We start from the raw sequence: 72,089 nt of genomic DNA, 5'->3' as shown, positions 1-72,089 counted from the left end.
GCTCTAGCTTATAGGTACCGATCCTAGGCACATAAGCGAAAGCATTGTTCCCCATGTATATACATATACTTCCCTTTAGAATCCGATGAAAATCTACAAAAGCTGTTCGGTCCCTTGCTACGTGGTCGGTTGCTACTGAGTTTATAGCCCAATAAGACACAGATTCAACAAGCATTAAGCAACTACTAACATACAAGTTAGAGAGACTAAAGTGGTCAAACATTACGTTTGGCTCAGTGCAATCACGAGCAAAGTGACCTGGTTTGCCACAATTGAAACAGTTATTTTTTTTGCCTTTCTTGTCGTTGCATCTTGCCCTTGTGTCCACTAAAACTAGCTTCATTCCCCCTTTTTCCTTTATTGGGTCCTTTACCTTTTCCCTTTTTGCGACCAGAGTTTGATGCTCTTCACGAATTAGCGATAAAAACCTCTTCAATAGGTTTTTCAGCGAGAAAATGATCTTCTTCAAGCTCCACATGGCGACCGACCTCATCAAAAGTCTTGATATTGTCGTTATGCGTAAAGTTAACACGTATATGTTCCCAAGCACTCGGTAAAGAGTGAATAACAGCTTGGACTTGCTGCTTGTCAGTCATTTCATACCCAACAACCCTCAATTCACTGATCATGTTGGACATGACCGTTAGATGCTACCTCTCGTGTGATTCTGGCGCTTCTTATAACCATCAAATTTGAGGGTTAACTGACGAAGTCGAGTAGTCGAGGTTCCCTCATCTTGAACATTCACAGCATCTCAAACTGCTTGAGTGAACGGTGCTTCTCAAAGCACATCATTATGTCATTCTTCATACTGCTCAACATTAATATGCGAGCCACACGATCTTTCAGCTTATACGCTTGATATGCTTCCATATCATGCCTATGTTGAGTAGTGTTCCCATGCTCAAGTTCAGCCATTGGTTGAGTGATTATTTTCAACATGTCTTGCTCTTCTAGGAGATATTGAATCTTACGATGCCAAACATCATAGTTCTTTTTATTCAGTTTTTCTCCTTGGTTCAAGTCAGCGACAATGCTTTTTGTTGCAGTCATTTCAACTATACAGACAAAATTGCTAACACTAGAATCTCATACAATTTAAAATTTCAAATAATTTTGCCACTTCGTTTCAAATCAATAATATTAATCTAACATATGCCACATAAACGAATAACAATGTAAACATTCATTCAATTTCCATTGGCATAGTCCAATTAGTATTTTTTATTCTAACAAGTGTAAAATATTATAGTTATTAGTTCATCTAGTAACTCTCACTATTTAATGACATTTATATTCATGCACATTTATTGTAATTAAACAAATAAATTACATAAAATAAACATGCCATTAATGAAAATATCCAATATGTACATCAAATACATAAATATGTATATACATAAGAAAGATGTACAAATAAAATAATACAACATAAATCACATGCTAGGAACATAATCAGGATCATTTTTCATGTCATTGTCATCTTCATCTTCTTCGTTATGTTCACCAAGTTTGTACACCTCATACCGTGGAACAAATCGAGCAGTGGAATTCAAATGATTTGCGCTACGACCAGTGGGTCGTAAACCCATATTAGCATACAGACGTTCCCTTTTTAGCAACAGCTCATCCGCGAGAGTTTCGAAACTCAACGTGCTCAACCTTTGCTTCAATGAGTCTCGAACCATGTTTCACTCTTCCGGTAGAGAATCAAAAACAATATGAATTTGTTGCTCGATGTAAAACTCATGAACATCCCGAATTCACAAATTTTTCATCCAATTATACATATGATATATGTGTTGATGCATGGTGTGACTAGGATTTTTTTTATATCCCAATAAGTGTATTATTTGTGATCTTGTAACCACTACAAACACAAAGAATTAAATCACATTAATAATTAAACTTTTATCTATTTAATTATCATATGTAATGATTTTCCGGTTATTAAAAAAAATTCCAAAAAAATAATAAAAAAGTAGAAAATATTATTTTAATTAAACTGGAAAAAACAAAATTCAAAATCGGACGGTACACTCGCCCTTACTCGCCAAAACAAATTAGATGGCCTGAAGAGAGGCGGTGCGCTACACGCGCTACTGGAGCGCATGGGATAGGGTAGCAACAACACTGTTATGGACCGCGGGTCGACCCGATCCGTAACCTGTCCATTCGACCCGCTACTTGACTCGATCAGTTGACTGGGCAGAGTCAACAGCACGTGAGCACTCCGTCTGGCGCGTGAGCGACACGCACTGCCTTAGGTAGCCTTTTTGGCCAAAATTTATTTTTGATTTGGACAAATAGGGTGTTCCGATTTCATTTTTGGTCTTATATTTACCATTACAGTATTCTAAATTAGTGTTTGACGTTCAAACTTTAAACTCGCGACTGTAATTCGTCAATGAAAACATAAAACCATAAAATTCAAACCAGTTTCGATTCTAATCTTTGAAAAATCATATCAATTTACATAGTTCTCCAAAAATTTCGTAAAAATATCCGTTAGAAATCTTGTTTCAAGAGCTTTCCAACTATACCAAATTCGTTCATAGCAAAATTATATATGATACTCAATTTTGAGCTCAAAGTTTTGATTTTATTCATGAATTTTGAAGAATATAAACCTAATTTACACAATTTTCAGCCATGTATATATGTTCTAATCAGGCAAATCAGATTCAACATTATAGAAACAACCTATGCTCCGATACCAATATAGTGTTTCTAAGGATAAATCGAAAACTTACTAATTTCCTCATCGGTACGAGTAAACGAGGATCAGTTTCTAACTTGATTACTATAACCAAGAATGATTCCACAATACAAACACCTTTGATTGCTTGTGAGCTTTTTAGTTCTCCAAAAATAAAAAGGTATGGAAGATTTGACAGAGGTTATTTTTCTCTGTATTGTGTTCTCTCTTTTTAAGAGAGAAGAACGTCAGTTACTATTTTGTAACTGATGTAAGGAGTTACCAGTAGACAACTACTCAATAACCCACTTATGTGTTGGGTTGGGTCAAGTCCTCATGTGTGGCCCATATCTAAGATCCAATTTCCAACATAAAACATTAAGACCAATACTATTTATTTAAGGATAATTTTCAAAAGCAAAGATTTCAACCTACTTGGGCAGCAGTTGACTCTGCTCAGCCTCTTTGTGTGTTTTAGTATGTGATGCCTTGATTGAATATAAGCAAAATCTCAAATCCACGAGCTATTTCACAACTCATATCCACGATTGCAAATACATAAACACAGTTCCCAGACTAGTAAGAAAACTAATAGGAACAGCAAGTCATTAATAAACTGAAAGGAAAATCAATGAAAAATATGATTAACCTAAACTATCAGAAAAAGTGAATTACTGGTAGTGGTAGGGGACTGCGAGATCATAGCTCCTTCTTTTAATTTGCGGGTTTGGGGAAAGAAAGACGTTGGAGACTGCGAATACCATCTCCGATGGTTTTAGCGAGTTGCTAGTTCACACCCGTTTTATATAATTAAAGAGCCCAAAACAAACACTTGTTCGCGTGGCCTAATGGATAAGGCGCTCGCCTCCGGAGCGGGAGACTGTGGGTTCGAGTCCCACCGTGAACGAGTACCATTTTATTTTATTAATTTCAAATGATGTTGCTCTTAAAATTCTATAATGTAGCCCCCGAAGAACTGCCACGTTTCACTTGCCCTTCTATAATTCTATCCACGTTTCATGCGCTTACAGTTTGTCTATTTAAATTTTGCCAACACAGGGAGATTTGGATAATTGGGTCCTTGGTTAAGTGATGAGAAATCTCCTCCATATGTTTTTAAACGTTTTTCTTTTTCGTACTGTCACTTTGTTTTGACTTAATTTGTTGAGTCATGAGTGCTAAATAATAAAGGGTTAATACAACATGTAGTGTTTGAAAGATGGTTATTGTTCCAAATTGGTCACTAAAAGTTAAATTGTGTCAATTTGGTCACTCAACATTTAATTTGTTCTAATTTCATCACCCGGATAGATTTTGTCTACTTCGATCAGTCACCTTGATAGATTTTGCCTATTTCAGTCAGTCAACCTATTGGTGTGGTAGGTTGATCGTCCAACTTAGATGACGTGGCAAATGGATCCATTAATTATGTTGAGGTGGCAAACCTGTACTCAAACCCTAATTTATTCCCCAAATTTTATTCAAAATTCTTCATCTAATCAATTAGTTGCATCACTCAATTCCACGTCACAAAATTAAGCATTGGAAGAACCTAGCGACGCTTCTTCTCTGAGAAGTTCCAGTAAAATGCCTTCTGCATACTCGAAATGCCCCTCCATCGCTTCCTCTTTATGTACATGGCACCAAGGGGACTCGAGAATTAAACCCACTCGCCAGTTCACCAACATTCAGGAAATTACTATTGACGCCACTAGCCCCATCGTCAATCACATTGTCGTAAATATGGTCAAGCTCGAGGACGGTTCTTGGAGTAGAAGTTAGCACTCATACAAGCACCTGAGACTCTAAAAGTACGAGGTATTACAAATGATGTTCTACTACTAGGTTCAAGTGTGGGTTGTGAACCAATCCAAAAGGAGAGTTTGATTTCTTCATTTGGTGGCACTAACAAGTTTCAAGGTAAGATTTATTCTCTCAAAATTGTTCTAATTAAGGTTGGGTTGACATGATAAATAATATATGATGAGATTAGATTGTTTAACCTTTGAATATAAGGTAGAATGTGGATTTATAAGAAATGGGTTAGATTTTAGAGTATGAAATGTGAGACTTGAGTGATTGGTGAACATGGAAATATTGATGGATCTTATTTCATTGAATAGGTTAGCGAATTTGCATGGAGTATACGTTGCTTTTGTGATAAGAACTTGCAAATCGCTTTGAGGTAGGGATTTTTCCTCATTTTTGTTGGATTCTTCAAATTTCGTAAATATGCCTTGAATTTCCTCTACTTAGATATCATATTATTATTTGGTTTAGTAAGTTCATTTGGGCCACTCTTTGTTTGTTCCAAAGAGGGCCGAGCCCCTATTTTATTCCTATTATTTGCTATTTTTATAATTGATTATTCGTTGTACATTAAACCTTGGAAATGTCAAGCTTGATTGACATGTTTGAAAATGTTCTTTATGAAATGTTGATGTATGTGGACATTGCATTTATTTTTGTACATTATTAGTGGCGTCGTGAATCACCAAGTATGGACTCAGGTGTTTCACGTTAGCCGTTGGTGGTTTGGGGGTTACTATGGTATTTGGGCCAAGAGGGTGCTCCGTGATCGGGACTCTTGAGCTGGAGATTGAGACAAGAGGGTGCTTTGTGTGATTTGGACTCTTTTTGTAATATCCCGTCCCAAAATAAAAAAGAATAAAATATGCAATAATAAAAATAAAATGAATAAATTGGATTTAGTTATAAAAAGAATAAATTGTAGAGTAAAAAGAATTATTGGGAGGGTTAAAAGAATATTAGAGTTAAAGTTAGGGTGAAATGAGTAAAAGAATAAAATGGAATGATTTAAATATATATATATAAATAAATAGACAACTTAAAGTATAAAAAAAAAATTTAAAGTGGATGAAGGTCTGCGCTTATAAACAAAAGAGAAAAGGGGAGAAGTCACCCTTGTGCAATCCACCACCTCCGGTCAGCCACCTCCGGCAGCATTCCGGTGACCTTTCCGGCCAGTAAAGGTGGTCCAACCTTGAAACCTATAACCACACTAAGAAAGAGAAGGATTAAGGTAATTTTGAACTTAGGGTTTGTGGGTTTAAATGGGTTTTGGGGATGTTATTTCAAATGGAGTTTTCTTTGTTCACTAACTCGAAATTAGACTCTAATTTTCTTATATTGTTAGGTACAAGCGTGATTCTTGAATCAATTCAAGAGAAAGCTTGAAATTCTTGAGTTAGTGGAACTAACAAAGTTCAAGGTAAGGGTTAGCGACTCAAATTGCTTTAATTAAGGTTGGGGTAAGATGAAAATAATATGGTGATATGAATTTAATTGTTTAACCTTAGAGAATTAAGGTAGGAAATGAATTTAGTGAAATTGGGGATATTGCGTAGTATGGAATGTGAGACTTGAAAGGATTGGTGAATATGGAAAATTAATGGAGCTTATCTTAATGAATAGGTTAGCGAGTTGGCGTGAAGTATACGTTGCTTCTTGGCGACGATTGCGTACTTTGAGGTAGGGATTTCTTAGTTTTTTTATTTCAAAACACTTTCAAGCCACCGAATTGCTTGAATGGTAAGTTTTGGTTTCCGTCTCAATCCTTCCCGAGGGGAAACAGGCCCTTGCATGCTTACCATTGTTCCTTTGTGTTATAGTCAATTTATTGGTGATTTAATTTGATGAATATATAACCTTGGAATGCTTGGTCATAAATCAGGCATTATGTAAATCTTCATGCATCACGATGAATGAATGTTTTTATCTATATGTGTTGCACGAATGACATAAATTATAAGAATTTACATTAGATGCATGGTGGGTTCTGAGGGTGGTCCCGGGCTCACGTTAGGTGTTGGATGTTATTTGGGCACGTGCATGGATGATGGATAGGAGCCTTGTGATGGTCCTAGTCCACAGGATTCCCGTAGCGATATTTATTACTGCACGCTAGCTAGTTATTTGATGCTAGGCCAGGCGTGGCAGGCTGAGATATCACCGTGGGGCCAGCGGTGAGTGGTTGCGACCACATGCGTGCCAACCTTCTCTCTAGCAGTCTGAGATTGATGAATATGCTTTTGTGGTATTGATTGGATGCTAGAGAGAGGTAGTGCGGTGGATTTTCGTCGGTTTATCACTGCAGTGCGGGAATCTGATTCGCCGACTTTGGTGTCATTGGTGGAGGATATGGAGGTTCGGTTGGGTTGATCGGGAGCATTAGTTTGCATTGCATTTTGTTGCATTAATTAAACGATGTTTCTTCTTCAACCTTATTATTCTTTACTTGTCTTCTGGTATTTATCCCTACTGAGCCTTCTGCTCACCCTATCTACTTTCCCTCCCCACAGGTGAGACAGGATCTAGTGCATAGGCTGTGGATCAGCAAGAGGACGCGTGACAGAGGTGGCTTGGACTTTTGTGGTTATATGACACGTGTGTGTGGACTTATATATATGTATGGTGTGATGTTGGTATGTTTTAGTAGTTTAAGCACATTGATGTATGATGTTGTTTTTGTTGGCCGGGAGTGGTGGCCATGACTAGTGTGTGTTTGATGATGATGATGATGATGGGGTTTGTGTTTGATGGTGGACCTACGGGTCGGTTGATGTCGATGATATTAGAAGTGTTTTTCTTGTATGTGATCTGATTACAGGTAGGTTTCCTCAATTTATGGGGAGATGCTGCCAAAATTTTTGGTAAAGTTTACATTGGGTTGGGATGTAACATGTGATATGCACGTGGTTGTGTTTGGTGTGTTGGTTCTTGCGTATTTGTCATTTTCTTCACGCTCCGTGGATCGGGGCTTGACAATTTGGTATCGGAGCCAGGTGGGCACTGTTTGGGACTTAGGGAGTGGGTCAGTATGCATGTGTGAGTGTGTTTTTTGTGTTGTGATTATATATGGTTCTCCAGGCCACGTCACGACATCTGCTGATCCGGTATGTTTTCTTTAATCCCGTAAATCCTCGAATCGTAATTGTATTGACGGAAAGTTGTGTCTTCTGTGCTATAGATAGACACACGTAGGACTATTCGTTCCCGCGATAGGGGACGTGGGGGAGAGCAGGGACGAGTGTCTTCCGATGACCCAATAGTCAGGGGATTATAGGGGATAGGAACAACCGGGTCGATTAGGCTGGACACACATTTATTTCCAGAGTTGAGTGTGATGGATCCTCCCGTGCAGGAGGAGGATTTAGGCCAGGAGCTTGGAGATGAGCCGACACTCGTGCATGAGATAGGTGAGGAGATCCTAGCACCTACCCAGCCTGCAATAGCAGCGCAGCTTGCTCCACTATTGGCAGCGCAGGAACAGTCCATGAGGAAAATGTCAGAGATGATAGGGGCTGTTACTCGACTAGTGCAGACTCATACTGCACGAGCACCAGATGTCCGCAGTGAGGGACAGACTTCAGGGGTACGGGGAGCTGAGAAAGGTGTGTAGAGACCTAGATGAGAGTTGATAGAGTTGGATTAGCTGCGCAAGACTGATCCACCCACTTTTACAGGTGATACGGAAGTGGCATGTGCATATGAGTGGATTCGGCAGATGTCACGCCGATTTGAGACTCTGGGGATTCTGGATGAGAGGCGAGCATTATTGGCCTCATATTATCTGAGGGAGGCAGCTTATAAGTGGTGGGATTCATTAGAGCACAGGAGAGAGACGTTGACAAGGCTATCATTTGATGAGTTATTCATGTCGACAGACTCTGGATATGACTGTGAGTCAGTATAAGAGGAAGTTTGTGGAGCTATACAAATTTGGTAGGAGATATGCACTAGATGAGGCGAGCAAGGCAGAGCAGTTCAGACAGGGATTGCTTCCTGCTATAGCTACACATTTAGTGGGATTGAGGTTGCAGACTTATGCTGATATGGTGGAGACGGCCTTACAGTATGAGATGAGTTTTAGGGAGTCTCGGAGGTACTGAGATACACATAGAGGCCGAACAACATCTATGCTAGGTACTTCTTCTAGAGAAAGTCAGAAGAGACAGAGGACCGATGGGCAGAGACAGGAGGGCAGAGTGGAGGTCGAGGTAGAGATCAGAGGCCATGAGGTGGTAGAGGTACACATCAGGGGCAGAGAATTTGTCATTGACGTGGGCGTCCTGGACATTTGAGAGCACAATGTATAGTTCAGGGGGTGGAGTGTTTTCGATGTCGTAGGGTTAGCCACTGGATGGCAGATTGTCCTCAGCCTGAGCGAGGAGGATAGCAGGATCAGTATTTGCCAGCACCACCAGCTCGTTCGACCCTCCCTGCACCCCCTATTACATCTACACCATCAGGGAGGGGACGACCACCCGCTAGGCAGCCCCAGCAGCAACAACAGCAACAGATTTTGACTCAAGAACGCAGCATTTGCTCTTACTTACCGGACAGCGCCAAAGCATTCAAACTTTGTTGGGGGTACGTTTCTTGTTTCTAATTGTTGAGCTAGAGTTTTAATTGATTCGGGTGCCACTAGTTCCTTTATCACATCTTCATTTGCATTGGCTTTGGGGTTAGATGTGAGACCGATAAGGCGAATGATAGTGGTAGACTCGCCATTCGGGCAGTTCACTCGTATTCAGGGCTATTGCATTTGCATGTGTCGGTTTGGTGATATCGAGTTGACCGCTAATTTGTACGTTCTTGACTTCCAAGATTTTGATGTAATCTTGGGAGTAGATTGGTTGACGGAGCAAAAGACAGTCTTAGACTTTGGGGAGAGGAGGATTAATTTAAATTCGCCTGGTGGGGTGGTGATTCAATTGAGGGGATCGAGGGGTGTTCCCTGTCCACATTTTTTGGACAACCCCTCCTACGCTGATTGTTCAGTGGTGAGTTTGACTACTTCTACATCTAGTGGCGAGGTGATTGCCCCGACACTTGTAGTGGAGGAATTCATGGATGTTTTTCTTGAGGATTTTCCAGGTCTACCTCCACAGAGGAAGATAGAGTTCGTCATTGATTTGCTTCCGGATACGAAGCCAATTTCGATTGCTCCGTATCGGATGGCTCCAGCAGAGTTGAGGGAGTTGAAGGTACAGTTAGAGGATTTGGAGAAAAATAAATTTATTAAACTGAGTGTTTCACCGTGGGGAGCACCGGTGTTATTTGTGAAGAAGAAAGATGGCACGTTACGAATGTGCATTAATTATCGGCAGTTGAATCGGGTGACCGTAAAGAACAAGTACCCGTTGTCGAGAATCAATGATTTGTTTGATCGAGAGGAGCACGACACTTTTCGAAGATTGATCTACGATCCGGCTACCATTAGTTGAGGATTCGGGAGGAGGATGCTTCAAAAACAGCATTTAGAACACGATATGGACACTATGAGTTCTTAGTAATGCCATTTGGGCTTACGAATGCCCAGGCAGCATTCAAGGACTTGATGCAGCGGGTTCTTCACCCATTTCTGGATCGTTTTGTGATTGTATTCATAGATGACATTCTGATTTATTCACCTACAATAGAGGAGCATGAGAAGCATTTAAGAATAGTATTGCAGACCTTGAGAGAACATCAGTTGTATGCAAAACTGAGTAAGTGTGAATTCTGGGTGACAGAGGTGAAGTTTTTGGGCCATGTGATTACTCAGGAGGGAGTAGCAGTTGATGCATCGAAAGTGGAGGCGGTAGTGAAGTGGGAGCGACCTAAGAATGTTACGGAGATACGGAGTTTCTTGGGGCTAGCTGGTTATTATAGAAGATTTATTCAGGATTTCTCACGGGTTGCTTTATCATTGACTCGCCTTACGCGAAAGGGAGTTCCGTTTGTGTGGTCGGAGGAGTGTGAGGTGGCTTTTCAAGAGTTGAAACAAAAACTCACATCATCACCGGTGTTGATTGTTCCGGAGAGAGATGTGGGGTATCAGGTGTATTGCGATGCGTGGACTAGGATGTGTATTGATGCGTGGACTAGGATGTGTATTAATTACCCAGTGCATGACCTAGAGTTGCCAGCGGTAGTATTTGCATTGAAGAAGTGGAGAAATTACTTGTATGGAGAGAGATTTGAGGTGTTCTCAGATCACAAGAGTCTTAAGTATCTCTTCACGCAAAAGGAGTTGAATCAAAGGAACCGAAGGTGGATGGAGTACTTGGAGGATTATGATTTTTCATTGAATTACCATCCAGGGAAGGCGAATGTAGTTGCGGATGCCTTGAGTAGGAAGAACCGAGTCGCGAGATTGGCGGTGCGAGAGTGGGAGATGTTGGAGACGGTTGACAGTTTTGGGTTGAAGCTACAAGAGAAGGGTAGCCAGATATACTTGGGGAGCATTGTTACTCATCCTGTATTGATCCAGAGAGTAATAGATGCTCAAATTGAAGATGCTACACTTGATGCTTTTGAAGAGGAGAGCGGTCGGATTAGAGGCACAGATGGAGGAGTACGATGTGTAGGTAGATTGATAGTACCCGAAGATGAGGAGTTACGTGAGGAGATTTTGAGAGAGGCGCATTATTCGAGATTTGTTATGCATCCAGGGGGTACCAAGATGTATAGGGATTTGCATAGACAGTTTTGGTGGAGAGGTATGAAGGCAGATGTGGCAAGGTATATTGCGAAGTGTCTTACTTGTCTACAGGTGAAGGCGGAGCACCAGAGACCGGCAGAGTTATTACAGCCACTTCCGATAGCAGAGTGGAAATGGGAACATATCACGATGGATTTTTTTGACAGCATTGCCGAGATCTCCTCGTGGGCATGATGCAATATGGGTGATTGTGGATAGATTGACAAAATCGACACATTTTCTTCCGATTAGCAAGACGGACACGTTGGAGTCTTTAAGCCGATTATACATTCATGAGATTGTGAGGTTGCATGGAGTGCCACTTTCTATAGTATCGGATAGAGATCCGCGATTTACTAGTAGGTTTTGGGAGAGCTTGCAGGAGGCATTGCGGATAAAATTGTGTTTCTCTACTGCGTTTCACCGGGAGAGTGATGGTTAGAGTGAGTGGACTATTCAAATATTGGAGGACATGTTTCGGGCATGCATTATGGATTTCGGGGGTAGTTGGGAGGATCATATGTCTTTGGTGGAGTTTGTATACAACAACTCCTACCAAAATAGTATTGAAATGGTGCCGTATGAAGCTTTGTATGGGAGACCTTGTAGATCACCATTGTGTTGGGCGGAGGTTGGAGAAACGGTATTATCGGGTCCGGATTTGGTGAAAGAGACGCAAGAGAAGGTGGAAGGAATACGAAAATGTTTACTTACAGCTCAAAGTAGGCAAAAGTCCTACGCCGACCGAAGAAGAAGACCATTGGAGTTTGTGGTGGGTGATAAGGTGTTCTTGAAGGTGAGTCCACATAGGGGAATTCAGAGATTTAGCAAGCAAGGGAAGCTAGCTCTGCGGTATATTGGACCATTTGAGATTTTAGAGCGGATTGGACCGGTGGCATATCGGTTGGCTCTTCCGCCACGATTGTCCAAGGTTCATAACGTGTTTCATGTATCTGTGTTGAGGAAATATGAACCGGATCCTTCACATGTGTTGGATTGGTCCGCTTTAGAGGTGGAAGAAGATGGAACATATATTTTACAACGTTGCGAATCCTGGATAGACAGGAAAAGGTTACTAGATCGAGTGTAATTCCATTGGTAAAGGTGCTATGGTTGCACCACGGGACGGAGGAAGCGACGTGGGAGTTGGAGTCCAAGATGCGGGAAAAGTATCCCGATTTATTTATATCCACGGGTACGTACGTAAATTTCGAGAGCGAAATTTTTGTAATATCCCATCCCAAAATAAAAATGAATAAAATACACAATAATAAAAATAAAATGAATAAATTGGATTTAGTTATAAAAAGAATAAATTGTAGGGTAAAAAGAATTATTGGGAGGGTTAAAAGAATATTAGAGTTAAAGTTAGGGTGAATTGAGTAAAAGAATAAAATGGAATGATTTAAAATATATATATATAAATAAATAGACAACTTAAAGTATAAAAAAAAATAATTTAAAGTGGGTGAAGTCACCCTTGTGCACTCCACCACCTCCGGTCAGCCACCTCCGGCGGCATTCAGGCGAATTTTCCGGCCAGTAATGGTGCTCCAACCTTGAAAACTACAACCACACTAAGAAAGAGAAGGATTAAGGTAATTTTGAACTTAGGGTTTGTGGGTTTAAATGGGTTTTGGGGATGTTAATTCAAATGGAGTTTTCTTTGTTCACTAACTCGAAATTAGACTCTAATTTTCTTATATTGTTAGGTACAAGTGTGATTCTTGAATCAATTCAAGAGAAAGCTTGAAATTCTTAAGTTAGTGGAACTAACAAAGTTCAAGAAAAGGGTTAGTGACTCAAATTGCTTTAATCAAGGTTGGGGTAAGATGAAAATAATATTGTGATATGAATTTAATTGTTTAACCTTAGAGAATTAAGGTAGGAAATGAATTTAGTGAAATTGGGGATATTGCGTAGTATGGAATGTGAGACTTGAAAGGATTGGTGAATATGGAAAATTAGTGGAGCTTATCTTAATGAATTGGTTAGCGAATTGCCGTGAAGTATACGTTGCTTCTTGGCGAGGATTGCGTGTTTACTTCGAGGTAGGGATTTCTTACTCTTTTTATTTCAAAACACTTTCAAGCCACCGAATTGCTTGAATGGTATGTTTTGGTTCCCGTCTCAATCCTTCCCGAGGGGAAACAAGCCCTTGCATGCTTACCATTGTTCCTTTGTGTTATAGTCAATTTATTGGTGATTTAATTTGATGAATATATAACCTTGGAATGCTTGGTCATAAATCGGGCATTATGTGAATCTTCATGCATCACGATGAATGAATGTTTTTATATATATGTGTTGCACGAATGACAAAAATTATAAGAATTTACATTAGATGCATGGTGGGTTCTGAGGGTGGTCCTAGGCTCACGTTAGGTGTTGGATGTTATTTGGGCACATGCGTGGATGATAGATAGGAGCCTTGTGATGGTCCTAGTCCATAGGATTCCCGTAGCGGTATTTATTACTGCACGCTGGCTCGTTATTTGATGCTAGGCGAGGCGTGGCAGGCTGAGATATCACCGTGGGGCAAGCGGTGAGTGGTTGCGACCACATGCGTGCCAACATTCTCTCTAGCGGTTTGAGATTGATGAATATGCGATTGTGGTATTGATTGGATGCTAGAAAGAGAGGTAGTGCGGTGGATTCTCGTCGGCTTATCGCCGCAGGGCGGGAATCTGATTCGCCGCTTTGGTGTCATTGGTGGAGGATATGGAGGTTCGGTTGGGTTGATCGGGTGCATTAGTTTGCATTGTATTTTGTTGCATTAATTAAACGATGTTTCTTCTTCAACCTTATTATTCTTTACTTGTCTTCTAGTATTTATCCCTACTGAGCCTTCTGCTCACCCTATCTACTTTCCCTCCCCACAAGTGAGACAAGATCTAGTGCACAGGCTGATGATCAACAGGAGGACGCGTGATAGAGGTGGCCTGGACTTTTGTGGTTATGTGACATGTGTGTGTGGACTTATATATATGTATGGTGTGATGTTGGCATGTTTTAGTAGTTTAAGTACATTGATGTATGGTGTTGTTTTTGTTGGCCGGGAGTGGTGGCCGTGACTAGTGTGTGTTTGATGATGATGATAGGGTTTGTGTTTGATGGTGGACCTACGGGTCGGTTGATGTTGATGTTATTAGAAGTTTTTTTCTTGTATGTGATCTGATTACAGGTGGGTTTCCTCAATTTATGGGGAGATGCTACCGAAATTTTTGGTAAAGTTTATATTGGGTTGGGATGTAACGTGTGATATGCACGTGGTTGTGTTTGGTGTGTTGGTTCTTGCGTATTTGTCATTTTCTTCACGCGCCGTGGATCGGGGCGTGACACTTTTGCCTAATATTTGACATTCTCAAGTATTTACCACTGTTCCAAATATTCCGGTGCTTGTAAATGCTCGAGAATGATGAACTACTACTGGTTGATCATTGGAGGTGAGTTTGAAGGTTCGGGTGCATATTTTATCATTGACATATTGCTGCATTTACTTTCTTAAAATTTTAGCCTTTATTTATACTCTATTTTTATCCCTACTGGGCATTCGGCTCATACCCTTATTTCTTATTCTCTCAGGTGAGTCTGCTTCTGATATAGGTCCTTCACATCAGCAGGAGGGGGCGTGACCGTGGTGGCCTAGACTGATGACTCAATTGTGTTTTGGACTTGAATGCGTTATTTTGATTTTGACTTGGATACATATTTATGCATTATGAGATTGTATTTTTGGATTTATGTTGGATGACCAGGAGGGTGCTATGGGTTTTTGAGACTCCCGTGTCAGATAGTATGGAGGTGGATGTTGGCCCTAAGGGTCTTGTTTTGGATTGTGTTGGATATTATTTTATCTTTGAATTTCTTTATATTTTTACGGGGAGGCATTCTCCAATTTATTGGGAGATGCTGTCTAATTTTCTACTTGATTCATTGTTGTGTCATTTTCTGATTTTCCTCAAGCTCCGAGGGTCGGGGCATGATAATTGGGGCCAAGTGGGTTCTCAAAAATCAAGCGAAAGGCCAATGGCTCAATCAAAAGATATAAAGGTCGCCTTGTGGTGAAAGGATATACTCAACATGAACGAATTGATTATGAGGAAACTTTTTCCCTTGTAGTGAGATTTACCTCAACGCCTAATTCTAATTATAGTGACAAGTTTTGATCTTGAATTACATCAAATGGATGTAAAGATTGCCTTCCTCAATGGAAAATTGAAAGAGAAAATCTATATGGAACAACTCGTTGGTTTCATAATAGAAGGCTAAGAAAACAAAGTGTATCGATTATTGAAATTGATATATGGCCTTAAGCAGTCTTCTAGACAGTGGCATATACATTTTTACAATGCAATAATGTCATATGATTTCATCATGATTGACGAAGACCACTGTGTATATGTTAAGAGGTCTAAAGATAAAATTTTCATCTTGTCATTATATGTGGATGATATATTAATAGCTGGAAACGATAAGGAGTTTGTCAATGTCATTAAAAAAGTTGGTTGGCCTCCAATTTTTGAAATGAAATATGTGGGTGAAGCTGCATATATTTTTGGAGTAAAGATTTTGAGAGATCGATCAAAAAAATTATTGACTCTATCACAAGAATTTTATATCAAGAAAATTCTTGAACGATTCAATATGCAAAATTGCAAACTCCTTGACACTCTTATAGCAAAAGGTGAAAGATTAAGCTATTGTTTGTGCCCATAGACTCCACAAAAAAAAAGAGCAAATGGAAAGAGTTTCATATGCCAGTGTAGTTGGAAGCCTAATGTACGCAATGATGTGTAGAATATCCAATATTTGTTTTGTGGTTGGAATGGTAAGTAGATACCAATTCAATATAGATCAAGCACATTGGAAATCTATCAAGAGAATCTTGATGTATCTAAAAAGTACTGTGGATTATTCATTGTGCTATCAAGGAACTTATCTCCGTCTAGAAGGTTATACTGATGTTGGCTGGAGGGGAGATTTGGATGAAAGAAAATCCACTTATGGTTTTGTCTTCTTACTAATTAACAACTCCATATCATGGAGTAGTAAGAAGCAAACGTGTATGGCCTTGTGCACAATGAAAGCGGAATTTGTAGCATCTTCAGCTACAGTACAAGAAGCCATCAGGCTTAAAAGGTCTTTGGATCATTTGGGAGTAGATGACAATGTTGCACACCCTACGCTGGTTTACTAGGATAGCCAAGCAGCAATTGCATATACAAGAGATCCCAAATATCATAGTAAAACCAAACACATAGATGCAAACACAATTTCATAAAAGACAGGTAGCACGAAAAGTGGTGAACATCCAGTACATATCTACACATGAGATGGTTGCAGATCTAATGATGAAACCAATTCCTAGAGATGCCTTCCTTGGACATGTAAAATCTCTAGGATTACGTAGATCGTGGTGTACTGAATATTCTATATGCTTCCTAACATGTTCATCAATAAAAAGCATCTTTGTGACACATCCCTTGTAAAATTAATCATACATGCTTAGAATAATACTAAGTGTATTAGTCATTTTGATGAAAAAGGTATGTCGGACAGATAGAGATAAGACAATTTTAAAGTTATTATCTAAGTGATAATGTGAAAGCTCAAAGCTTAAAATGTGATTGTCGCCTTAACTAGAGTTAAGATAAGCTCATAATATGTGTCATGCCCGAAAATGAAAAGACCCACGTCTCTAATGCAGGATGTGAGTTCTGAGAATTTCTTTGGAAAAAGTAGAATGGGAACTCAAGTTAAAACATTGTGAGTGTGTCTGAACTATCATCTGTACGGTATTCAATTATTAATTGAAGACATACACTCCACGGGAAAGGAGATAATATCATACCACATATTTCATACTACATGAGCATTGTACGACCTATAAGGTAAATGAAGATATTGATCTCAATCTTTATAGAGTGTGAAACCTTTGAGGTTAATTAGTTTACCTCAAATGAGTACCGTTACGACTTATGTCTGTTTCTCAAGATTTTTAGTTTGATGCTTGTTATTTTAGAATGTTGTCAATGATCATGAATGATTCGATCTAATGAAACATCTCTAGATAAACAAGTTGAACTGAAGACTGAGGGATTCTAGTTGAAAGAAAAATCATTTCCTATATCATATTAACGTTATATTCACAAGTCGACGATTATGATTATTATAAGTGATACGTCATAATTGTGAATATAAAAAATGATGATTATGAGATTAAGAGATATGAATATGATTGAATGATCTAGGGTGCTGCATAAAAATTCTATTGATTGGAGTTGTCCAAGTAATCGAACGACCATATATTCCTAACAGATGTATAGCAATGAGCTTTCGAAGTATGATGGTCGCATGAGTTGTTTGTAAGTATGAACCTTGAAGTGAAAAGAGAGACGTGTTTAAGCCCATCATGGGTGAGTGGGAGATGTTGGCATGGCTAGCATTGGCTAGCCATGGTGCACTTGGAGTGGACACCAAAAAGGGGTCAAACACTCCAAGGGTGGGTTCCCAATTGCCTATGGCTTTGAACCAAAGGGGAGTTATAACTCCTCAATTGGAGTTAGAACAACCCCAAGAGACCATTTTGTGGTCTCACAAGTGCAAGAACGAAAATCCTTCTCTTCCTCTACATTGTGCTCTGTTGGTGTAAATTCGGAAGTATACGAAATCGCACAAGTAATAAAGAGAGGGTAGAGTATCGTTCCCACGAGAATGTGTTGGCAATTCAAATTAGTATCAATTAAAGCTAGGTTATGCTAAATGGAAAAGTGAATTGGTTTTGAATTTGGTTTGTTTTAAACTAAAACAAGTAATTAAAAGTGATTAACTAAAACAATTAAAAAAAGCACAATCCAAACACAAGTTTATATTTAGTATGAAAAGCACTAGGGTACTTAATTTCACCTTCCATTATCCGATTCAACTTCCTTGGTTCCTTAATCCCTTAATTACTACCTCTTATTTGACAAACGATCTCTCTATCCTTTCCAATGTTCCATTCCTGGATACGTCGAAAGTGTCTCTATCTCTAACCCCTGTTATTCTTAACATTCGGTTTCAAGAAACAAAGACCCATTAAGAGGCAAATCATAGATGCCTATGATAAGAGGCAAATCATAGATATCTCCTTCTAGTCTCAATGTAGGCAACAAATCAGTTGAATGATGGCCAAACATCCAAAATTTAAACACACCCATAAACAATCAATAAGAGATAGAAATCAAGAAGTAAGAGAACCAAGTTTATTGAATCATCAAAGTTAGGTTGCATTAAGACCCTAGTAATAGAATTTAGCCACCCATGGATTCAAGATATATCATCAAGCAATGAAAATAAACCATAAAAACAAAGATAAAAGAGGCGAGAAGAAACCCCCTTCCTCTCCAAGCTTCAATGGCTTGAGAGCTCCAAAACCCTAGCCTCCAAGATCTTTTGAAGTGGGAGAGAATCCCTCTAAAACCCTAAAATCTTCCTTTTTATACCTCTTTAAACCCCTATGTAGTTTCTCTAACAAGTTGGGGTCATTTTGGCTCAAACCCACTTAAATTAGGGACTTTTTCGTGAAATCTGCTGTGTTATGAATAGTAACTCTGATCGATCTGAACCAATACCGATTGATCGGGATTGCAATCTGTCTCCACGAGTTTAAGATTGTTTTGCCAGGTCTGATCGATCGATAATGACTTCCGATCGGTTGACAATCACTTCTGGAGTCTAAATCTTCATTTTACACTCTTTTCCTCCCTTTTTTGCCTTGACACCTACAATATGCAAATATAGCTTTCTTAGGAAATATCAACTCTTAATCAAATAAAAATGGGATGAACTTATGTATAAAAGATGCACAATTGTATGTATATATTTGGCACATCAAACACCGCCACATTTAACATTTGTTTGTCCTCGAGCAAATTGAGAATGAATAAAAGAGGGAAAGAGTATTTTTCGTTAAGCTCAAAGGAAAAATAAAATAACTAAGACTAAATCCAAATAAGAAACTAATCTATGCCACTTTCATAGGGCTCACGATGACACTTAGCGTGTGCCACAAGCCTTTAAACCCTAGGTGTCCCTAGTAGGAGGAGTTGTGTCTCCTGAGGGTTTACAAGAATGATACCCACAAACATTAAACAACTTCAATGCCCAAAATTCATGTCATCAACAAGAGTATATAATGAACTCACAATTGCAACCCTATCCACACTAACAAAGCAAGCATTTGGGCATTCAAGCCAATAAAAGCATTCATTCAAGGATCTTATATCATCCACCTTGCTTATAATTTCAAGAATTGAAGCACATAATGGATTTCACTTGATATTTGTCTTCAAAGTGACATAAACAAAGGTAATGTAGTCTTCCAAGAACAATACGAATCAAAAAGAAAATACAATGAGCATTTATTTAAACTTTATTCTTATTCACATTCTTTTCTTTTTCTTTTTCTCTCTTTTTTTTCCGTTTCAAAGGTGACTTGTGCAATGCTCAACCCCCTTAAGCTTTCTAAATGACCCCTGTAACGAGTTTTCAACCAATGACTGCCAGTTCAGTTGGCTTAGGGCATTAGGTGTTGAGACACCCCAAAGGATCTCATTACTCAAGTCACAAAGGCTACGAGATTAAACTAGCAACCAAGGTAATCTAACACTAATTTCCTGTCTTTTTATGCGAAACTCACTGCTTATTAGGCAAGAGGCCGGTTATGATTTTGCTCCCGTCTAAGCATACGAAAGGTCCTCTTAATCGCAGGATCCAAACCAATCAAATCCATGCTAAAAGTACGCCTTCCCAAGCTCATACAAGAAAAAGAATTTCTGTAGAAAAAGTAAAACCAAATTAGCACAACAATAACCTAAAGTGACACAAAAACTTGTTGCTATAAATTCGTAAGTATAAGAAATCGTGCAAGTAATAAAGAGAGAGTAGAGTATTATTCCCACGAGGATGTGTTGGCAATTCAAATTTGTATCAATTAAAGCTAAGTTATGCTAAATGGGAAAGCAAATTGGTTTTGAATTTGGTTTGTTCTAAACTAAAACAAGTAATTAAAAGTGATTAACTAAAACAATTAAAACAAGAACAATCCAAACACAAGTTTAGATAAAGTATGAAAAGCACTAGGGTACTTAATTTCACCCTCCCTTATCCGATTCAACTCTCTTGGTTTGAATTTGTGGTAGTAGATCCATAATCAAAAAAGTTTTTGTGATTGTTCCAGAAGAAATGAAACAAAAGATACAGTAGGGCTAGGACAGTTATTGTATGAGGTCTACCCAATGTTAGATACAGAGGCGCATAATAAATCGATATGAACATCATGAGCTATCTTGTAATAAACCCTGTTGTTGTTGATACATTAGGATTATTTTTTTGTTTTATGCTTCGTAACTCTTCCTCAGCCGGGCTTGGGCAGAATACTAGAGCAAGTACAAGTAGTAGTAGGATAGAAAAAAATGCCCTCCTATATATTTGCTCGCGGTAATTGTGGACTCTCGGGAGAATCAATGAGTGCATCAAAGATGCACTTGTTAGTACATCTAGGAATTCTTAATTGGCTAGTTGTCAATATCCCTAGACTATGTAACAAATGATTATCCTGGACTTACCTACACCGAGGTATCGACGGTGATTCTCAAATATCACAGAACAGAATTCGATACGATGAGATAGAATGCAATAGAAACAAAGACAGAAGGAACGGGTTACCTACTATTAACGGTCAAAGCGAACCCTTTCATTTCGAATTAAAGAATTCGGAATGAATCAAATCTCCCCAGGTAGGATTCGAACCTACGGCCAGCAGTTAACAGTCGATCGCTTTATCACTGAGCTATTGAGGAACAACGGGAGATTAGATCCCATAGAGTTCAATTCCCGTTCTCAACCCACGACCAATATGAGCTTCGAGGTTTCCTTCGTAACCCCCGAAACTTCTTCATAGTGGCTCCGTTCTATGCCTTAGTTCATAGGGAACCTCAAAGTGGCTCTATTTCATTATATTCCATCCATATCCCAATTCCATTCATTTAATATCCCCTTTCCCTTGGTGTCATTGACATAAGAGATGTCGTTTCTAGTCTATCTCTTTCCATTTCTATATATGGAAAGTTCAAAAATCATCATATAAGAATCCAAAAATTGAAAAATGGAAATAGAAAAAAAGGGAGGTTTGTGATGATTTTCAAATCTTTTATACTAGGTAATCTAGTATCCTTATCCCTGAATATAATCAATTCAGTCGTTGTGGTCGGACTCTACTATGGATTTCTGACCACATTTTCCATAGGACCCTCTTATCTCTTCCTCCTCTGAGCTTGGGTTATGGAAGAAGGAGAAGAAGGAACCGACCTGCTTTTTTATGCGAAACTCACTGCTTATTAGACAAGAGGCCCAGTTACTCAGCAGAAAACTAATGAAAAAACCAATTATTTATAAACACAACCTTTTCTTTTCTTTTCTTCTTCTATATATATATTTTTCTTTTTCATTGCTCAAGTAGTGCTACTCAGAATCAAATTGATCTCAAATACCCACAATTGGCCAAGGTCAAGTCATATTTCATACCCCACAAACAAGTGCTCCATATTCACAAAAGCATAATGAACAAAACAATTTTCAAGATAGAAAAACTCAATTGGGAAGAATGTCTATAGCAAGATCTATCAATGCATCAAAGATCACAAAATTCATCCAAATATACACTTGAGAATGACATGGCATAAAGCATTTGAAGTCAAATTTTTTTACAAGCAAAAACTAGAAAACTAGATTCCCATCCCCACACCTGAAATATGCAATCTCCTCAATGCATGGAATAGGTGAAAATAGAATAAAAATAAAGAGAGAGATAGAAGAATAAACCCTGGGTTGCCTCCCATAAGCGTTTGGTTTAGAGTCTTCAGCCCGACTTTCCTTTGTGAAGTCAAGCCGGATCCTTGAGAGTTGTGGTGTAGACTCCCCTTGATGACTTCTTGGGATTGACATTTGTTGACCTAGATGCTATGCATTGAACACAAGCCTTCATCACCACATCCTCCTTAGGAAAATCATTTTTCTTCATTTTCTTCGACTTCTTCTTCTTCTTGGTCTTCTTCTTTTTCTTCTTCGGCCCTTCAATTTCAGCTTATGTAATAGCCTTGGAATCCATAGTCTCAATCTTGATGTCGTGGGCTAAAGTAGTTGCTACCAGATTGCATGAGGCCTCCTTTACAAGATTTCTGGAATGATTATGTCAATGTGGTCCACTTGGAAGCATGATTGAGAATTCTCCGCTTGCTTCCTAGCTCCAAGCACTTTGAATGTGATTTGGTCACCCACCCCTATCAAAGTAAGTTTTCCTTTCTCAACATCAATCAAATCTCTTCCGGTGCTCAAAAAGGGTCTTTCTAAAATAATGGGGGTATGGGGGTTGGCCTCCATATCTAAGATGAGAAAATCAATCGGAAACGTTAATTCACCCACTTTCACCAAGACATCCTCCACTATGCCAAGAGGATATTTGATGGATCAATCCACCATTTACAAAGATGCCGTGGTTGGACTAATTTCCGTCAACCCAATTTGCATAGCAACCAACAATGGCATCAAATTAATACTAACTCCTAGATCACACAAGGATCTTTCAATCAAAGTGTTTTCAATGGTGCATGGGATAGTGAAACTTCTCGGATCGTCTTGCTTGATTGGAAGCTTCCTTTGCACTATGGCACTACATTGTTCAGTCAATTGTATCTTCTCATGCTCCTTTAGTCGTAACTTCTTAGATATGATATCTCTCATGAATTTAGCATAGCTAGGAATTTGCTCCAATGCCTCCGCAATAGGTATATTAATTTGTAACTTCTTGAATATCTCCAAGAATTTGGAGAATTATCATCCACCTTGTTCTTCTTCAATTTTTGAGGTAATGGAATTGGCGACACATATGGCTTCACTGGAAGTGCGGGAAGTGAACTTTTTGGCCAATCTAACTCAACCGCGAAGTGGGGGCTGCGCATTACTGCCTTTGCCACTTTTTTAGAATTTTCTATACTTTTTTAATTCATCTGATCGATTGGTATAGGGTCCGATCGATCGAAATTGCTCTCTGCCTCATTTTCCACTCCAGCTTCAAGGAGGATCCGATCAATCGGGGGTATATTCCGATTGATCGGGGGTAGATTCCAATCGATCGGATTTGGGCTCTGTTACTCCTCAGCTGCATTTTCTTGTAACTCTGCATTTTTTAGTTTTTCCGCTTTTTCAGCATCAAGATCTACAACTGTTTTCACTAGATTTTCATTCCGGAGAGTGATGGCATAACAATGATCTTTGCCTTTCTGATTCACCTCCGTTTGGCTTGGTAGTCCACCTTTTTCTCTAGCCAATAGTGCATTGGCTAGTTGCCCCCCTTGCACCTCAAAGTTCTGAATGGAAGCCCTTTGGTTTTGAAGAATAGATGCTTCATTTTGTAATGTGGCATCAGTCTTTGCCATATAATGATCAGTCTTGTGCATGTATTGGCTAGTACTATTGGCGAGTGCCTCCATGCTTCTAGCCATCTTGGCAAACATCTCATCAATGTTATGCTTCTTCTCTTGGGGTTGGAATTATGGTGGAGGAGGATTTTGTACATTTTAATTGTTACACCAAGAAAAATTAGGATGATTCCTAAACCCCGGATTGTAGAAAGTATAGTATGGATCATTCATTGGGCGATTGTAGTTGCCACCTCCAATAACATTAGCTTGTTCACTTTGAGAGGAAGAGGAAGTATTAATAAAACATGTTCCAGTTTGATGACTAGCACTACAATAATCACAAGACACCGTAGACATTACTTGAACTGCATGTACTCCTTGAGGCTAAGGCGGTCATCATGTCAGCGTCTCTTGGATTCCCTTGCCTTTTGGGTAGCCTCTCTATTGGCCAAGAAGTATTGGTCTTGGCAACCTTGTCAAGCAAAATCTAGGTCTCCTCTTGAGATTTAGTCACAAAACAACCGCTCGTGGCTGCATATAACATTTGCCTCATTGACACACTCAATCCAGAATAGAAAACTTGATAAACAATCCACACCGCAAGCCCATGATTTGGACAACTCCTCAAAATAGCCTTGAACCTTTCCTGAGCTTCATAGAACGATTCAAGATCAAATTGGGCAAAAGTCATAATATCATTCCGGATTTGAACCACTTTTGTCGGAGGGAAGAATTTAGATAGAAATTGCTCCAATAGCTCCTCCCATGTAGTAATGGAGTTGGGAGGGAGTGACATCAACAATGCTTTAGATTTATCCCTCAAAGAAAATGGAAACAACCTCAAGAGAATTGCTTCACGTGAAGCACCATTAATACCAAAGGTAGCATAAATGTGCAAGAATGAAGTAATGTACACATTTGGCTCTTCGTGAGGAACGCCATAGAAAACAATGGAGTTGGATATCATAGTAATGATGGTCGACTTGATCTCAAAATGGTTAGAGTTGATAGGCGGATACCGAATATTAGAAGAAGTGGTATCCCAAGTCAGTCTAGCACATTCCTCCAAAGATTGCGTAAGTAATAAAGAGAGAGTGGAGTATCGTTCCCACGAGGATGTGCTGGCAATTAAAATTAGTATCAATTAAAACTAAGTAATGCTAAATGGGAAAGCAAATTGGTTTTGAATTTGGTTTGTTCTAAACTAAAACAAGTAATTAAAAGTGATTAACTAAAACAATTAAAAAAAGCACAATCCAAACACAAGTTTAGATCAAGTATGAAAAGCACTAAGATACTTAATTTCACCTTTCCTTATCCGATTCAACTCTCTTGGTTCCTTAATCCCTTAATTACTACCTCTTAATTGAGAATCGGTATCCCCATCCTTTCCAATGTTCCATTCCTGGATATACCGAAAGTGTCTCTATCTCTAACCCCAGTTATTCCTAACATTCGGGTTCAAGAGACAAAGGCCCATTAAGATTTGTGGATTAACCGTGTAGCGATTGTATAGGTCATACCCTTATATTCCTATGGTCATGCAACCTATGATGTCTATGGTAAGAGGAAAATCCTAGATATCTCCTTCTGATCTCAATCTAGGCAACAAATCAATTGAATGATGGTCAAACATCCAAAAGCATTAAGCACACCCATAAACAATCAATAAGAGATAGAAATCAAGAAATAAGGAAACCAAGTTTATTGAATCATCGAAGTTAGGTTACACTAAGACCCTAGCAAGAGAATTTAGCCACTCATGGAGTCAAGATACATCATCAAGCAATGAAAATAAACCATAAAAGCAAAGATAAAAGAGGAGAGAAGAAACCCTATTCTTCTCCAAGCTTCAATGGCTTCCTCTTTGAGAGCTCCAAAACCCTAGCCTCTAAGATCTTTTGAAGTGGGAGAGAATCCCTCTAAAACCCTAAAATATTCCTTTTTATACCTCTTTAAACCCTTATGTCGTTTCTCTAACAAGTTGGGGTCGTTTTGGCTCAAACCCACTTAAATTCGGGACTTTTTCACGAAATCTACTGTGCTATGAATAGTAACTCCGATCGATCTGCACCAATTCCGATCGATCAGGATTGCAATCTGTCTCCATGAGTTTAAGAATGTTTTGGCAGGTCCGAATGATCGGGAATGACTTCCGATCTATCGGAAATCGCTTCTGGAGTCCAAATCTTGATTTTGTACTATTTTTCTCCCTTTCTTGCCTTTGAACCTACAATATGCAAATATAGCTTTCTTATGCAACATCAACTCTTAATCAACTAAAAATGGGATGAACTTATGTGTAAAAGATGCACAACTGTATGTATATATTTGGCACATCATGCTCTCTCTCTAGACAAAGACAAACATTCAACTTCATGGAAATCAAGGTATGCTTTTATAATATGTCTTAGACCATGAATACTATAATCTTGGCCATGAAAATTCATTTTCCATGATAATGTGGATGTGTTGCCATCCTTCATTATCATTCTCTCATCTATACTCGTGAGCCATATACTATACTTGAGAGTTCTTATATCCTAAACACTCTCTCTAAATTTGTTTGAGAGGAACCTTGTACTTAAACATGTAACCTTTGTAAGCTTGTGAGAGTTTTGTGGTTTGTCTTTAGAACCACATGTGTAAAAGTTAGGAGGGTGAGCTTGTGAAAACCTATGAGTTTCGGTGATGAACTCCGAAAAATCACCGTTTCTATTGTGGATTGAACTCCAAAGTAAGGGTGCTTAGGGAGTGGAAGTAGGAAGATTTGGTGGAGTCTCCGAACCACTATAAATCATTGTTTGCATTTCTCTTTTAACCCTACTCTTTATATCTTTGACATTTATTCATACTTTATTTGCTTGTTTAATTTTGATTGATTAGTTCTATTAAATTAACACTTTGCATATAACTATTGTATTTACCTAGAACTAGTAACCAAGTCCACGGATCTCATTTAGAATTGAAAATCAGAATCTAAATTGGAAATTGAGTCAATTGACACTAGTCTGTCCAGGTTGTTTGGTAATTTAAGTGCGTTCTTGACTTTCTTATATCACTTGAATTTTGTGTGTATACATTATATAAGTTTGATCGTTATTTGATTTGCTTACAAGGTGCACGAGCAACATTACCTCTGTCTGTGTGATCATATTTTTTCGGAAAACTCGTTTAGATTCCTCACTTGTTTGTGCTGTGATTGTTTTGAGTTAAAGAAGACTCCTAATAGAAATTCAAGGACACAATTCACCCCCTCTTGTATGGCCTAGGTACTTCACAAAGAACTTCCTGTCCTACCAGTTGAAATAGACCATTATATTATCCACTCATATGTGTTATTCCAAATAAGAAACATCTATCAATATATAAAAACGCGTGGTGTTTGAGCTCTGTGGTGGCGAGTTGTCTCTTTTTTTTTTTCGTACTCTTGTGTCTTGTGTTTGTGTACATCTCCTTGCTATTTTATGGGTCCCACATGTGTTATTTCCTCTGTTTTTGTTGGATTTGGTGGCTCAAAAATTTCTTAGAGTCTACAATTTAAATCCAATTGTAGAAAAAGAAATCAGACAAGTTTACAAAATGAAAAAATAAAAATGTAGTGTGATGTGTCACACCTCCCAAACCATTGGATTCAAATTGTAGACTATATAATTTTAAACGAATTGCGGAGCCCTTAAATCCATTTTTGTTTGCATCTGTTTTTGATTGTGGGTGGCTTCTTCCCAAAGCTTTTACCCTTTTACGCGACTCTCTCTCTCTGAAATCGTTGACAGAAATTGCATAGCCAAAAACCATTAACTTCTTCCCCTCTACTGCTATCTTGTTCCTTCATTGATCGTCAGATGAATAAAACCAATGACCTTCTTCATCTTAGCGCAACCTAATATACTATACCAAGCCATAGTTCTTGTCCAACCAACTCAAGTGCCCCCAAGATAATGGCAACATTTTGTGAGCCTTCTCTCACAACTGTCTTACCCAACAATAGCATAAGAACAAGAGTTTGAACCCCTAGCTTCTGTACTTTTCTTCCCCTTCAAGATATCCCGTTATTGTTAGGTAATACATCATTCAATCGTATATAAAAAATAGTAAGAAAGAAGAAATGAAACATTATATTCTTCTACAAGTCGGTGATTTGAGTTCACAAAGTTTGAAGACGAACACTAAAGTTAATTTAAAAGCCGACTTCTCCAAGTACACTAAAAATAATTCAAAGTAATCTGTCAGGCGACAATGTCATTGCACAGTGGATTGCAGATAAATCATATACTTGTAGTAAAAAAGAGATTGCACGAATTCAGAATGCACTGGAGGACTGATCACAGCATATAGTGTGGACTACAAGTGTAGGAGTGAAAGTTTGTTCTTGCTCAAGAACTGTTAGTCAAATATTATGGAACTTGCGAAATAAGTCAATAACAATCAAATACACCAAAATAACGAGAAAAACCCAGCGGGGGAAAATCTCAAGTCTATCAAGCGACCAACCTCGAAAATAATCCACTATATGAATAAAGATTACAAAGGATCTAACCTAAGATACCTTAGTACATCAACTTGATATTCTCAAAAATATATTTGTTCGTCTATGATATAATTGGTAAAAATTAAACAAAAAATATTAAAATTGATTGGAGAAATTAATATTTTAAATTATAGAGGTTGGTTTTGAGGAATTGCTGTTAAATTGTAATTATATAAATTTGTAAAAAGACTCACTTACTGTATTTTAGAAAATTTGTTAGCAGAAGCAGAAGCACTGGAGTTGTTCTTAAAATCAATAGTCTAAGTTGACCATAAGTCTTATGACTTCTTTTTATTTTTTATTTTTATTAAAAAATAAACAAACACTAATACTTTCTTTATTACTTAGGGTTTAGATACGTACTAACGTATAACTCAGTCGAATATATGTCTACTTGGCAAAGACACTTATTGGACTTGAACCCGAAAAGATCAAAAAAAATTTTGAAATACCACAGATAATTATGCTTGCAAAAAGATCAAATATTATTATTTGGGTTTATACAACATGTGATCCCTAAAATATGGTTAGTGTTCTAAATTGGTCACTGAAAGTCAAATTGTGTCAATTTGATTACCCAATATATAATTTGCTCCAATTTCATCACCGGAGCATATTTTGCTCATTTCGGCCAATCTAACAGGTTGACTGTTAAACCAAAGTTTATCCACGTGAGTACATGTTGACGAATCAACAATTTTTGGAGATGTGTCACTGTGTTGCATGTTTGTTTCTCTAAAAAATCAAAATCAAGTCTTCATTTTTCTCAATCCTTTTTTACTTGCCAGACTTTATCTTCACTGCCTCCGACCCATTGGACAAGACTCTTGGCCACTCTTTCAGCTACTATCAATCCTCGAATCACTTCCTCTCTCCAACTCCCTTTGATCGCTTTGTTTCTCCTTCTCAATCCCTCCATTTTTCTCCATCGCACTAGTCAGGTCAGAGGACCCAGTGTAATATCCCGTACTTGTTTTTCTTTTAGAAATTATGTAGAAATTAATACCGAGTGAATCGTGGGTGTACAGAGGATTTTCAAAACTGGGTATATGTGAAAAGTAGTGCAGGTGTGTATAGGTGTCCAACTCTGTTCAATCGAAGCTCAACTAGGGTGGAATTGGCAGAAGCCAATTTTGATCGATTGGGGACATGCCAGATCGATCGGATAAGCCAGTACGCGTCGGATTGAGTTTAAATTATGCATTTCGTGAATTCCTCTCAAAACCTCCGACGGAAACTAACCCTAAACACTATTTTCTCTTAAAATTTCTCATTTCCATCACCCCAAGATCAACAACCAAGGTAAGATTCTTCTTCCTCAAGTTATTCAAGTTGGGTTATGGATTCTCTCTCTCTAGATTTCATATTCTTCAACCCCTCTTGTCACGCCCCATTTTGGGTGGGGTCGTGAGATATGGAAAATACACATACAAATTGGATAGACATGGAGCAACATTATAGAATAACGACGCCAACTTGCACAACAACAACAATGGTCCTAAAGAGGACTCCAATGGCATTAAGCCTCTAGAAACATAATTCAATACTACTATAGTAATTAAGACCTCAACGGTCCACATCAAACAGATCCAACAAAACAACTCACTTAATCAGAATGGTAGACCTCAGTGGTCAATATCACAGCGGAAACAAAACAATAGCTCAAGTCAAAGGTGACTGAGTCATACATAAAGTTCAACAATTTAAAACGTTTAACAATCCTAACTACAGGTAAGGAAACAAACATCTAGTAAACACGGGCTACACCACACTGTCACGCCTCCGGCAGTCGATCCTGAACATTTTCCTGACCTGAGGGGGCGAAGGAAAAGAAAGAAAAGAATGTTGGAATAATTTCAAATAAGTGGTTATATTTGAACAGTTACACCTGTTCATTTTGTGGTCATGTAGAGGAATAATTTCAAATAAGTGGTTATATTTGAACAGTTACTTGAACAGTTACATCTGTTCATTTTCCTCTTATAAAGGGACCATCTATCAATACGAAAGATATAAGAAATTTTTTTTTCTTCTTTTCTTGGTTGTGTTCAGGCATAGCAAACTGCACATAACATCTAGACAGTATTGTATCCTAAGAACAAAATTGCTGTGATTCCCATTGCTATTATAAGGGAGCAATATTTGTTTGAGAGACAGATTCTCAAATCGCCTTACTGTTCTAAAGGTTCCAGTCACTCCTTCATTATTCTTCTTATCTCTTTTTCTAACAATTCTCAAACAAATATTATTCGTTCGAAATTATGGAAGGAACAAATGTTTCTGTTGCTACTACATCCATGGGTCCTACAATATCTACCAATGCAACTACTCAATCCTTGGGTTCTGCCATTACCTCTTTGAATGTAATGCCTCAAGATTTGTCCAAACTAGAAGAGTTTGATGGTAACAATTTCAAGCGCTGGAAAGAAAAGGTGGAGTTTTTGCTGAAGACTTTGAAAGTGCGATATGTTTTGGATACTGAATGTCCAACAGTTCCTATCGAAAATCCTACTCCTCAACAAATTACTACAAAGCGGACTTGGGATGATGATAACTACACTTGTCGTGGAAATATCCTCAACACTCTATTTGATTCCTTGTTCGACATGTATGTTCCGTTGAAGATGGCACGTCAAATTTGGGAGGCTTTGGATAGCAAATACAAAACTAAACATTCTGGCAATAAAAGCTATCTTGTGAGTAACTATTGCGAATTTAAGATGATTGATAACAAACCTATTTTGCCACAGGTTCATGATCTACAATTAATTGTTCATCAATTATTGTATGAGGGCATTTCCCTTGATGAAAGATTCCAAGTTGGTGCTATCATTGCCAAACTACCACCATCATGGAAAGACTATCGTAAAAGTCTCAAAAGGAAGAGTGAAACTCTCAACCTTGATGCACTTCAAAGACATATACGAATTGAAGAAGAATCACGTGTACGTGATAAGCAAGATGAAACAGCTGAAATGACAAAGGCCGCACATGTTGTTGAAATACACAACAAAGAGAGCAAAAAATCTCGTTCTGATAATGTTTCCAAAGGGAAAGAAAAACAGAAATATAAAAAAGGTGTTTGCCATTTCTACAAAAAGAAAGGTCACTACATCAGAGATTGTAGACTTAAGAAGAAGAAAGACCAAGCCAACAATGTTGAAGAGAATCTACTTGCTGTTTTGTCTGAAGTTAATTTGATTGCAATGATGATGGGTGGTGGGTTGATACAGGAGCAACCCGTCATGTATGTGGCAACAAGAGTTTATTCAAGAAATATGAGGAAGTTGGTGACGACATAGAGTTATATATGGGAAATTCTTCAACTACAAAAGTTGCTGGAAAAGGCAATGTGGAATTGAAGTTTACTTCTGGGAAGATTGTCACGCTTCTTGATGTATATCATGCACCAGAAATTCGAAAGAATTTGGTATCTGGTGGTCTTTTGTCCAAACATGGCTATAAGTTAGTATTTGAGTCTGACAAGTTTATCTTGTCAAAGAATGGTATCTTTGTAGGAAAAGGCTACGCAGACAATGGAATGTTCAAGTTGAATCTAATGAATGAATCTGTTTTTGTGTATATTGTTGATTCTTTTTCTCTACGGCATGCTAGGTTAGGACATGTGAATTATGATTCTATTCAAAGAATGATTAATGTAGGAATTCTTCCTTCTACTCTAAAAAATAATAGGCATAAGTGTGAAACATGTGTCAAAACAAAATTGACAAGAAAACCGTTTCTTAATACGAATAGGTTGTCTATTGATTTATTAGAATTAGTGCATTCTGAGATATGTGATTTGCATAGCAAATTAACAAGAGGAGGAAAAAGATATTTTATTACTTTTATAGATGATATGTCTAAGTATGCATATGTTTATTTGCTTAAAACTAAAGATGAAGCATTGGAAAAATTTAAGCTGTATAAAGCTGAAGTGGAAAATCATCTTGGGTGTAAAATTAAATCTTTACGTAGTGATAGAAGTGGTGAATACTTTAGTACAGATTTTGATAATTTTTGTGAAATTAATGGGATTATTCACCAAAGTACTGCACCATACACACCACAACAGAATGGTGTGGCCGAACGTAAAAATCAAACACTTATGGATATGGTAAATGCTACGTTAGAATATTCTGGTTTGCCTTCTAATCTTTGGGGAGAAGCAACATTTACTGCTACACATATTTTGAATAGAGTACCCTCCAAACGTAATAAATTGTCACCTTATGAATTATGGTTTAAACGTAAGCCTAGTTTAAATTATTTTAAGTTGTGGGGGTGTGTAGCATATGTAAAGTTACTGGATTTTAAAAGGTCTAAGTTAGGACCCAGAACAACTAAATGTGCATTTCTTGGATATTCTACAAATAGTAAAGTATACAGATTTTTAGATTTAGAATCTAATACTATTATTGAGTCTAGGGATGTAGAATTTTTTGAAGATATTTTCTTTAAAGATTCCAAAACTCTTGAACCTAGTTCTTCTAAACAACAAATTATTTTGGAAGAAAATAATCCTTTAAAAGAGGATGATATAGAGGTCAGAAAGCCAAAAAGAGTTAGAAAAATAAAAGCTTTTGGTCCTGATTTCGTTACTTATTTAGTAGAAGGTAGTTCTAAAGATAACATTTTTCATGAGTTTGAATTTTGTTATAATATAAATGATGAGCCTTCTACGTTTGAAGAAGCTATGAAATCTAGAGATGCCATTTTTTGGCGAGAAGCTGTTGATGATGAAGTGGCGTCAATAATGATGAACAATACTTGGGTTCTTGTTGATTTACCTCCAGGTTCTAAACCTATTGGATGTAAATGGGTGTTCAAACGAAAGATGAAACTTGATGGAACCATAGACAAGTATAAGGCTAGATTAGTAGCCAAAGGATTTAAACAATCCAAAGGGGTTGATTATTTTGATACTTATGCCCCTGTTGCTAGGATTTCATCCATTAGAATTTTAATATCCTTAGCTTCTATATTTAGTCTAAAAATTCATCAAATGGATGTGAAAACAGCATTCTTGAATGGTTATTTGGATGAAGAGGTATATATGGAACAACCAACGGGTTTTGTAGTACAAGGACAAGAACATAAATTGTGTAAATTAATTATATCATTGTATTGTGTAAATTAATTTGATAATGTTTTAATATCTAATGGTTTTAAATTAAATGAAGGTGATAAATGTATTTACACCAAAGTGATAAATAATAATATTGTTATTATATGTTTATATGTTGATGATATGCTAATATTTAGTGGTAGTGATATTTGCATTCAATCGACAAAAGATTTTTTGTTGTTACATTTTGATATGAAAGATTTGGGTGTAGCTAATACCATTCTTGGTATAAAGATACACAAACTAAATGATGCTTACGTTATTTCTCAAAGTCATTATGTTGAAATGGTTTTGAAGAAATTTAGTCATTTATTTGAGAAAGTTTATGCTATTCCTTATAATCCTAATTTGAAACTTGAAATAAATAAAGGTCGTTGTGTATCACAACTTGAATATTTCAAGTTATTGGTAGTCTGATGTATGCAATGTATTGCACACGTCCAGACATTGCTTTTGCCGTGGGCAAGTTAAGTAGATATACAAGTTGTCCAAGTTTGGAGCATTGGAAAGCAATTTCTAATGTATTGGGATATTTGAAAGGAACTAAAACCTATGCTCTTCATTATGAAGGGAAACCATCTGTGATAGAAGGTTTTAGTGATGCAAATTGGAATTGTGCGGGTGATGGTTCAAAGTCTACTACTGGATGGGTTTTTACCCTTGGTGGTGGTGCTATTTCATGGGCTTCAAAGAAACAAACTTGCATAACTCACTCAACCATGGAGTTGGAGTTAGTAGCCCTAGGTGCGGCAGGAAAAGAGGCTGAATGGATAAGAAATCTCATAATTGATTTGCCATTATGGCAAGATCCACTGCCTCCTATTTCTATACATTGTGATAGTCAAGCTACTTTGTCAAGAGTGTATAGCAAGTCTTATAATGGAAAGTCAAGACATATTAGTCTTCGACATAATACTGTGAGACAAATGTTGGAAGAAGATATTATCACAGTTGACTATGTAAAGTCATGTAAAAATTTGGCAGATCCTTTTACTAAAGGCCTAAGTAGAGATCTGATTAGAAAAACAACGGTTGAGATGGATTTAAAACCAATCAAAATAATTCACTAATAGATAGCAACTCTACCTATACTTGTTCAACAAGTTTATAGGTTCAAAGGGAAAAACGAGTCTTGAAGGTGAATGCTATAGTACTAAATTAAATCCATCAAACCATGGTTTGAAAGTACTAGTCCTGTAATGATATGGTTAAGGCCGAGTTCAACTCTTAATAAGTTCACATAAAAGGTGTTTTATACTACAGGGACACCTAGAAGAACTTAACCTATGTGAGTGTAAAGTCAGACCGCTTTTGTCGGGGTTTGGTAAGCTACCTAGAGCACTCATGAAGTTGGGATTTACGCGTACGGCCTAAAATGCGCGGCTGGAAATAAAGAAGAACTTCTATTATGTCAATATGTATATGTTCTCCGGTTTTATCAAACGAGTTAGATAGTTCAAAGATTTTATATCTACTATTTTACTGGTATTTCCTTGAGAATATAATACTATGTAAAAGTTCAAGCCTTACAGGTACTTTTGCTTATGTATTGATATATGTGTATATTATGTCCAAGTATTTTATTTGAAATTAGTGGGGGATTGTTGGAATAATTTCAAATAAGGGGTTATATTTGAACAGTTACACCTGTTCATTTTGTGGTCATGTAGAGGAATAATTTCAAATAAGTGGTTATATTTGAACAGTTACTTGAACAGTTACATCTGTTCATTTTCCTCTTATAAAGGGACCATCTATCAATACGAAAGATATAAGAAATTTTTTTTTCTTCTTTTCTTGGTTGTGTTCAGGCATAGCAAACTGCACATAACATCTAGACAGTATTGTATCCTAAGAACAAAATTGTTGTGATTCCCATTGCTATTATAAGGGAGCAATATTTTTTTGAGAGACAGATTCTCAAATCGCCTTACTGTTCTAAAGGTTCCAGTCATTCCTTCATTGTTCTTCTTATCTCTTTTTCTAACAAAGAAGGCATAAGCGAAAGGCCCAGTAGGGAAATAAAAATAAAACGATAAACAACGAGGTATAAAAATACAATACCAGAAGGAACCGTACTAGATTCGGGCCCCTATAAAGATTTACAGCGCTCAACGTGCCAAGAGAGTATAAACATGACACATAACAACAATGAATATAGATAAATGGTTACAAGGCACAATATCCAATATGCATCAATGAATGCAATTTACAACATATATATACATTTAAAATATTGTATATATTTAAAACAACATGTGGAACAATTGAGGCACACCGAATGCCGAAGCACTCGTTGACCAAGTGTATACAAGTACACGTAAGGTCACAATCACACACAAGGGAGGAACCATTTAAGGAAAGTGTACTCCCAAACAACAAGGATATCCGGACACCTAAATCGGTAGTGGGCTGTACACCCCACACCGAACAATGTGATACAAGAACAACACAACCAACAATTGTCCACAAAACTTGGCTCAATATATGCCACATTACAATACAGTTCAAAACATTTACCAATGATACAATTTTTTATATCATTACAAGAATTTACTTTAACAACAACAGTACAACTAAGTTGTACCCAAAACAGTTTACAATACAATTTTCTAAAATCCCATCTTGCGGTCCAATAAACTCGGGATCCTCCTAGGAGTCGCATAATGTCCAGACTGAAGCCCCAACGTCACTCCCGAACTCCTCATCCATTTAACTCCACAAGGGTGTAAAATATGTAAAATATTTGGTTTAAATAAATTGACAATTTTCCTCTTTAATGCATTAAAAGTATTTGATATGAATAAAAATATTTATGCAATATCTTTGTTACAAAAAAAATTAGTCAAACATGATGGATGCAAGACGGTCTAAGCCCACAACAATGGCTTAGGCCACAACAACATGTCCATAGAGGAAGACAAAGAATAATAGAGGCCAACAATTATCCATGGACAACAATCAAACAATTGTAGGAACAAGGAATTGAAGAATTTAGGAGGTTCCTACAATGATTCAATACAAGGCATAAAAGAAATTATTAAAGAGCGTAGAAGTTTTCCCTACAAGGATTAAATTCAAGATATACAAAGAATTATTAAAGAGGGTGGTAGTTTCCCTACAATTAATACAAGGCATAGAAGGAATTATCAAGGCGGGTAGAAGTTTCCCTACCTCTTGTAGACACACTTCACAAGCTTAAGCAACACACGTCAAGTATTATCCAATGAACCAATCCTATGAAAATTAACATAATATGACTTAATTTATCAAGCCTAGTATCAGTTTATTAAAACCCCTATTTTTATTTTAACTTAACACTCATATATAAGTTTTTACCTTAAGTTGCCGAAGAGTGATCGACTCTTGCCTAAGCAATTAAAGGCTATTTCAAGTGATTTTTGGTAGTTTGAATGGAAGATAAAAACTGGTTACAAAGCCCGAACCTAGTGGCTTGAATTAGCCAAACTTCACACAAAATTCTCTTCTTAATTGGCAAATCTGCAGTGGACACGAAGGAGCTGATTGAGCCAGCTATGGAGCAGCAAATATAGAGGAAAACATGGGGAAAAAAATAAGAGGAAGGTGCTTACCAACAAGTAAAACAGGGGCTGCTCTTTGTAGTCCAATTTAGTGGTTTTTCTAGAGTTAAAAGGGAGACTAAGAAGAGAGTGGTTTTTCAGAAGTAAGACGAGAATGGGTTTCGGGAGTTACAAGGAAGAATAAGAAGAGAATGGACAAGTAGGGTTAAGTTGGAATTGACATTTTTACCATTCTATTTAAAATCAAATTCCTAAATTTCCCATGTCCATATATATTTGTATATTTTATTTTTCACACAATATAAACTCTTTATTTATTTATTTTTTTTCCAAAGAATTTCAAAAGTAAAACCTTTAGAATACATGGTTCAATGGATACTATAATACTACTATGGACACTTGTCCGTTTTAACGGGTCCCAAAAATACGGGATATTACACCTCTCTTGTAAATCCATGAGCTCTTGCATCTATTGAGGCCTAGAGGAAGCTCGAGTCTCTTCCTTTTACTTGTTTCTACAATCTTGGTAAGTCTCTTTAATCCTAAAAAGCAAATATTTAGAAATTGAGATTCTAGGGTTTTATGGGTTTTGTAGATTTGGGGGAAAATCTTTAAATTAGATGAAATTAGTGCTTTAATAGGTTGATTTAGACTTATTTCTGATGTGAGTGATATTGCATACCCTACATGCTCAATCTCCTAATTGCACGGTAGATGCCGGGTATGGACCCATACATCTCCTAGGTTTGATTGATGTGAAATGTGAAATGTCAATGGGCTGTTTAGGGTTCTTATGAGTACGGAAACGTCGGTGGGCTGAGTCAGGATTCCACATGTACTTGAAGCACCATGCGGTGATGTCGTTGGGCTTGTTCAAGGTCCCGATGAGTATAGGGACGTCGGTGGGCCAAGTTAGGATCCCGCATGGGGTTGTTCTCTACTTGTGTTTTGGTGTACATGATGTTAGTTATCATATTATTGCATTTGTGCCTTTTCTTTAATATTTCAACTTTAATATTGATTATTCATTCGTTAACATTCCCTACTAAGCCTTTCGCTCACGCTTCACTTTTTTTATTCCCTCCTTGCAGGTGAGTCTAGTTTCGGTACTAGGGTTGTGGATCAGGAGGAGCGTGTGTGACATGGATAGGCCCCTGGAGAGTAATAGGACTAGATGGTTCTAGAATTTGATTATGACATTAGTATTTTGTCGTAATTATTATTATTTATTTTTTTTTGGTTGAGACATGTCCTGTGATACATCAACTCAATGGTTGGTTGGACGGTTGGGAGGGTGTTCCGTGTTATCGGGACTCCCAGACCAGGTTTGTGGACTTCATGTTCTGACGTTGATTATGCATGTAGGATTGCTCCTTGCGTTGGTTGCTTGATTATATATATTATTGTGTATGGAGAATTTCTATGTGATGATATGATTTGTTAGATGGCCTGTGACCCTGCCTAGGTTGAGAATATATTTGTGATATTGTTGCATGTTGACTCCAGGTTGGCATCTTCCGTAATACGGGAAGATGCTATCCAAATTTTCGGTGGTTGATGATTGAATTAATTAGTAGTTTAATTAAGATGATACCAAAAGTAACGCATTCTGGGTCGGGGCGTTACATTTTGGTGTCGGAGCCAGGTTCTGTGTCTTAGGGACCTAAGGTTATGGGTAATGAGACTCCAAGCCATGTCACGACCTTCACTAATCCGGTATGTATTATTTCTCTATAAACTCTTATTTGAGTTGGTTATTTAATAGTGTATCTATGGTGATGTAGATGGACACTCATAGGATAACTCGATCTTTTTGTGCTGCGAAGGCCTCTGATGTTGAGGGCAAGCGAGGGGGACCGATAGGCCGAGTTAAAGGTCGAGGTAGTGGGACGACACGCACTACTAGGCATACTTCTAGTACACAAGGGTCGGTATCTGATTCTGGCATAGGGACACGAGAGGAGAGAATTGTGCAAGATGATCCACATACTGAGGATGTCCAACAGACGAGGACTACGATTGTCCCACTAGGATAGGTGCAAGAGACCTCAGGGGTGCAGGGGGTCCTTCCTACTACTGAGGAGCCCTAGCATCTGCCATGCCCCGTTTTGGGTGGGGTCGTGAGATAGGAAAAACACACATACAAATTAGACAGACGTGGGGAAACCTTATAAAACAATGAGTGCCAGCCTACACAATAATAACCAATTGTCCTAAAGAGGGCTCCAATGGCATTAAGCCTCTAGAAACATAATTCAATACTATCATAGTAATTAAGACCTCAATAGTCCATGTCGCAGCGGAAACAAAACAATAGCTCAAGTCAGAGGTGACTGAGTCATGCATGACATTCAATAATTTAAACCGTCTAACAATCCTAAATAAAGGTAAGGAAATAGACATCTAGTAAACACGGGCTACATCGCACTGTCATGCCTACGACAGCTGATCCTGAACATTTTCCTGATCGGGGGGGAAAGCGAAAGAAAGAAAAGAAAGGCATGAGCGAAAGACCCAGTAGGGAAATAAAAAATAAAACGATAAGCAACGAGGTATAGAAATACAATACCAAAAGGAATCGTACCCCTAAAAAGATTTACAACGCTCAAAGTGCCAAGAGAGTATAAACATGACACATAACAACAATGAGTATACGAGATGGAGCAGCTGCGTAAGACCAATCACCCAAAGTTTTTTGGAGAGGGGGAGGGATATGAGGCTGGAGAGTGGTTACGCTAAATGAGTAGACGATTGGATACCTTGGCTATACCAAACAATAGGAGGATGATGCTGATCTCCTATTACTTGAGGGGTACAACTTTCGAGTGGTGAGATTCGTTAGATCAAAGGAAGAATGATTTGACTTTGGTGTCCTTCGAGCTATTATTCATGCAGCGGTTCGTGTCATGGTCCTTTCAGGTGGATAAGGCCAAGCAGTATCTTGACTTAGTGCCGACACTTGAGATGATAGTATCACAGTACACTAAGAAGTACAAGTATGGGAAGAAGTATGCTCCAGATGATGAGAGCAAGACTGAGAAATATCGAGACGGTCTACTTCCGAGCATCTATATGATGGTGATTGTTTCTAGGGTGCGGACTTATGATGAGACGATGGATATAGCACTAGAGTTAGAGCGAGGGGAGAGCAACTCCCGCTAGTACTGGGATGTGCAGAAGGCTCATACAGCTTCAACAGCTAGTGGCAGTGGAGGAGTTTGCCAAAAGAAACAGAGGACTGAGTTCTAGGTCTAGAGGGGCTAGAGAGGTGACCGAGACAAGGGTTTAGAGCCACGGGATAGCAAGATTGTATGCTTCAAGTGTGGCCGAGAGGGTCATAAGGAGAACCAGTGCACTACCAAGGAAATTACGTGTTATGGGTGTGGTATGATTGGTCATAGAAAGAACGAGTGTCCACAAGTTGGCAAAGCTTCAGGGCATTCATAGGCACTGGGTCTACGACCCCCAGCTCCTACCCCGGCCTTTCCTTCTACTGTTTTGTCGAGTGGGAGGGGGCGAGGTGGATCTAGGCAGTAGCCAGCTCTAACTCATGGGCAAGCATTTGCATTAGGACACTAGGAGGCACCTGAGCATCCTAACTTCATTAGAGGTACCTTTCTTATTTCAAATTATTGGGCAAAGGTGTTATTTGATTCAGGTGCTACGACATCATTCATTTCAGCATCTCTTGCACATACATTGAGTTTGAAAGTCTCTAATGAGGTGAATGTTTACGATAGACACCCCTTTTGGGCATTTCACTTCATTGGAGGGTATAGCCTTTGATTGTGTGTGCTGATTTGGTAATGTAGCCCTAAAGGCTGATTTGTACGTCATGGACCTCAAGGATTATGATGTGATCCTTGGAGTAGATTGGTTAACAAAGCATCATGCGATGTCGAATTTTTGGGAGTGGAAGATAACTCTTAATGTACCGAAAGGAGGAGAGATACAGTTACATGAATTAAAGGGGATCCTATGTCCTCACTTAATGGACAACCCTTCATACCAAATTTGTAGGGTCACGAGTTTGATTACTTCGGCACCTAGGGGTGATATAGCTACTCCGACACATGTGGTAGAAAAGTACATGGATGTATTTTCGGATGAGTTACTCGGATTACCACTGAAGAGGGAGATTGACTTTACTATTGAGTTTCATTCGAATGTTAAACCAATTTCGATTCCATAATATCGAATGGCTCTGACAGAATTGAAGGAGCTGATGACTCAGTTGAAAAAGTTGCAAGACTTGGGGTTTATTAGACCGAGTATATCCCCGTGGGGAGCACTGGTATTGTTCGTAAAGAAGAAAGATGGCTCGTTGAGGATGTGTACAGACTAGTAGCAATTGAACAAGGTTACGATAAAGAACAAGTATCCGTTGCCATGGATAAATGATTTGTTTGATCAGTTGAGAGGTGCTAGGCATTTCTCTAAGATTGACTTGAGTTCAGGGTATCACCAGTTGAGGATTAGAGATGAGGATATTTTGAAGACGACATTAAGGACACGACATGCGCAATATGAGTTTTTAGTGATGCCATTTGGGCAGAAGACAACCCAGGAAAGCCAACCTAGCAAGAGACAAAGCAAAAGCCAAAACAAGAAAAAGAGGTTAGCCAGGAAAACCACTAAGAGCATATTTCAAGCCTAACCCCATCACCAATACCAGCCACCTCCATCCAACTTGAACAGCAAGGTCCACCAGATCCTCCAACCACATACACCAAAAACCAGCAAGACCAAAAACCCAGAAGCAAGCAGACCAACTTCAAAGCTAATCACTAGCAGCCAGAGAGGGACAGAAACCAAGGACAATACCAGGACAACTAATCTCCAACAGAGTACCAGAGGCAAGATCACACTTGCAAAGCCAATAAACCTCAGCTACTAACAGAACCAACTTCAACAGCAGCTCCATCAGAACCCAAGTAGTGGGACCTGATTTCTAGGATAACACTCTAGCCCAAACCAGCAACCATTAACTCCACAGATCAGGCCAATCCAGGAGCCAGAAAATCAAAGCCAGTAAGACCAAAGTCAGTGTACCAACTCTAGGAACCACTAGCAAAGAAAACAACCACATCAACCCACAAACCCCAGCTTCAATAGCCGGCAACAAGGGTAGGAGTACAGCTGTAAAACAACAGCAAGACCATAAGCAGAGAGACAAGCCCCAAACCCACCAATCAAAGCCAACAGCTGCAACCATAGCTTAGGAACCATGCAAGATAGGCCAGAACAGAATAACAAACAACTAACAAGACAGGCAGCAAGCTCAACCAACACCACCAGCAAACAAGAAAAACCCAGCAATCTAAGCATTGGGTTGGAAACTAAGGTTAGTAATACAAGCTGAAGAGTGTTCAGGATCCTTAACATGAAAATAAAGGATGGAGAAAAACAATATCTTGAATCTATGAAGAAGAGCTTCCATAGATTTGCTAGCTTTCTCAAAAATTCTTTTATTTCTCTCCTGCTAGACCAGATAATCCACCAAGCTTAAGGCAACCCTCATCATTCTAGCATCAAGCCTCTTATAGCTCCCATTGAATTTCCTAAGAGCAATACTGAGAGTGCTCAAGGAATCAGTGATTTGCAGCCACACCTTAATCCTTCTCTAGAAACCAAAAATCCAAGGGCATTTAAAGAATAAATGCCTATGAGTTTCCTCCTCCCTATCACAAAAACTGTAGAAAGTGTTTGTTGGGATAAATCTCAACTTGTCCATAGTCCTGAGCCTTCCTTTAGCAGCAAGCTAGAGAATAAAGGAACACTTAGGAAAAGATAAGGAATTCCAAACCACCCTTTGCCAATCAACCCTACTCTCTCCTCTTAGGCCTGAACAACTCATAGGCTTTTCTGGACAGAGAGCCAGCAGTGCCACTCCATTGCTGCAGCAATTGAATACCATGAAATTCTCCCCCTATAATTTGAAGAAATTGGTCCCTTCTCTGCAAGAGAAACTTCCATAAGGGAGAATCAGAACTTTTAGCAACAACACTCCAGATAGTATTTTGTTTAATATAATGATGATGTATCCACCGGACCATAAGGTATCAGCTTTGGCATGGATATTCCAAATTTGCTTGATAAGAAAAGCCTTATTTCTAGCTTCCAAATTAAAAAGACCCAAACCTCCCTCATGCTTGGGCACACAAATGTCATTCCAAGCAACCAACGCAGATCTGCTTCTATTCAAATTGCCAATCCACAAGAAATTTCTACATAAAGTAGAGATTTTTTTAATTACCTGGGTTGGCAAAGGATAGATACCAATCAAAAACTGTTCAATACCCTATAAAATAGTCCTTATCAACTCAAGCCTGCCAGCATAAGAGAAACTCTTCCCTATCCAGAGTTGAATAGAGGACTGCACTTTCTGATATACGGGTTGGAATTGGTTAACAAGCAGTTTGTGAGGGCTTAATGGCATCCCCAGATAGGTAAATGAAAATATACCTTCAGTGAAGCCAGATATACCAAGAATTGTAGCTTTGTTCTGCTGGTTTACGCCACTGAAGAAAATTGACGACTTAGAAGCATTGATGTTTAAACCAGAAACCCTTCCAAACCCCAGAAGATCAGCATAGATAATGTCAACAGAAGCAACATCACCCCTACACAACAAGAGGTTATCATCAATAAAAGCCAACTAAGAAATCTTTTACAGAGAGCATTTAGAATGGAACCTGAAACCAGGTCTGACAGTAGCAGCTTCCAACTGTCTGGTGAAATACTCCATACAAACAATAAAAAGGTAGGGGGAGAGAGGGTCACCCTGCCTAATACCACAACATCCTCTAAAAACCCCATATAACTCCCCATTAATAGGCACAGAGCAAGAAGTGGTTTCCACACATTGCATAACCCAATGGACTAACTGAGAGGGAAAATTCAGCAGAACTAGCAATTGCCTGATAAAACTCCACTGCACAGAATCAAAAGCTTTTTTGAAATCAATTTTCATTAAGTATTTGGAAGTAGTCCTCTTTCTGGCATAATTTCTAAGCATCTCCTGAACCAGATGAATATTATCCACCATACTCCTACCCCCAAGAAAAGCATTTTGATTTTTACTAATAATACCTTTAAGAGCTTGAGCCATTCTGTCAGCAAGGATTTTAGATATGACTTTATAAATCACATTACAACAAGAAATAGGTCTGAAATTTGCCACATTCAAGACATGAGCAGATTTTGGCACCAAGGCGATGACAGAATGATTGATTTGCTTAAGCATTTTCCCTGAAGAGAAGAAGTCACAAATAGTCAAAGAGAAATTACTGCCAATAATAGATCAAGCCTTTTTAAAGAAAGCAGAGGAATACCTATCAGGTCCAGGAGCCTTATCATCTCCAATAGAGAACAAGGCAACCTTAACTAAATCTTCAGTAACAGGAGCAAAAAGCATAGTATAATAATTAGCACTCAAACAAGGTCCACTAAGAACCACATCCACTTTCACTTCCTCCCCATTCTTAGCAGTGCCAAGAAGGTCTTTAAAAAATTTAACAAATTCTTCCCCCACAGCCTCCTTAGAGGTTGTCAAATCTCCAAAATCAGTTTGAATAGTAGCAATAAAATTCCTTCTATGTTTCCGATTCATAAGAGAGTGAAAAAACTTTGAGCTTCTGTCACTTTCTTTGAGAAACTGGAGCTTCACTTTTTAAGAGAAAATTTTCCTCTCAGCACTTTGAAGATTTAACAAATTAGTTCTCAACTCCCCCTCCTTCCTGATATAATGCAGATTATCCAAATCATTATGCAATAACTATTTATGATGATCTAGAGCAGTAGCTGCAGTGTCCACTTTCTCAGAAATATGACTAAAATGCTTCTTATTCAAATCCCTCAAAGGACCCTTCGGTTTCTTAAGCTTTTTACAAAGCCTGAACATAGGAGAACCATGAATAAACTAATGCCAATATGAATTAACCAATTCCAAGAACTGGTCATGGTTAGCCCACATATTGAAAAATTTGAAAGCCCTATTGCCTCTACTTAACAGAGCTACAATATGAATTTTAATAGGAGAATGATCAGAATGAGCACCAGTATTGAAGAACTGAACATGACAAGGCAGTAATAAAGAACACCAACTAGGATTAACCAGGACTCTATCCAGTTTACACCAGACTTTGCCATTAGACCAAGAGTAGTGACAACTAGAGTAATTAAGATCTTATAACCCTAGATCAGAACAATAACTACTAAAATCATCAGTTTCATAACCAGTTACAGAATTATCAATATGTTTATCCTGCTGGGAGAGAATGGAATTAAAATCACCAGAGAGAATCTAGGGGCCAATAGGACACCATTTTCTCAAATCATCCCAAAGACTCCTTCTAGCAGTGATAGTATTAAACCTATACACAAAAGTAGCTAAGAAACTCTTCTGGTCAACCAGATCAGTGAGCTTCACATAAAGAGCTTGAGCAAAAGAGTCAAGAAGCTCAGCTGTGACTTTAGAAGGATTCCAGAAAACAACCACTCTACCATTAGCATTTGCATTGGTATTATCCAGAAAGTTCCACCCTCTAAGCCTCAACCTGTGCATAAAGGAGAGCTTACTGTAAATTAACTTAGTTTCCAAGAAACGCATAATGTAACGCCTCGACCCGGAATGCGTTACTTTTGGTACCATCAAAATCAAACCATAATAAATTCAATCATCACACCAGCGGAAATTTTGGCAGCACCTCCCCATAATACGGAGGATGCCAACCTGGAGTAAACACGCAGCAAAATCACTAATATAATCACAACCTAGGTAGGGCCTCCGGCCATCCAACAATTCATATCACAGTTTAATTCTCAATTCTAAGCAGGGCCTCAGGCCACCTAACAAATCATACAATCAATCAAATTCTCACATCTAAGTAGGGTCCCAGGCCACCTAACAGTCACACATAATTTCTCCACACAACAACATATACAATCATCATCCAACGCAAATAGCAATCCAGTAAACAAATAAATAGTCAGGACACAAAGTCCACAAATCTGGTTTGGTAGTCCCGATCACAGGGAGTACCCTCCCTACCGTCCATCCCCCAGTCAAGAATAGGGATATCACACAACGTCTCAACTAAGAAATATAGATATGACCAAAATAGTAATAACATAAATCAAGTTTAGAACTATCCAGTCCTATCGCTCTCCAGGGGTCCATCCATGTCACGTACCCTCCTTCTGATCCGTGACCCTGGTACAGGAACTAGACTCACCTACGAGGAGGGAATAGGAGAAAGAAAAGGGTGAGCGAAAGGCCCAGTAGAGAATAATAAAGAGTAAGTGAATAACATAAGGCTGAAATATTAAAGAAATGCACAAATGCAACAATATGAAAGCTAACATTATGTACACCAAACACAAGTAGATAACCACACCATACGAGATCCTAACTTGGCCCACCGGTATCCCTACACATATCGGCACCCTGAACAGCCCAACGACATCATCGCATGGTGTTTCGAGCACATATGGAATCCTGATCCGGCCCACCGACATTCCCGTAGTCATGGGAACCCTGAACGGCCCAACGACATTCCACATTTCATATCAATCACAACTAGAAGATATACGGGTCCACACCCGACATCTTCCATGCAATTACAATGCATGTCCAACATGGTTACACAATAGGGTAAACCTACAACCTACATATATACATATACTACTACACGATGCTTGTTCAAGAGCAATTCATGCTCAATGGAAAATTGAACAAGTAGGGTATGCAATATAATCCAAATTATACAATAAAGGAATCACAAAGTGGGGTTATTCTGCCTTAGGCACAATTAAGGCGAGAATGCATCATAATGAACAATGGGGAAGGATAAATGTTCTCAATAGGAAGACATATTCAAAGAGAATAACAAAGGGTGGAATTTCCCTACCCGCACTCCTAAAATTAGCTATGTAAATCAATATTCAACCTTGACTTTTCCCGACCTCAACCAACATATTATTCGATAAACCCATCCTCCAATCAATATATAAACAACTTCAATTTCACATATCTAACACAAATTAATCCAATAAGTCAAGAACCTATTACCTTCTCTTACCCAAAACTTTCCAAGCTCTTAAACTTCTCCTACTCAAGCTTGTTACTCCAATCAACAATAGAATCTAGCAATACAACCATAAACAAGTCTAAATCAACCTATTAAATCACTAATTTCATCTAATTTAAATATTTTCCCCCAAATCTACAAAACCCATAAAACCCTAGAATCCCAAATCACCCAATCTCTAAATACTAGCTTTTAGGTTTAAGAAACTTACCAAGGTTGTAGAAACAAGTAGAAGGAAGGGATTCAAGCTTCCTTTATGCCTCAAATAATGTAGGAACTCATGGGTTGGGGTTTGGGTTCAAACCTTGAAAGATTAGAACAAAGAGAGGAATTTAAGAATATGTAAGCTAGAGAGAGAAGTCATGAATCCAACTTGAAAAAACTTGAAAGAGGACAATATTACCTCGATTGATGATCTAAGCTTGATGGGAGGAAGGAAATTTGAGAGAAAATGGGGTTTAGGGCTTGTTTAGGTCGGGTATGTTAATACGATTCACGAAATGGGTGTTTAAAACAATCCTCGGGGTGCAGATTTTGGGGAGGTATCCGGGCACCTATGCCTAAAATCGCCCTGTTCCAGTTTCTTCTATAACTGTTCGGACGGCTTTTAAAAACTGTCCGGATGGTTACCTCTGTAGTCAAAAATTTCAGTTTTAAAACCACTCGTACACCCCCAAATCACTCGGTATTAATTTCTAATGATTATATATATATATATATATATATATATATATATATATATATATATATATATATATATATATACTCAACACATGTTGATCCTACTTAATTTCTAAAAGAAAAAGAAGTTTGGGGTATTACACATAACATCAACTTTATTTCTTTTCATGAAGCACACTGCCTCATGCTGCTTCAGAGGGCTATTGAGCCCTCTGATATTCCAAGAGGAAATAATCATTGAGTAGAGGGGAGATGGGAACCCCTACCCTTACCCTCTCTCTTGTATCCAGTATTCTCAGACTATTTCTTAGAGCCATTTCTAGTGGTAACTCATCCCACTCTATCCTTGATTGTCCTATTCCCCTAATAAGAAGTTACTTGCTCCACAAGAATCTTTTTCTTTTTCCCTTTCACAAGTTGCCAGCTTCCATCCTAGGCTTCCAACTGTATAGGATCAAAATTAGGGCTTATAGGTATACCCTGGTCTTCACCTAAGTTACTGTCCTCCTTATCAGTTTGAGTTGTTGCCTCATTATGGTCCAAAACAAGAACATTAATCTCACCAAACCTATCCAAGACACTAAACCTCTTAGCAACCTCAGGTACCTCACCCTGTTTCCTTCCATCCTGAGCCACAAAAGCCTTAGTAGGTGGAGCTTTGGAGCACACCCCAACAATATGCCCTAAAACCTTACAGTGTTTACAAAACTTAGGGAGAGTTTCATAAAACACATTTTGTTCCAAAGGATCACCATTTGGAAGTAAAACATCAACTGAATGTGGCAAATCCCCAATTAGGTCAATCTCAATTCGAACCTAGCATAGGATAATCTGGACATTGTAGCAGTAAGTTTATCACACTGCAAAGGCTTGCCCACACAACTAGCAATTTTTGAAAAGCACCTAGTTGACCAACACTTCAATGGTAGATTAGGGAATTTCACCCATACAGGGACCTTAGACATCTCATTATCATCAAAATCAAAATATTCAGGCATTGGTTTCAAAACAAGTGGCCTACCATAAACTAGATAAAGACCCTCACTTAGGACGGTTTCCTTGTCTTCCTCCTTCACAAACTGATAAACTAACCAGCCTGAGTCATGGATGGTCAAATAAGCTTCACACTTCCAGGTTACTTCTATCAAATTCTTCAAAGCTCTATAACCAGGAAATTTTTCAGTTACATAACCAACTATACAGTTCTTCCATATATCACAATTTTCATCAAGATCCTCCATAGATAGAACAAAATTGTTATTCACTCTAGATTCACGAAAATGTTCAAGCCTAGGGCAATTGTCAGAACTTCTATTCAAACTAAAAAGGTCACCCAACTTACCTTTTCCATCTGTCTTAGAGGGTTCCTCATCAGGTATAACATGCTTCTTCATTCCCTACTCTCTTGGATCAGAGTCAGGTGTTCCATCCACTGGCATTTGCCCCTTGCTTGTTTCTCAAACCTCCATAGCCCTAAAGCTTTACCCGCCTGAGTTGAAAAATTTTAAGCCTCCTTCTGAACCATGCTTAGATAGGGTATAATCAACCTGCTCCTCCTCATAATCATCATCATCATCTTCAAAGACTTCATCCATTGAAACTCGATCATGAACATGAGACAAAGTCTGTAATAAATCCGTCACACCCTCAGCATCAATTAGATAACTGCAGCCTCCTTCTAGGGTTTTGAAAACCTTAACATTTCCCAGCGCGTCACTTGAAATGGGCTCAGCCCGAGGAGGAGCCTTCAGAGCAAGCACCGTGTTCTTCAATAACCCAATTTGAGCTTCTTCTTGGAGCTGTTTCAGGGATTTCTTCTCTCACAAACCAGTAGCCAGAGGTGTTTTCTTAGTTTTAGCCATGGAAAATGGGAGGCAAATCAGAAGAACTGAATCAGTAATCAAAAGTACAGTCGGAGAAGAAAATGACTTCGTAAAAGAAGGAGAGTATCTCTCTCTAACTTTCTCTGTCCTGACTGAGACTAAGAGCTCTTTGGTCCTTTGTCCATTTTTGGATAGATTTGTTGTTGTGTTCATTGATGATATTTTGATTTATGCTCCGACGGTAAAGGGGTATGACGAACACTTGAGGTTAGTGTTACAAATGTTGAGGGAGAATCAATTATGCTAAGTTGAGCAAATGTGAGTTTGGGCTACAGAGGTGAAATTCCTAGGTCATGTGATTAAGCAAGAGGGCATTGAGGTAGATAACTCTAAGGTCGAATCCGTGTTGAATTGGGAGAGGCTTAAGAATGTTTCAGAGATTAGGAGTTTCTTAGGATTAGGGGGGTATTATCGGAGGTTTATCCAAGACTTTTCACGTGTTGCCACACCATGATGTAACTCACGCAAAAAGGTACACCATTTGTATGGTCGGATGAGTGTGAGAAAGCTTTTGAGGATTTGAAGGGTAGGTTGACATCTCCACCTGTATTAGTGGTTCTAGAGAAGAGTGTAGGATATCAAGTGTATTGTGATGCTTATGGAGTGGGTTTGGGTTGTGTGTTGATGCAAAAAGATAGGGTAGTGGAGTATGGTTCTAGATTGTTGAAAATACATGTGAAAAACTTTATGAAGAGAAATTTGTGGCCTTTTCATAGCACAAAAGTCTTAAGTATTTATTCACCCAAAGAGTGTTGAATTTGCGACAAAAGAGGTGGATGAAGCATTTACAGGACTATGACTTTAGTTTACAATATCACCCGAGTAAAGTAAATGTGGTTGTGGATGCATTGAATAGAAAGCATAGAGTTGCTAGTTTGTTTATACATGAGTGGGGAATTGTAAAGACAGTAAGTCAATTTGATTTAGGGTTGCAAGGTGTAGAAGAAAGGGTTTATTTGGGTAGTATGACTTCTAGACCGATGTTGATTCAAAAGGTGATGGATGCACAAAATGGGGATCCGATTTTTGATACATTTGAGGAGGACTACGGATAAGTTCTGGGTAATGATGGAGGAGTGAGGTTCGCGGGGAGATTGATAGTACCCAATGACAAGGAGCTATAAGAGTTTGAAAGAAGCACACCATTCTCGGTTTTATATGCATCCGGGAGGTAAGAAAATGTACCAAGACTTAAGAAGAAACTTTTAGTGGAGAGGCATGAAGGCCGATGTAGCTAAATTTATGGCAAGATGCTTGACATGTCAACAAGTGAAGACAAAACACCAAAGGCCAACGGGTGTGCTACAACCTCTATCAGTGGCACAATGGAAATGGGAGATAATCACTATGGACTTTGTGATGGCATTGCCGATGACACCTAAGCAAAATGATACCGTTTGAGTGATAGTCGATAAATTGACCAAATCAGCTAACTTCCTACCGGTGAACAAGATAGACACCTTAGAGTCATTGAGCACATTATACATGTAGGAGATAGTGCGACTCCACGGAGTGCCACTATCCATTGTGTCAGATCGAGACTCGAGATTCACAGGTAGATTTGGGGCAGTTTGCAGGAGGCGTTAGGGATGCGGCTAGATTTCACTATACCATATCATCCATAGAGTGATGGACAAAGCAAGAGGATTATCCAGATTTAGAGTATATGTTACGTGCTTATGTGATAGATTTTGGTGGTAATTGGGAGAAATATTTACGTTTGGCAGAGTTTGTGCACAACAACTCATATCAGAGTAGCATTGGGATGGCACCATTTGAAGCGCTTTATGGGAGGCCTTGTAGGTCACCATTGTGTTGGGCGGAGGTTGGAGAGAAAGCGGTATCGGGACCGAAATGGTGAAAGAGGCGAGAGATGGAATTGAGAATATTAGAAAAAGGTAGATCATGGCTCAAAGTTGGCAAAAGTCCTACGCAGACAAGAGGAGAAGCCCATTGGAATTTACGGTTGGTGATAAGGTATTTTTGAAGGTTAGTCCACGACTTGCATTCAAAGGTGCAGCAAACAAGGGAAGTTGGCACCACGGTTTGTGGGTCCTTTTGAAATCCTTGAGCTAGTTGGACCGGTAGCATACCATTTGGCACTTCTACCAAAATTGGCTCAAGCTCATAATGTGTTTCATGTTTCTATGCTATAAAAATATGAGCCAGATCTATCACATGTTTTAGATTGGATCACATTGGAAGTGGAGGAAGATGGAACCTACCCTCTTCAACCGATGAGGATTTTGGATCGAAGATACAAGGTCACATGGTCAAGTGTGATACCGTTGGTTAAAGTCTTGTGGATGTATCATAACACGAAAGAAGCGACTTGGGAGCTTGAGATGAAGATGAAGGAAAAATATCTGCATTTTTAAATTTCAAGGACGAAATTTCTTTAAGGGGGAAAGGATGTAATACTCCGTACTTCTTTTTCTTTTAGAATTATGTAGAAATTAATACCGAGAGAATTGGGGGTGTACGGAGGATTTTCAAAACTGAGTATATATATGAAAAGTAGTGCAGGTGTCCAGCTTCAATCGATCGGAGCTGAGGTCTGATCGATCGGAGCTTAACTTGAGTGGAATTGGCAAAAGCCAATTTCAATCGATCGGGGATATGCCTGATCGTTTGGACAAGCCATTACGAGTCGGACTGAGTGTAAATGACCTATTTCGCGAATTCCTCTCAAAACCTCCAACGAAAACCAACCCTAAACACCATTTTCTATCAAAATTTCTCATTTCCATCACCCTAAGATCAACAACCAAGGTAAGATTCTTCTTCCTCAAGTTGTTCAAGTTGGGTTATGGATTCTCTCTCTCTAGATTTCATATTCTTCAACCCCTCTCTTGTTTCAATTTTCAAGGTTTAAACCCAAACTCAAATCCATGAGCTCTTGCATCTATTGAGGCCTAGAGGAAGCTTGAATCTCTTCCTTTTACTTGTTTCTACAATCTTGGTACATCTCTTTAAACCTAAAAAGCTAGTATTTAGAAATTGGGATTCTAGGGTTTTATGGGTTTTGTAGATTTGGGGGAAAATATTTGAATTAGATGAAATTAGTGATTTAATAGGTTGATTTAGACTTATTTATAATTGTATTTCTAGATTCTATTGTTGATTGAAGTAGCAAGCTTGAGTAGGTGAAGTTCAAGAACATGGAAAAGTCTTGGGTAAAAAAAGGTAATGGTTTCTTGACTTATTGAATTAATTTGTGTTGGATAAGCGAAATTAGAGTTATTGGTATATTGATTTGGGAATAAGCTTACCGAATAATAGGTTGATTGAGGCCAGAGAATTCAAAGTGCGAGGTAGGGAAATTTCACCCTTTCCATTTCCAATGACTATACTATTTCTATTGAAAGCGTTGATTTTTTCTCATGGGTCATTGCTATTTTGTTCTCGCCTTAATTATGCTTAAGAGAGAACAACCCTGTTGTGTGAATTGAGTGATATTGCATACCTTAGATGCTCAATCTCCTATTGAACATGGGATACTCTTAAACATGCATTATGTAGTAGTATATATGTAGGATTGTATGTATATATTATTGCACAATCATGTTAGACATACATTGTAGTTGCACTGTAGATGTCGGGTATCGACCCGTACATTTCCTAGGTTTGATTGATGTGAAATATGGAATACCGATGGGTTGTTCAGGGTTCCTATGAGTACGAGAACGTCGGTGGGTCGAGTCAGGATTCCACATGCACTTGAAGCACCATGCGGTGATGTCGTTGGGCTTGTTCAGGGTCCCAATGAGTACAGGGACGCTGGTGGGCCAAGTTAGGATCCCAAATGGTGTTATTATTTACTTGTGTTCTAGCGTACATGATGTTAGCTATCATATTGTTGCATTTATGTCTTTCTTTAATATTTCAGCCTTAATATTGATTATTCATTCATTCACATTCCCTACTAAGCCTTTCGCTCACCCTTTTCTTTTCTTATTCCCTCCTCGCAGGTGAGTCTTCGGTACCAAGGTTGCGGATCAGGAAGAGCGTGCATGACATAGGTAGGCCTCTGGAGAGTAATAGGATTAAATGGTTCTAGAATTTGATTATATTATTAGTATTTTGTCGTACTTATTATGATTATTATTTTTTTTTTGGTTGAGACATGTCCTGTGATACATCATCTCGAATGATGGTTGGACGGTTGAGAGGGTGCTCCTTGTGATCGGGACTCCTGGACCGAGTTTAAGGACTTCGTGTCCTGACGTTGATTATGCATGCAGGATTGCTCCTTGCGTTGGTTGCTTGATTATATATATTATTGTGTGGAGAATTTATATATGATGATATGATTTGTTAGATGGTCTGTGGCCCTACCTAGGTTGAAAATATATTTTTGATATTACTGTGCGTTTACTCCATGTTGGCTTCTTCCGTAATACAGGAAGATGTTGTCGAAATTTTCGGTGGTTGATGATTGAATTAATTAGTAGTTTTATTAAGATGGTATCAAAAGTAACGCATTTTAGGTTGGGCCGTTACACCCGGACTGGATCCAATTTGCCATAGACCAGGTTCAAGACCATCGTTATACGAGTGACACGTGTTGAGTACGTATCTATTTTAGTAGGGTAGACAAGTGTGAATAGTCAAATAGATGGTTTAAAAATATTAGAATTTAATATTTTGTGATTCAGGGTAGATTATAGGGGTTTGGGACTCATTTTGGAGTTTTAAAATTTCTTAGAAATAAATACGGATCGAATATAAGAGGTGTTGGTAGAAAAAGAGGTGAAAAGGGACTACATTGTCCAGTTTCGATCGATCAGAATTGGTCTTGATCGATTGGAATTCATTTTCTGTGAAAAAAATCTGCACGTGTAAACCTTGTTAAAAACACCCATTTCGTGATTCTTCTTCAAACCATCCGACCTAAACAACCCTCAAACTCCATTTCTCTCAAAATCTCTCACCTCCATCACCAAAGATCATCAATCAAGGTAAGATTCTTCTCACTTAAGTTGTTTCCAAGTTGGATTATGGATTCTCTCTCTAGATTACATATTCTTCAACTTCTCTCTTTGTTCTAACTTTTAAGATTTGAACCCAAACTCGAATCCATGAGTTCTTGCATCATTGGAGGCCTCAAGGAAGCTTGAATCCCTTCCTTTTACTTGTTTCTATACCCTTGGTAAGTCTATTTAACCTAAAAGCTTGTATTTGGGTATTTAGGTGATTTGAGATTTTAGGGTTCATGGGCATTTCGGGATTTTTAGTTTGAATCAATTATTTTGGATTGCTAATGACAAATTGTGTTGTTTATGGAAATTGGCTGAATGGATAGTATTGGTAAAGCATTTGATGCGCACGTGAGTCGATTTGGTAAAGTTTGGTAAAACGCTAAGGAGAGGTAGGGGATTGCTTATTCTTGAGGCGGTAATCCTTGCGTAAACCACTCTTGATTTGGGTGTAAGTGAATTCCTTGAATAAATGGTTCGTATATCGTTATTTTGGCTTGGTGTTTTTAAACGACCATGGTATATTGTTCTTAAACTTCTAATTTATTTAATTCCTAGTTCTTGTGGTATTTTGATCATTGATATTTTTGGACTTTTTTCTATTGATTAAATTCATATTCCTTGTTGTATTAGGGATTGATGAACTCCTTATCTTCCTTTCATAAGGTTGCTAGAGTTGTTTGTGAAACCTTGCAAATTCTTGGACTCATTCTTATAATTGTTGTCCGTGGTGTCTTCCTTGGAGTTTGTTGAGCTCTCGATTGATGAACATTCTTGATTTCTCCTATAAAAGAGGATGGTACATGCATGCATGGTTTGATATGATACACAGGTTTTAAATCCCTACATTCAATGAAAGTATATTATATGTATATGTTTAAATGCATAAATCTAAATATTACATGTAGTTAAATATTTAAGACTCGATTTTCCTGGTCTCAATGGGGTATGGGACCTAGCTGGGCCTCGAAAGATAGAGCTGTGTAGACCTGTGAGTCCCGATGTGAATGGGTCAAAGTTTAACTGCCTATAATATTTACACTTGGTTTTGTTAAAGTTCCATGTCCTTGGAAAATGGGTAGCTAAAGGGATACTGATATGGAAATATTTAAGCTTTTGAAAATACAACATGAATCATAAATTTTGATGAGATTTTCACATTGGAATTGTGGATTGAATAAATAATTGACACAATTGGTATCCCAAACCGGACTGAGCAAAGCTCTTGGTTAGGAACCAAAGCCGCGCCCTAAGATTCTTTAGTCCAAAGTGGGCTATTGGAATGGTATACTCCAATACCTAAGGTAAGGCTCCGGATGTCCTGCTAGGTGTACTTATAACCTAGTTAAGCAATAACTGGTGATCGGTTTTCAGTGAAAGACCGATAAAGGATCATGACAAGGCTAAAGAATGGTTGACTGTCGAGGTTATTATTATTATACCCTCGGTGACTGGTGATGTTTGAAATGTATTATTTTACTAAATAATTACATTGAATTTGAGCATACATTGATAAAAACATTATATCATTGATTGCATGGGCATGGTTGATGGATCGTCACATTCGGTTTATTCCTGTTGTCTTTGAATTCTACTTTTAATTCCTTTCTAACGCAGGTCCTTACCTTTCTATATTCTACTGGGCATTTGGCTCACCCTTTTCTCTTTCCTTTTTCCTTGTTTACTTTTATTTTCAGGTGAGCAGGTTAAGAAGCAGCTGCTGGGCGCGTGATGCGGGCATAGTCCATTTTGTTCTTTTTGCACTTTGAATTTCTAGTAGAACAACTTTGTTTACTAGAATATTGGTTAATTACGCTCTTAAACCTATTATGATTGTTGCCATGTTGGCAAGGTATTCCTGGATATGTTTTTGGATTATGTTCATGTTACTTTGGTGTTTAGTCATCGGATGGGACATTCCTATTGTTGGATGTCTGGATGCATCATATGCATGGATTAGACAGATTGCATGGTTCAAAGACTTACCTTAATCCTTCTCTTTTGTAGGCACATGAAGTGTATGTAGGTTCCAACTAAACAACACCCTTACCTAACAGGAAAAATAGTTGTCGTGTGTGGTGTGAGAGTGGCTAGGGAGAAAAACGGAAAACAACCCTTTTTTGCTCTTTTATTTATTTATAGATATATATATATTAAACACTAAATCATTTTTTTCTATTTTGACTCAAAAGTATTTCAAGTTTTCTTTTAGGGCCTTCTAATAATTCTTTTTACCCCCACAACTTTACTCTTTTCATAACTAAGCCCTTTTTATTCTTTTTGTTTTTATTTATTTATTTTTAGGACGGGGTATTACATCCTCCTTCCCTACTAAAAATTTCGTCCTCGAAATTTCAATTCGTACCTAGGGAGCAAACAAGAAAGGGTATTTCTCATTCATTTCGGACTCTATTTCCCACGTGGCTTCTTCAATTTCATGGTGTTGCCACAACACCTTCACAAGAGGTATGGTACTCGATCGAGTCACTTTCTCTCGCCTATCCAGGATCTTCAGTGGCTATATTATATAGGTCACGTCTAATGTGGACCAATCCAATACATGCGAAAGATCCGTCTCATACTTCCGAAGCATTGACATGTGCAACACATCATGCACATCGGACAATCACGGTGGAAGCGCGAGGCAATATGCTACCGGTACCACTCGCTCCAGAATCTCAAAAGGTCCAATGAACCGTGGGGCTAACTTGCGCTATCTACTAAACCTCTGAATCCCTCTACGAGAACTCACCTTCAAAAACACTTTATCACCCACTGAAAACTCCAAAGGTTTTCTTCAACGATCCGCATACGACTTTTGCCTACTTTGAGCCGTCAAGAGACGTTGTCTAATCACTTCCATCTTCTTCTCCTTAACAAATTCGGGGCCCAACAAAGTGGTCTCTCCTACCTCCACCCAACACAAGGGTGATCTACACGGTCTCCCATACAATGCCTCATACGGTGCCATCTCGATATTGCTTTGGTAGGAATTATTGTATACAAATTCCATCAAAGGCAAATGATCCTCCCAATTACCACCAAAGTACATGATGCAAGAGTGCAAGCATATCCTCCAATATCTGTATAGTCCTCACACTTTGCCCATCAGTTCGTGGATGGAATGCCATGCTAAAACATAACTTAGTCTCTATTGTTTCTTGTGAAATCCCCCAAAACCTAAAAGCGAAATGTGGATCCCGATCTAAAACTATGGAACAAGGCACACCATGAAGTCGCACGATCTCTTGAATATACATACTACACAAATGATTCAACGGATCGGTCTTACTCATAGGTAAGAAATGCGCGGACTTCGTCAATCTATCCATAATCATCCAAACCGTGTCATGCCCATGTGAGGAATATGGCAATCCCGTCACAAAGTCCATGGTGATATGCTCCCATTTCCATTCTGCTATCGGGAGTGGTTGTAAGAACCCTACTAGTTTATGATGTTCTGCCTTTATTTGTTGACATGTAAGACATTTAGCCACGAACCTCGCCATATCAACTTTCATCCCCTCCACCAAAATTGCCTTCGTAGGTCTTTATACATCTTAGTTCTCTCTGGATGCATGGCAAATCATGAATGATATGCCTCTCTAAGGATTTCTTCTCATAACTCATCGTCTTCTGATACTATCAATCTACCCATGTATCTTACTCCTTCATTTGTACCTCTAATTCAATCAGTATCCTCCTTGAAAGAGTCAAATGTCTCATCCCCATTCTGAGCATCCATTACTTTCTGTATCAATACGAGATGTGTGACAATACTCGCCAAATACATCCGATCATCATGTCCCTATAACTCTAATTTGTATTGATCTACCGTCTCCAGTAACTCCCAATCCCTAATTGCCAACCTAGCAACATGGTTCTTCCTACTCAAGACATGAGCAACAACATTTGCTTTGCGTGGGGGATATTGCAGAGTGAAATCATAGTCCTCTAAGTACTCCATCCATTGATGTTGTCGTTGATTTAACCCTTTTGAGTGAAGAGATATTTAAGGCTCTTATGGTCAGAGAACACCTCAAATCTCTCTCTATACAAGTAATATCGCCACTGTTTCAAAGCAAACACTACCGCTACCAACTCCAAGTCATGAACTGGATAGTTCCGTTCATGTGGCTTCAACAACCGTGAGGCATACTCAACCACTTCCACTGCTGCATCAACACACAACCCAATTCGACGATAGACACGTCGTAATACACCTGATAGCCTACATCTCTATCCGGAACTACTAACACCAGGGGAGATGTGAGCCTCGTCTTCAACTCCTGGAAAGCCCCCTCACAACCGTCTGACCATATGAAAGGAACTCCCTTTTGCTTAAATCGAGTCAAAGGCGCTGCAACCCGTGAGAAGTCACAAATGAAATGCCCATAGTAACCTGCTAATCCCAAGAAGCTACGTATCTCGATGACATTTTTAGGCCTCTACCATTTCAACACTGTCTCCACTTTAGATGAATCAACTGCTACCCCTTCCTGAGAAATCACGTGGCCTAAGAACTTCACCATAGTTACCCAAAAATCACATTTGCTAAACTTCGCACACAACAGATGTTCGCTCAAAGTCTACAACACAATCCTCAAATGTTCCTTATGCTTCTCAATTGTAGGGGAATAAATCAGGATGTTATCAATAAACACGATAACATACTGATTGAGAAACGGATGAAAGACTTGTTACATCAAGTCCATAAATGTCGTACGACCATTGGTTAGCCCAAATGGCATCACCAAAAACTCCTAGTGCTTATATTGAGTCTTAAATGTTGTCTTCGGAATATCTCCCTCCCGAATCCTCAACTGATGGTATCCCGACCTCAAGTTTATCTTCGAATAGTACTGTAACCTTTTCAATTGATCAAACAAGTCATTTATCCTTGGCAATGGATATTTATTCTTACAGTCACCTTATTCATCTGTCGATAATCCACACACATTCGCAGTGTTCCATCATTCTTTTTCACAAACAAGATCGGGGCATCCCAAGGTGAGATACTAGGCCTGATGAACTTCTTGTCCTGTAATTCCTCTAACTACACCTTTAATTCCCTCAATTCCGCTAGAGCCATCCGATATGGGGGAATCAAAATCGGATTAGTACCCGGATGGATATCAATCACAAACTCTATCTCCCTCATCAGCGGCAAACCCAACAATTATTCTAGAAACACATCCATATAATCCTCCACCACTAGGATCAGTGTAGTCACCTCACCTATAGGCTTCGAAATAGAAAGACGTTGTCCAAAAAAAATCAAAGTAGGAGGTGTTGTCCAAAAAATATGGACATGGTATACCCTTCGCTCTCCCCAACTGAATTACCACCCCTCTGGGTGCCTTTAAAGTAACTTTCCTCTCCCAGAAATCCAAGACTGCTCGATGCTCTGTCAACTCATTTGCTCCTAATATCACATCAAAATCCTTAAAATCCAGGACATATAAATCAGTTGTCAACTCATAGTCCCCGAATTGACATTTACACCCCAAACATATACCACTAATACAACTAAATTGTCCAAATGGAGAGTCTACTACCATCATTCTCCTGATCAGACTTATATCCAACCCCAATGTCGAGGCGAAGGTAGATGATATGAAAGAACTCGTAGCACTTGAATCAAATAGAATACGTGCCCAAGAGTTAAAGATAAGAAAAGTACCCCCAATAAAGTTTGGATGCTTTGGCGTAGTCTGATGTCCCTCCAAGAGAAAACACTGGGCTCTGAGTCACTGACTGCTGCTGCTGCTGTCATGTAGGTAGGCGTGCACTGCCTACTGGAGTTGTAGTAGACATTGATGGTGTAGGGAGTGTTGTACGAACCCTACTGCGATGTCCTCCCACTCTTGGGTCACTCTGCCTTCTTGTGCGCGACCATACCTCACTGGTAGCACTCAGATCCTAGAACGGTGCACTGTATCCAACCTACGAGACATGTAATACCCCGTCCCAAAAATATAAAGATAAATAAACTATAGAATAATAAAAATAAAATGAATGAATGAGACTTAGTCATGAAAGAATAAAAGTTGTGGGGTGAAATTAGAATGTCATAAGGGCTTAAAGAATATTTGAATTAAAGTTAAGGTCAAATAAGCAATTGAACAAAAAAAAGTAATGAAAAAAAAACAAACATATGGGTGAAGGTTAATTGAAAAAAAAAAACAAATAAATGGGTGAAGGTCGTAGACCTTCACCCGAGGATATTAAAAAAAAGAGGATTTGACCCCTTTTGTGCACTCTCCCGCCACCACCTCCGGTCAGCTGCTTTCGGCGATTCTGGCCAGTCTTCCGGCCGACAAGATACTCTTTTCTCTAAGACCACACACATGCTTCAATTTCTTACAAGAAAATAGAAGAATTAAGGTAATTTTTGAACTTAGGGTTGTGGGTATAAATGGGTTTGGGGATTTTGATTCTTTGGGAGTTTTCTTTATTCAATAGCTCAAATTAGACTCTAATCATATTGTATTACTAGTTTCAAGTGTGGGTTTTGAATCAACTCTAGAGAAGAGTTTGATTTCTTGAATTGAAGACACTAACAAGCTTCAAGGTAAGTGTTACTAATTTTAATTGTTCTATTTAAGGTTTGGTTGACATGAGAAATAATATATGGTGGGATTAGATTGTTTAACCTTTGAATTTAAGATAGAATGTGGATTTCTAAGAAATGGGTTGAATTTTAAAGTATGGAATGTGAGACTTGTGTGATTGGTGAATATGGAAATGATGGATCGTACTTAACACAAGAGGGGGGGTGAATTGTGTCCCCAAATTCCGATAGGAATCTCTTTTTAAAATTTAAAAGGAAATCAATGTCAATTAACAATTAGCACATAAATTTGGACTCTAATGATTATCTTAATCAATATTCATTTCAATGCAAGATGTGATACAATATGGTGAATGATCAATTATCAAATAATCAAGGAATTGCAAAAACAGATTTTTTAAACAACACACTGCGCACAGATTTAACAACTCAAATTTCACCTAGCAAATCAAGTCAGAATTCAATGAAATTTGGTATGCAGTATCACAACACCCTAATGAATACTATATCAAAAATTCAGATTAAAATTCAAAGTTTAGCTATGTGAACAGTGCACGGACAGACTAGTGGTTCAGAAAATTCTGCAATCAAAACACTTAATCAATCAACAAGCAAGCAATGCAATCAAGAAAGTCCACACAGCAATTTATAGTAGTTCGGAGACTCTTCTCCTACATCTACTACCTAGGTTCACCAACCTAGGATTTTTCAACCTCCACTAAGGATGTGGTTTTCTCAAGAGCTCCACAAAACTCACAAGGGTTTTTAGGTCACCCTTAAAACTGAAGATTTCAAGATAATCTTCAAACTTTACAACCAAGGGTTTCAAGCACTCCCTTAAACTCAACCTCAACAAGGTTTTTGCCCAATGAAGGGACTTTTACAAGTGTTCGGTATAAATAGTTCACTCAAGGTTTGCACTAAGCAAATAGGGTTGAGGAACACTCAAGAATCACAATATAATCTCACGGGTTGGATAGAAAATGAAGAATAATGAGGATTTTCGAATCTGAAAATAAGAAGCCAAATGAGAAGCACTCCCTCTTTGCAAAAGCAAAATAGTGAGGAAGCCTTTAGAGTGGCTTTGGGTAGAAGCTTGGATTCAATGGCACAAACTAGCTTGAAAGCTTTGAGAGCAAGAATTTCTTCAATATAATTTTGGCTTCTCCAAGTTGGAATGAGGAAGAACCCCTCTTTATAATTTATCAAGCTCTTGTGATTTCCACCATTGGATCTTTTTCCATCTTCAAATCTCGACCTTCAACTACATGTGCAAATCTCGGCCATTTAATGAATAGATCATTAAATCTTGACCTTACAATATGTAGCCGTTGCACTTGCATTATTTTCCAAGTCTAGCTTTCCAAGATTTCAGTTGTCATGTGCACTTGCAGCCATCTTTGACAATTTGATCAAACTTGCACCAAATCTTGACCTTGGTATCTCCAACAATTTTGTCATCTTTGACCATTTGATCAAACTTACACCAAATCTTGGCCTTGGTATCTCCAATGATTTCCTACAAAATGTGTAGCAACTTGCAACCATCTTTGACTCCAAAAATCAAGTAAGATCTTCTTTTAAGTCAAAAATTGCAAGCAAGAATATGGTCTTATGCACAACCATTGGATTCACCTTTTAAATGGTCATCTTAACCCTTCAAGTCTTGTTGTAATCTGATCCATTCATAATTCAAAACAATTCAATCTCGGCCATAGATTAGTGTACCGTTGGAGCTTGTAGTCTTCAAGAATATCTTCATAATCTAAGTCTTGTCTAGTTGCAAAATATACTTTCTCATCTCTTACAAATTTCAACCATTGCATTTGTCCTTTAGCTTCATCAATTTTCTTCTCACAAAAATCTTATCATTGACCTCAATAAAGGAAGCATGTGCAAGATCTTGTTTGATGAAGATAAGAGATCCTTCACATGACCAAACATGTCCCTCCAATCTTGACTTCAAACTCTGAATTTGGCAGCACCAATATATCCATATTATACAGCTCCAAGGCTAGTTCCAATCATCAATCAAAATGCCTTAGTGGAAGGTTGATGAACATAGGTTTTTTCTTGGTTTTCTAGAGATCCAAGCTCATACTCGAAAACCGGACTTCAATTCACTTGAGCATACTGAATTCTGAGTCATATGAGACCACAATGATGATTAACCTACAAGGAAATAGGAGGTAGAACTCCTCAATTGTATGTAAGCTCAAAGAGCTTCATATGGAGCGCATAGGTTAATTACATTAGAAAAACAACCCAGAAAATTCATAGTACTGCATGATAAATCATTTTATATGTATTAGAATGTCCATGTAAAATTTCATAATAATCGGAAATCGTTTGGTCACTCAACCAAGCAAATAAGTCACTAATAGTGAAACCGATAAATTCTAAGTGTAAATTCAATGTTATTTTGCAAACTCAGTGTAAATGACATTTTCTCTTGAACTTTACTAAGTCAAATATGTTCATAGTGATGAAACTAAGATGCACACGAAATTTCATTTAAATCGGAGTTCATTTGGTTCACTACGTTCACAAAGAACACATATGCACAAAATTAGGTAAAACCTAGTTTTGGCGGAATTTAAGCATATGACCAAATATATATGTGATGCACTTAATTTCTCATGATTATAGTCCTAGAACATATATTAAACCTTCATGTGCATGTGGTTCAAGTTTCAAGTAATTTGGACCTAAGTAAGATAAATTATGATCATTAGAAGATTAATACCCTAACTTAGTCCATGTATATTTATTTTCAAAACTTAATTTCCAGCACTATCTCAAAAATATATAGATACCAAATTCACATAGAGATATGCATAAGCCTTCATTTCTATATGCACAATTAAGATATTAAACAATTAACCAAATAACCATTTAAGCATGTTTTCTAGCATTTTAGGATATGTTCAAGTCAAGCATGCTCACACACATTTTAGTATACAATCATACACAATCATCAAAAACACAATGTTGACTAGACACTAAGTCTTGGTCCAACAGGAAATTTAATGACATTTATTTTATTGAATAGGTTGGTGATTTTACGTGGAGTATACGTTGCATTTATGGTAAGAATTTTCAATTCACTTTGAAGTAGCGAAATTCCACCCTTTGCTATTTGAATATGTCTCCTATTAAGAACGTTATCTTTTCTCATTATTCATTATGATTCGTTCTCACCTTTATTGCACCTATGGGCGAGCAACCCCACTTTGTGATTTCTTCGTTGTATAATTTGAGTTATATAGCATACTCTACTACTTCAATCTTCCATTGAGCATGAATTATTCATGAACATGCATCATGTAGTATATATATATATATGTAGGTTGTATGTATATCCTATTGTATCGCCATGTTGGACATGCATTGTAGTTGCATGGTAGATGTCGGGTATGGACCCGTATATCTCCTAGGTTTGAGTGATGTGAAATGTGGAATGTCGGTGGGCCGTTCAGGGTTCGTATGAGTACGGGAATGTCGGTGGGTCGAGTCAGGATTTCATATGTGCTCGAAGCACCATGCGCTGATGTCGTTGGGCTGTTCAGGATCCTGATATGTATAGGGATGCCGGTGGGCCAAGTTAGGATCTCGTATGGTGTGGTTATCTACTTGTGTTGGTGTATATGATGTTAGCTATCATATTGTTGCATTTGTGCCTTTCTTTATTATTTCATCCTTATATTATTCACTTACTCTTTATTATTCCCTACTGGGTCTTTCGCTCACCCTTTCATTTTCCTTATTCCCTCCTCGCAGGTGAGTCTAATTCTGGTACCAGGGTTGCGAATCAGGAGGAGCGCGCGTGACATGGATAGGCCCCTAGAGAGTAATAGGACTAGATGGATCTAGAATTTGATTATGCTACTAGTATTTTATCATACTTGTTTCTCTTGTTTGAGACATGTTGTGTGATACCTCAATTCAATGGTTGGATGAACGGTTGAGAGGGTGCTCCGTGTGATCGGGACTCCTAAACCGAGTTTGTGAATTTCGTGTCCTGATAATTGATTATGCATGCATGATTGCTCTTTACGTTGGTTGTTTGATTATACATGTTATTGTGTGTGGAAATTTATATGTGATTGTTAGGTGGCCTGAGGCCCTGCTTAGATTTGAGAATTTATTGATGATATGATTTGTTAGGTGGCCTGAGTCCCTGCTTAGATTTGAGAATTTATTTGTGATATGAATTGTTAGATGGCCTGAGGCCCTGCCTAGGATTGGGAATGTAATTATGATATTTGCTGCGCATTGACTCCAGGTTGGCATCCTCCGTAATAGGGGAGGTGTTGCCAAAATTTTCAGTGACTTAATGATTGAATTAATTAGGAGATTGATTAAGATGATACCAAAAGTAACGCATTCCGGGTTGGGGTGTTACATTTTGGTATCGGAGCCAGGTTCTGTGTCTTGGGGACCTACGGTTATGGGTAGTGAGACTCCAGGCCATGTCACGACCTCCACTGATCCGGTATATTTCTTTATTCCCGTAAATCCATTGATTTCTTCTTGTCCCTTGTATTGGGCTACCCGAGGTATTTTTGATTACCTAAAGGCATAATATAATAAAGTAAAGAAAGGCATAAATAGAGTCATTACTCTTCTAGAGGATCAATCCAGATCCAGTATATGTCCAAGACGGGATCTCTGCCCGAGGGGGATAGCAATATAATATAAAGAAGGACGCCCTATCTTTTCCCTACTTATAGAGAAGGTTTTTATCCCTCTGGTTGAGTTGCTTGTTATCCTTGGCTAGCAGTTAGTTTAATAATTGGTATTTCCCTTTCCGTTTCAGATAAGAAGAATCGGGATTTCAAGTGTGGGATCTACCCCAAGATCGGGAATCACTTGGAGAAGAGATTCCTCTTCTATCAGATGAGAACTAGAATTTGACTGAAGCATCTTTGAACATTCATTCCACTGTTGTGACCTTCAAGCTCCATGCCACTAGCTACCAGTCTCATACGCTTCTTTGGATTCCACTTTGAACATTGAACAACGTTGATAAGTTTTTGTGTTTGTGTAATTGTGTGATATAAATGTATACACGTAAAGGTTTTTGCTTAGATCAGTCCCGTTTTGAGGGATGCAGTGGAAGAAAAGGCTCAGTGAGTGCTCAATCATTCGAGACAGGATAGGGATAAGGATTGATGTTGATTCAGTAGTGGGGGATACATCTAGTTTTATAGTGCATAGGATATCGAGGGTCAACGATGACATGTTTCCAAGGTTCAATATTGTGAAAAATTCTAGTTGTCAAAAGGCAATATAAATGGGTAATCCTGTTTTGAAATAAGAAAGGAGGGTAACCTTGAAATTAAAAGGATATTGAATGTAGCTCTAAGCCAAAATTTTTGGGATGACGAACGTTCCTTGGGATAAGAGATTTATACACCCATATTGTAGTTGAATAGTTTATTTGATTTATTCGTAATAGTGAAGCACTATTATTGAGATAACTAATATCGAGTTAAATTTTGTAAGGGTCGGTTAGAATAATGAAAATGTATTTGTGTTTCTGGAAATGGATAAAGTTTAATGTCGCAAGGTTCACAAATATATATACATAAGCAATCGGGGACATACGTCATATGAGGTGAGTGCGACTGGATCATCTAGTAGTTTGCCTTAATATGAGATTAACTGGAGGTCTAAATGTTTTTGCAGTTTATTCTAGAACTTGCTACCTTGAAATGTGCAATGATTGAATCTTGTTTTGCCTTGATATGATATAAATATTATTGACAAGAGAGTAGTGTTGAGTTTCATGGAAGGTGATGATAAGGTGATATAATGAACATAAATGGGGTGTTTTAGGGATTAAAATTACATTATAGTGTTTTGGGTCAAATTAAGTACATAAATCATTCTCACGATGGAGTAGACTTCTGTCAACAAAAAAAAAAAAATATATATATATATATATATAATGTGATTTATGGATTAGGGACATTATGTGTCTTTAAGTTTGAGTTTATTAAATTAATTTAAATTCAGATATAGAAATTTTGTAACGTGACTTTTAAGTTCAGCTACCTTAATATATGTAAAATAATAATAATAATAGAATTGAAGGTGAGGTTCAGTTAAATCCAGTGTTATGGAGTTTGTTTTTGCCTTGTTGAATGTTATCGAAGATTTTAGGTTTTGGTAGAAATCGAATGGTGACTTGGAGTTAACGATAATATATGAAAATGGTATAATGAGTGCTTGTGATTTTTATTTTAATTGATTCAATGATAATTCGACTAAGATTAATGGATGCAACATATATAGAGGAGTTATTAATGGATACAAATTGCTTAAGGACAATATGATTATACAGATCTTATTATGGTGTTGAAAAATTTTAGGGTACTCGTATCTTATTGAATAGTTAAATGATATAAATGGTAGGGCTAGGAGAATACGAATGACCAATTAGTGCGTTATTTTATCAATGGAGATGTTGTGGTAAATAGATCTCTAGAAAAAAAAATCATGTTACTTGTACGTATCCAATGGCTAATGCCTATGTAAAGATAATTGTGGAAGTACGTATTAATGATGTTTTGGTATGTTCAAGATTCTTGTATTATGTTATAAATATTGATGTGTTTTGGTGTAGGAAGTTAGCAATCCATGGTTTAAATAAGTTGAAACCTAGACCTGAATATGAGAGATAGATGTGGTATCAAAACAAAGATCCTTTAAGAAAAAAAAATTAATTATGAGTTTGACGCTTACACCATTCAGTCATGGATGTTTAGGGGGGATCCTCGTAATGATTTAATTAGTAAATATTTTCTATAAAAAAGGAACTCTATTTTGGGATGATGTGGTGATGAAAAAGAGTTGTTAGAAAGTAATCAATTTTGTAATAAGAGAACGATTCAAATTGATGTTGGATGTACTAGAGGATTGGTGATTTGATGATGTCGCTATTTATAAACATTATACGGTAAACAAATGAAAGTTATTTGCTATTACCTGGAGATCTTTGGTATTATTGGAATATACTTTTGAGGTGTTAATAATGTGGTATATTGTATGTTTATGAAGACTTGTGGTACAATGAATGAGGTTAGGTGATGTTGCCATAACTCGGCATAGTTTGGGTTTGTACATTTTTGTAGGCCTTCCATAAATTGATTTCTATGAATCATGTATTGGCATAAAAGTTTATTTATGACTAAAGGTGATCATTATTAGTTTGTGAGTATTAATCGGAGACTGAATTGCACAATTCTAGAACTTGGTTGAAATCAAAAGTTAATGTATTATGATTGTGGAAGTATGTGTATAGGTTACGGTATGATTAAAGTATTGGGTAAATTGTTATTGTGTAAATATAATATTGATTTTATATATATATATAAATTGATTTAGTATCCCTTGGAGATAGTTTTGTCTCGATGGATTTAATGTTGGGATGATATCGTGATATTGGTGGTGAGTACTTGTACGCACAATTAATATGAATAAGATATAAGTCTTAGAATATCTTTAAGGTTATAGCATGGACTGAAGTTAGATAAAGTAGCATGAATATATTTATATTTAGGGTTATGGCATGGACTGAAGTTAGATAAAGTAGCACGAATATATTTATATTTATTTGGATTGATATAGTTGGCTATTTTAATAACGCAATTGTGGTTATTAGAGTTCATTGAGAAATTTTATGATTACTAGATTCGATTAATGAAATTGATCCGTTGGAGGCTTTCAACTATGTGGTGATTTAGTTGCCTTGTACGGTGACTTAGTTCCAATGTTTTGTCAGTACTTGAAGATTGAATTTGTCTGAAAAAATCTATAGCAGATAAATATTGGATATAAAATTACTAGATTTTATAGTTATTGGATTTGGTTGTTGGTGTATGAAATGTAAATGGATTTTGACTGTGTTTTCCAACCCTAGTAGCAGGTTGAAATCAAGAGATAACTAATATATTTCGATATACAGTAGGATTTTAGGTATACATATCTTATTAAACGGTAGAAATATGATCTAACACTAGAGTTGTGTTAAATGTATTTTAGGTACCTTGGAGTTTTAATACATTATGGAGTATTAATTATGTTAGGACTGGTACAATTTTGAGGATGTTTGTGACGATGGAGACTAGTCATTTTCATTGATTAAATATGTTAGTATTAATGACTTAGAGTATTTGTCTGTTTTAGTAACATTTTAGGATTTAGGAGTTCAATATGAGGGTCAACTGTCCAGTTTTATTAGACATTCTCATTACAGTTTAATTTCGAGGACAAATTAGTCTTAGCGGAAGAATGTGAATCCTGATAATTAGAAATGATTGAATCAAAGTTTCCATAAGAACGAAATCGAACATACAAATTATTAAGGGGTTCAAATTTATGTTCCAAAGAATTTGAGGATTATAAGTTCAAATTAGGAAGATTGATAAAGGAGTAGTACACCTTATGTGTGAATCAACAAGCATTTATTTAAATTAACATTAATAACTCGTGGCACAAGAGTATACCACCCACATTATAGTAGGGAATAGCGTGTAATGGAAAAAAAATGATGAGGAAAATGAAGTGGAAGTGAAAATGTCAATAGAATGTGACAGAAGAAAAGGTAAATTACTACTAATAGTAATAATAGCGAAAGTTAGATATTATAGTACATAAAAGCGGAAAATACTACTAGTTGTTACACTAGATTCATAATGCAGGGGGTGATAAGGTATTCTTGAAGGTAAGTTCGTGTAGGGGAATTTAGAAGTTTAGCAAGCAAGGGAAGCTAGCTTCGCAGTATATAGGACTATTTGAGATTTTAGAGCGGATTGGACCAATGGCATATCGGTTGGCTCTTCCGCCACCATTGTCCAAGGTTCAGAACTTGGTTCATATATCACTGTTGAGAAAATATGAACTGGACCCATCACATGTGTTGGATTGGTCTGCTTTAGAGGTGGAAGAAGATGGGACATATATTTTACAACCATTGCGAATCTTGGATAAACGGGAGAAGGTTACGAGGTCGAGCGTAATTCCATTAGTAAATGTGTTATGATTGCATCATGGGACGGAGGAAGCGACGTGGGAGTTGGAGTCCAAGATGCGGGAAAGGTATTTTGATTTGTTTATATCCACGAGTACGTACGTAAATTTCGAGGGCAAAATTTTTATAAGGAGTGGAGGATGTAATACCCCATCCCAAAAATATAAAAATAAATAAAATATAGAATAATAAAAATAAAATGAATGAATGAGACTTGGTTATGAAAGAATAAGGGCTTAAAGAATATTTGAATTAAAGTTAAGGTCAAATAAGTAATTGAACAAAAAAAAGTAATGAAAAAAAAAACAAATAAATGGGTGAAGGTCGCACCCGAGGATATTAAAAAAAAGGGATTTGACCCCTTTTGTGCACTCTCCCACCACCACCTTTAGATGACATTCCGGCAAGTCTTTTGGCAGGCAAGGTAATCTTCTCTCTGAGACCACACACATTCTTCAATTTCTTACAAGAAAATAGAAGAATTAAGGTAATTTTTGAACTTAGGGTTGTGGGTATAAGTGGGTTTTGGGGATTTTGATTCTTTGGGAGTTTTCTTTGTTAAATAGCTCAAATTAGACTCTAATCATATTGTATTACTAGTTTCAAGTGTGGGTTTTGAATCAACTCTAGAGAAGAGTTTGATTTCTTGAATTGAAGACACTAACAAGCTTCAAGGTAAGTGTTATTAATTTTAATTGTTCTATTTAAGGTTTGGTTGACATGAGAAATAATATATGGTGGGATTAGATTGTTTAACCTTTGAATTTAACGTAGAATGTGGATTTCTACGAAATGGGTTGAATTTTAAAGTATGGAATGTGAGACTTGAGTGATTGGTGAATATGGAAATTTAATGAAGTTTATTTTATTGAATAGGTTAGTGAATTTACGTGGTGTATACGTTGCGTTTGTGGTAAGAATTTGCATTTCGCTTTGAGGTAGGGAAATTCCACCCTTTGCTATTCTCTTTGAATATGTCTCCTATTAAGAACGCGATCTTTTCTCATTGTTCATTATGATTCGTTCTCGCCTTAATTGTACCTAAGGGAAAGCAACCCCACTTTGTGATTTCTTCGTTGTATGATATGAGTTATATTGCATACCCTACTTGTTCAATCTTCCATTGAGCATGAATTATTCTTGAACATGCATCATGTAGTATATATATATATATATATATATATATATATATATATATATATATATATATATATATGTAGGTTGTATGTATATCATACTGCATCGTCATGTTGGACACACATTGTAGTTGCATGGTAGATGTCGAGTATGGACCCGTATATCTCCTAGGTTTGAGTGATGTGAAATGTGGAATGTCGATAGGCCGTTCAGGGTTCCTATGAGTACGGGAATGTCGGTGGGCCGAGTCAGGATTTCATATGTGCTCGAAGCACCATGCGCTGATGTCGTTGGGTTGTTCAGGATCCTGATATGTATAGGGATGCCAGTGGGCCAAGTTAGGATCTCGTATGGTGTGGTTATCTACTTGTGTTGGTGTATATGATGTTAGCTATCATATTGTTGCATTTGTGCCTTTCTTTACTATTTCATCCTTATATTATTCACTTACTCTTTATTATTCCCTACTGGGTCTTTCGCTCACCCTTTCCTTTTCCTTATTCCCTCCTCGCAGGTGAGTCTAATTCTGGTACCAGGGATGCGAATCAGGAGGAGCGCGCGTGACATGGATAGGCCCCTAGAGAGTAATAGGACTAGATGGATCTAGAATTTGATTATGCTACTAGTATTTTGTCATACTTGTTTCTCTTGTTTGAGACATGTTGTGTGATAGCTCAATTCGATGGTTGGATGAACGGTTGAGAGGGTGCTCCGTGTGATCGGGACTCATAAACCGAGTTTGTGGATTTCGTGTCCTGATAATTGATTATGCATGCATGATTTCTCTTTACATTGGTTGTTTGATTATACATGTTATTGTGTGTGGAAATTTATATGTGATTGTTAGGTGTCCTGG

General features: G+C 37.9%; 1 protein-coding gene, 2 long non-coding RNA genes and 1 other non-coding gene across 4 annotated transcripts; 3 read left to right on the top strand and 1 right to left on the bottom strand.

Moving 5' to 3' along the window:
- Positions 1-3,532: 3,532 nt before the first annotated feature.
- On the top strand, positions 3,533-3,605 carry TRNAR-CCG. The gene has a single exon. It is a non-coding gene; the product is annotated as a tRNA-Arg (tRNA).
- A 26,140-nt stretch (positions 3,606-29,745) lies between these two features.
- LOC120010102 lies at positions 29,746-36,748 on the bottom strand. The gene is made up of 3 exons (XR_005470816.1): positions 36,649-36,748; positions 36,484-36,546; positions 29,746-29,993 (listed from the first exon to the last, which is right to left on the bottom strand). It is a non-coding gene; the product is annotated as an uncharacterized LOC120010102 (long non-coding RNA).
- Positions 36,749-51,411: 14,663 nt separating this feature from the next.
- LOC120010519 lies at positions 51,412-51,884 on the top strand. The gene is made up of 2 exons (XM_038861310.1): positions 51,412-51,550; positions 51,676-51,884. Exons 1-2 carry the CDS (start codon positions 51,412-51,414, stop codon positions 51,882-51,884), a joined length of 348 nt encoding a protein of 115 aa, XP_038717238.1.
- Positions 51,885-60,773: 8,889 nt separating this feature from the next.
- On the top strand, positions 60,774-71,666 carry LOC120011453. The gene is made up of 3 exons (XR_005471033.1): positions 60,774-60,872; positions 60,985-61,059; positions 71,447-71,666. It is a non-coding gene; the product is annotated as an uncharacterized LOC120011453 (long non-coding RNA).
- Positions 71,667-72,089: the final 423 nt, after the last annotated feature.

The sequence above is a fragment of the Tripterygium wilfordii genome, chromosome 12 (genome assembly GCF_013401445.1).
Source record: "Tripterygium wilfordii isolate XIE 37 chromosome 12, ASM1340144v1, whole genome shotgun sequence".
Taxonomy (NCBI): domain Eukaryota; kingdom Viridiplantae; phylum Streptophyta; class Magnoliopsida; order Celastrales; family Celastraceae; genus Tripterygium; species Tripterygium wilfordii.
This window is presented reverse-complemented; position numbering and strand designations above follow the sequence as displayed.

Excerpts from the sequence above, each read along its gene's own strand:
- LOC120010519 (XM_038861310.1), top strand. The coding sequence starts at position 51,412 with ATGGCTCAAAGTTGGCAAAAGTCCTACGCAGACAAGAGGAGAAGCCCA. Across the intron at positions 51,551-51,675 it reads CAAGGGAAGTTGGCACCACG|ATCTATCACATGTTTTAGAT; the intron begins GTTTGTGGGTCC and ends AATATGAGCCAG.